We start from the raw sequence: 72089 nt of genomic DNA on the forward strand, positions 1-72089 counted from the left end.
GTGGTCTACAATACTTGACCTTTTTGTAACTCCTCTCCCTGATCATCTATAAACTTTCAATGTAAGTCAACTACACCCATGTACTAGAGCCATGTAAGTCAACTACACCCATGTAAGTCAACTGCACACATGTACTAGAGCCATGTAAGTCAACTGCACCTATGTACTAGAGCCATCGGGTAGTAGTTGTTCTTTCTTGTAGCCTTTTATGATGATTCACTGCATAGCATTTACATCTCTTCCATTTTTGGAGATTCTCCTTGTCATCTTGACGAACTTCATCCCTTTGTCAGATTGGGAATCCGTATCAGATTCAGAGCTACTCCTTACAGTTCCTTTGGATGTTGTGGGCTCTATCCCATGTGGAATCAAGTTCACTATATATAGCATATCCCCTCGGTGTATCAAAAGGGTAGAGCACGAATAGATTGTAGGGGCATGACCTTAGGGATCTCCTCACCATTAGGTGAAACCCACGTAGATTCTGTAGCTCCCCAACTATCAATGGTAGCCATCATATGTATCCAGTTTAGATCATCTTCAAGCCCAATAGCTTGTTTTTTAACATCTTTGTAGGGTGGGTCCTTCCCTACATCAGTCTCTTCTCTGGAAAGTACAGAAGTATTGCAATGGGGTTGAATAAGTGGTGGTGCCTGAACGGTTTTCAAAATGTCCTCCACTACCCACCATAGGATGTACGTGGCCAGTCACAAGATCAACCCTGACAGAATCATCGAATTGGAGGTAGACATGGTTCTTAGACCAGTCATGTACCATCTTTGCTTCTCTCATGAATGGGCATCCTAAGATCATTTCATATGATTCTTGTTGTTTGGAAAAGTCCATAACAATGAAAGTATGTTCAACCCAATGTTCAAGAACCTTGATCTTTAAATCTCGTAGCATCCCAATAGGTTTGGCAACAGTTCCATCGGCCATCTTGACAATGATGTCTGAGACTTCTAGACGTGGCTTGGTCATCTTCTCCCAGCACCACCATCAAGGACTCCCATTACTATGATTCCCTTGGCCATAATTGGTAGTAGTGCATTAGACTCATCACCTTCAAAATATTATCCCAGTTTGTCAAGTGGAATTTTAACCATAGATTTGGTATTTTCTTCTTCCACTGGGATTATTGATTTAGGTACAACTCGAGGTGTCTCCATTGTATATTGGGAAGTGTGCTGCAGATAAGCATTGACGTGAGTTGGTGTTTGAGACAGGTGATTGGGTTCTTCTCAAGTTTGAGAAGGCTCAATTAAAGAAACAAAAAGGTAAGGAAAGGTTATACCCAAGCTTAGCATGCGCTACTATGGGCCTTTCCAAATCATAGAGAAGATCAATGATGTGTCTTATTGGCTTCATTTGCCAGAGCATTGGAGGATTGAAAATTCTTTTCATGTGAGTCTTCTTCGACCTTATAATGGAGATGTGCCGACAAAAACAATAGATGAAGAACAACTAGAACTTGAAGAAGTTTTGGTCCCAAAACAAATTTCGGCACACAAAGAGAGGAAAGTTCAGGGTAAAGTCACTCAGTGGTACTCGGTGAAATTTAGTAATTATTCACCCATGGACCATATAATCATATGGAACGGGAACATATAGATGGAACGGGGGTCTGTTCAGTAGGCCTCAGTCTCTTCCATGATGACATCTAGAGGTTTGCGAATCTCAGTAGTAGGCGTTAAGGTGCTAAGGTGTACAATATCTTGAACTCTCACTTGCTCGGGTTTTTAGTTCAAGCTCCCCTTGTGTTGTCCTAACTGAATCACCAAATTCTTGGAGTTGCTCAATCTCCTTCTGAGGGTCAGGATAAGAGCCAAGTTTTGTCATGTATGATCTAGTTTCAGGAATCACATGTTCCTGTGGGGTCTCCCTCCCCATGCTCTTGGTTTTGGAGGGTATTTCCCTACCCTATTAAGAATCATCCCTTATGTCCAAGGAGTCTGGGTCCTCATCTAGGTCCCTAATAAAGACTATCTCTTGAGACGTTCCAAGATTTGTCTTTTTGGTTTTCTTTATTTTCCCATTCTTAACCAACTTTTTTCTCCTGTTTTTCTTCTTCTTCTTAGATTTTGCTACCGAGGCCATAGATCGTTGCTTGAGAACATGTTAGATTTGGGCTCGTAGTCGGGTGACAACATTCAGTGGTGTGTGATATATTTTTTAAAGGATCTGCCTTTGAGTTTGACTACTTACCCCAATCATGTTTAGGGGTGTGATGATGGGTCATGTTTGTGGGCTTGTCACCAGGGCAATCCTTAATCCAATGATCTATGCCACAATGGTTACAAATAGCTGGTGGCATGTTTGAGGGCACTGCTTGGTTGAGATGAGGAAACTTCAGAGGGCATTCCAAAACTTGATAGGGACCTCAACAATGGTAACATTGAAAGGCATTCCTTCTAGTTGTGGCATTAATGTCCGAGCCCCTACCCATCATGGCAAGTTGGTAAACTGGCTTGACTCCCCCTCTGCCATCCATTACATAATAGTCTGGATGAAGCTCTATGGATTCCTTAGCAACACGTGAGGCATTGTCCAAGTCAACCTCATAGTTTGGACACTCAAAAGGTTCCTCGAAACTTATTTGATTTAATGATGTGATCCTCGAGGTCCCAAAACTCGTAGAGGTAACGACACATTTTGTGCATTGTAAATCTCCCTTGCAATAGGTTGTTGTGTGTTTTGATGAGCATTGGGTTGAGATATTGCCCCCGTAGGCATTATGGGTTGTGCTATGAGATGAGGCCGGTAAAGCCAACTATTGAGGCCTAGAAGCATTAGCAAGGGTTTGCAAGTACAAGTGGCACTATGAAGTCTCATGACCATAACGTTCACAAAAGGTATAATTACCATTATAGCATGCCCTTAAGACTAGACGCTCACTGGTTGAATATCCTTTTGAGCAGATTTAGCACCATTGAAGCTCTCTCCTTAGGTATGTATGTACGTTTTTGGGGGCTCTATTGGCCTTCATTCCCTCTCTGGAGTGCTTTCATGAAATCTATGAAATTCATCTCTGCTAAAGTGTTGCCTTTAGAGCAAGGGGTTTAACTGTGGAAGTGCTATGTCCTGTGACTTTGGAAGCAATAGATTTAGAATCCGATGCTTTAGCTCCTTTAACCATGAAGTTATCCTCTAGTTAGATGGCATTTGTTGTGACTTCATCCCATGTAGTGATCCCTCTAATGACTAAGCCATGCTTCATGGTTAAGCTCGTGGATGAATCTATCCAATTCAAATAGCGTTCATGCGAAGAAAGGCAACGAGAGTGCAAATGCTTGAGATGGCTAATGAAATCTCTAATCGACTCCTCTTCTTCTCTCTCGGCTTTGTGTAGCTGTGAAGCTACACCCCATTAGACTCCTTCACACACAAATTGCTTCAAGAACAATCTCCTAAGAGCGATAAAGCTCAAGCGTTCCTCAACCCTAAGAGTTCTATACCAATCCCCAGCCTTACCGTCTAATGTTAGACTAAAGGCATTGGTCGTGGAAACCTCATTTCATTCTCCTAGGGCCTCACACACTTGATCAAATACTTCCAGATGTCTACTAGGATCACCATCTCCAATGAATTTATGAGTTAGCTTGGATATCTAGGCAGCCTTCCCATGGCTCTATCAACCACCATCTCTCACAATAGGTGCTATGCTTTCCGCTATCTCTCTTCCCAAGGCCAGTGCAAAAGCAACTAGGTCTATGGGTAGAGCTGGTGCTGGCATAACAAGAGCAATGATAGGCGTAGGTGGAGGTGCAACACGTGCTACTACGTGAGGATTCATTGGTCTAAACCCTGGTGGGGGTAGATTGTTTTAGTATACACTCAATGCCCGCCTCTCAGCATGTATCTCACTTTTATGTATAATGCACATTCGTTAGGCCCCCATTATGAAGAGTAGCCATGGTGCATATGTCTTTAGTGGGAACCTCAGCTTAGACGCCGATGGGGTCATTATTGTAACCATTGATGATGGTTAGGAGATGGTCAGGGGTACGAGCGTTAGCTGGGGTCCAAGGCATCAGCTCAGTTGGGGGTTTGAGGAATATTCCCTCGGGTAGATACCAAGTCCATCATTAGTGGGCGGTGGTCGGTGGGCCACGTTCTTGATACGCGGGTAGTGACCGTGTCTATACAGTGTAATCGCCCTCATTGTATACACGTCTACCACACTGCCTACAGTACTATATATGGACATGGTTGCATGAGCTAAGGTATCCAATGCTTGTGAGTATCCACCCCCTTCTACACTTTGTACATATAATCCATCCACAGCCTGTCTAGATCGCCATCTAAGCTCTACTTGAGAGCACACGGGTGGACAGCACCATCACTTGTACCTCTTTGGTATAATCAGAATTTTAAATTCTCTCCATTGTGTATGTATTGCATTGTCTATTGTGATTTTTCTTGCTATCTCTTTTTCTGTTATGCCATACTCTTATATAGATGTGCTACATAAGGTATGTGTCCTACTGGTGCCTCGATAGGTGCTTTAGTCATGTGGGCATTAGGTGCAACCGGTCTTGTAGAGCAGGAGTTGGTAGCACACTCACTCTAGAAAAGGGATGTTTCATGGGGTGCACTTGAATGAGATGTGACCCTTCTAGGAATGGTAATACTACCTATGCCAAGCGTGGAGAGGGCTCCATGTGTAAAGTGGTGTTGGCTACCATGGTAACCATGGGCATGTGGCTTAAAGGCAATGCTACATCAATTTGGTGCTATAGGTTGTGTGATGCTTACCACTGGATGAGGTAATGTACTAGTATTATCTTGGGCAGGAGAAACTCTAGGATCTAAGAATGCTCTTTAGTCCCTAGAAGATGGATTTGTGGATTAGAAGATGTGGGTTGGTCCATGGTATAGTCGGGTGATACTACAAAAGAAGGATCCGTAGGGCTCATAGGAGGTGTTACCATTACGCTCATTGTGGACATTCTTGCTTTGGATGTCCCAACTTGCGCCATAGGTCTTTGGATGCTTCCATGTTTAATGACCCTATATATGCAATTGCAGATACCCTGCAATCATTCCTCCTCTATTGTGGCCCCAAATATGGATTGGACAATCCCTTCCCAACTAACTCCATAAGCTTGGCCTATGGTGAAATCCACAAGAGTCTCTGTGGATACATCATACTCCCAATCATTTGTGAGAATGATTTGAAAGCCTAGATCTTTCCCCAAGGTAGACATAATGTTACTGCTTGTGTCGAGACTATTGGACACTACTTGTTGCATAGTCCTGGTTTGGGATTCATTTTGTGTGTATTGGGTTGTTTGGGTCGCTGATCGTTATTGTTCCGATTGTGCAAAGTCTCTTCTTCCTTTGCTCTAGCAGCTTGGATCACTGCCTTTACTGCTTGTACTTCTTCTAATGTCCTACCCATTGGGCATAAGCACTTGTGCATGGGGGTGGTTCAATGGTCACAGTTGCAACGGGTGCAACAAGAGCTGTATGGACATGGATATCAACGTGAACTCTCCCTACTTACAATGATAAGAGAACACCAGGTGTCTCTCTAGAGTTAACCTCAACTCCTTCATCATATGGTCTATAAGTCGTAAGATTTGGTTTAGAGGTAGCGATTGAGACCGAACCTCCGAGATAGCTAGCTACGCAATCAAAAGGACTGGTAGTTGGCTTGACTTGTGAGACCTAGTTATAGGGTTCTCACTTCTTGGGACTGGCCATTGACTCAAAATCTGACGCTCAAAATCTCACGAAGTATCACTGGCCCCTAATACAAGTCCTTGTACAATGCTAAACTAGGTTTTGACCTCAAAGGTACTCAACCTAGTGTAGGCTGGTATGTACCTAGCTCGATAGATGTACTATCGTCTAAATAATTGGCCTCTAATACACGCCCAGATCATAGGTGCAGTGAATATAGGGTGGAGGAAGGTCCTACACATGCCCCGACAAAATTAAAAATTTTGGAATTTTTTAAAATAAAATTTTAATTTGTTTAAGAAAATTTTTGGATTGGCCAAAGTTTTTCCAAAATACGTCCTTTATGTTTATTAACCCGTCTAGCACCAGAAATAGTGTATTTTTTTTTGGGTCAGTCAAACATTACGGGCGTTGGCTCCCATAGTTAAGCTCCTTAACTATGTAAAATTACAAATTTTTTGGGTGTCACACAAGTTACGTCAACACGATCGCAACAACAGCCTAAAACATATATTAGGCAAGTTTGTGTGAGCACTTTTCAAAAAAATTCTATACATTATTTTTTCCCTTGGCTTTTTTTCCCCCGGACCTTTTACCTTTTCCCTTCTCACTTTTCACTTTTCACTTTTTTTTTATTTTTTATTTTTACCTAAAAGGGGTTTTCCTAGAATCTTTGACTTGGGGCCTACACATATTAAATGCATCCAGCCACTCAAAACAGACTTTTGGACTTTTTGGGCTAGTGGCCTAAAAGCCTGCACACATTAAATGTGGCCAGCCAATCAAAATGCCCCAAATTAGGAGGAGAATTAAGCATAATTAACTTGTGTTAATTATGTTAATGCAAAAAATATAAGAAACACACAAATTTCTATGTGTGCCAAATCCTCCCCTAATTTTTATTATTATTCTAATCTCCACGTGATGAGTCAAAATTGGGATAAACACTATGCTAGGAAACTGATTTTGTGGTCTTTTCACCCAGTTCTTTCAATTTAATGCTCAATTGATTGTTGTTTTTTTTTCAAAATTCAAAATTTGTAAAAATGTAAAAAATGGAGAAATCACAAATTGGACTTGCAAATGATATGTGGGAGAAGAATGCACAAATTGCAGCACTCAAAGGAAATGAAAAACATGCATAAATTGAGAAACATGTAGAAATTGCAAAAAATTGAACAACAAGCAGAAATTGCAGATTTTAATAACAATGCCAATAAAAGCCACAAAATGAGTAGATTTTTAGCAATTCATTTCTACCATTCTTGAAAAAACAGAAAAAAGAAAGTGAACATAATTCATTTATACACACACACGCATTCGAATTGCATTGTGGCTATGCGGTAGGGAAATTCCCTCGCAATGACGCCATTTATGGGAGGCCCTTGCACCATAAAAAGAGTGCAGGAACTAGCCATGGTCATGGGGCTTTGCCTAACCACACTCAAGAGCATAAAACGGCTTAAGCCGAGAAGCTAATCTTCCATAACCTAGCTCACAATTTCATAGGCAATGTGTGTCACTCGCCTCATGAACACTTATGCTCGGATTCTCGTAGGAGACGATGTTGCCCAACAACAACCACACTCCAAGGTGTGTCACTCACCTCATGAACACTTATGCTCGGATTCTTGTAGGAGACGATGTTGCCCAACAACAACCACACTCCAAGCTCCGCTCCAATGCTACCGCTGCACTCTAATGGAAGCTCGACCCTCCTCTTACTCAATCTCCCTCTCTTACCTGCACTTACACATACACAATGAGCATATAGTAGCTCTAATTGAATCAAGCACGCAAGCAATACATACAAGAGAGAAAGAGAGTAGAGAAGAAGCACACTTTGTTTTAGTTGCACAAGAGAATGAATGGTGACAATACAAATGACCCTTATCTTGGCCCCCTGCCTTCACACCTTAGGCGGCCATACTTTGAAAATAGGTCCATGGCTATTCGAGGCCACCTAATCTCCATAATTAATCTCGTGGCGCGCCTTTCATAGATAACATGGTGTCGATGCTGGAGAGGTGTCCAACGAGGGTTAACAATATACTTCGTGGAACATTCCTTTTTTTTATACAGCTGAGGACACTTGCTCTTTAAAACGGGACGATTGTTACAAAGTTCAAATTCTTTACACATTTAAGGGCAATTGCTCTTCAAATGGGATGACTATTACAGGTATAAAATTTGTTATATTTTGATGCTCAATATTTTGAAAAGAATATATGCTCGATTAATATGTGTGTAGGAACCAAACCCTGAGACGAATGTGCGATAAAATTATTAAAAGGTTTCACAAGGTGCAAGTGGTAAATATGTGCACAAAGAGCACTTTAGCTGATTCATTTATTTATAGGTTACACAAGGTGCAAATGGTGATGAGCGGTGTGAGTGTCGCATGTGGAGGATCCTACCTTATGTTAACTTGAAGTCTTGTTTTGTATGGTTATTTTATGGCAGTGTACCATGATTTTAATGTATATATTTTATCCACCCCTTTTGTGTATGGACGTGGACACTTAAATTGTATGTACACGTTAATAAAGTTTTTGTGGTGGAAGGCACATACGTGTGAATAGGATAAGTGCCTAGCCAATTTTGTAAAAGGAAAGCCCAATCTTGTAAGTACACTCTATTATTGGCTCAAGGGATAGTACAATCTTGTTTATGGTTTCCAATCAAGTCCGTTACTTCAAAATATGGACCTAACGGAATCCAAATAAAAGATTGAACATATACACCAGTTCCTTGGACTTAGGATAAAATTTTCAAATGATAAAATTTTCAAAACCAAACTTTCTTAATCTATGCATATTTTCCTTCTCTATAATTTAAAGTGAAAGAAGGGGTTTTCTACATGCGTGGGGTGATCCTTAGAGAGGAATCTTAAACTATGAGATCCATATGGTTTATCAAAGCCCCAGTTCATGATCCCATGCCATTCCCCCCATGGCTATGGGGGGAATGGCATTGTAAATATCACATGGATAGTGGGGATTGCAAGATGGGAAAAAGGATGCCAATTAATCCCACATACAAAGACAATGTGGAAGATGAAAGGGTATATATAGTCCAAAGGGACCCCTCCTATCTTCAATTCCCCCAAGCTTATCTTTCGTGGAAGATTGGAGGGCTAGTTACAACTTTTGAGAGTGTCCAGAGTCTACATACCTTGCCTTCTGAATTGGGCATCACAAATCATGGGGGCTAGGTAGACATCTGTGCTTCCATTGGTGCTAGTAACTCAAGGGAGCATGTTGTGGGGACATATGTTGCCCAATAGTCTCAACAATCTATATCGTCCTTGGTGTGTGAACCACTATCTCATTAGTGTGGCAATTCTTGGTTTTCCAAGAATATTGTGATGGGTGAAAGACAAATTGGCCCATCGAAACACCAATTATAATGTATATAAACAAATTTGGAGTGTTATTGAAAACGTTTACCTTTTAAGGGAAAAAAGCATTGTGAAAATATGCAATGACTTAAAGGGTGTCAAAACAAGGACGCGAAGGGGTATATTTATTGCTCGCTTAAGATTTGTATTTGTATTTTATTGAACAAGGTTCTTCTCCCAACCAAATTTCATGGGATCTATGTAGGTCTAAGTTTTCAAGAAACTTTATGCTATACTCTTGCAGGATAAGTTGTGAATAGCCTTAATCTATATTTTGTGAGTTCTTACCCTTTTTCAACTTTGAAAACCTTTGTTGGTATGAGGTCATGTAGGTCTTCTATATATTTGGATAGAGTTCTCACAAACGTACATCTTCTATATAACTGGATAGACTCCTTATAATAAAAGAGAGACTTCTTATAAAGCTAGAGAGATCTTCTATATAATTGGATAGACTTCTTATAAAGGAGAGGCACATCACACACATGTAGATCTTCTATATAATTGGATAGACTCCTTATAAAAGAGACTTCTTATAAAGCCAAATAGATCTTCTATATAATTGGATAGTCTTCTTATAAAAGAGAGACTTCTTATAAAGCTAGAGAGATCTTATATATAACTAGATAGACTTCTTATAAAGGAGAGGTATATTACACACATGTAGATGTGCCCTTAGACTTTCGTGAAAGTATATCCCTTATAGTTATATTGGAGGAGGTGGTAGGTGAAGTCATTGTCTTCTTCACTATAGTAGCAATAGTGACTAAAATCCCTTCTTACATAGAGATATCTCATTTATCCTTAAGTCTTTCCATCACATATAATTTCTTAATCAATGACTTGATCACGTTTGGTTTATAGTTTCGAGTTTTAAAAGCAAGACTACTATTGACCAGCTAGGGTCCTCAAAGGGTTACTTTTAAGAGCTTTCACTTAAGCTCATGTTTAAGTAACCTTCTTTCCTTCTTTTGTTCAACCTTAAACCATGTCTTGCTAAACTTTCTCTAAATCAACTAGCTTTGAAGGTAGCCTTATCAAGAAGTTATTACATTGTTAACTTGGCTACCAATGGTAACATATTAACTCTTGGATATTTCGGAGTTAGTACGGAGTCTAGAGTCTTTTGTGGTGTGAACACACTAGATGCGAACACCCTCTTATTTAGGGTCAAAAGACAAAGGCCTTGGTGTCTACAAAAGCATGTACTTGGGTCCTTCATTCTTTTATACAAGTACCATTCAAGTTGTGCAATCTCTCTCTCTCTCTCTCTCTCTCTCTCTCACACACACACACACACACACACACACCCTCTTGTGATTCTCAACATGGTATTAGAGCCATGCTTCTCAGTGATTCATGCTTAATCCCTACTCATCATCACATATACTAATCATGAGTAGTGAGAAATTACCCATGTTATCATTTCTTCTCTTCCTTGCAAAAACACAGCTATACCCCTAGTCATTGGATCCTTGATTGCTCTCCATACAACCAACCATTGCTTAAGCCATCAATTGGAGGCTCTTCCTAGCTCAAGGGTGCACACGTCATCAACCTCAATGAAGCATAATCACACATACCATCACCATCACCAGGAGAGCAACCGATTAAAAGAAGGCTACGTTTTTTTTGTGTGTGTGGCAAAAACGCTATAGCTCACAATCGCAACAAAATCAACGTAATCTGACTCTTCCCTAGGGCAAGGGCTGCAAACACGCTTGCAGTGTCAGATTTTCGAAGAGTCACCTACATCGACTGGATCAGCACTAGATGCTCCACAGTATGCCTCTTTGATTAATCATGAGATTATGGGCCTAGATCATCAACAACCCATTCCTACGAAAGCCTCTTTGCTAATACTTGTATTAATCCTTGATTATTGAGATTAATCATGAGATTATGGGCCTAGATCATTAACAACCCATTACTATGAAAGCCTCTTCAATCATTTTTGATAAAGTTTCAAGGAAGGATCTCAATTGAATGCTCCAAGGTGTCGCTATTTTTGCCTGACAATCTTTTCACTAATCAGTGAATAATGATTGATTAGTCACTAACAATCTATGCCTATGGGATCCTCCAAACTCAGCATTGATTCCTATGTTAAGGAATATGTGGTTTGCATTGGCTACTTCATTGATGAGATGTCCATCAGCAGCTGTTTACTACTTTATCTCACATATCCATTCGCGGGTGCTCTACCCTGGACTATGAGCCTAAAAGGATGACCCAAGCATCCATTGCTTGGAAACTACGCCGAAAAATGATTTTCATTGGCATTGAGGGGGGAATCTTTTTCAATTTCTAGTTCCCATTATGTTTGAGTCAAGGGTTCTATGCCCAAGTAGTCCCCCAAAATCTGAGTTATTTATCTTTTGTATTATGTAACACCTTATTTCTTTAAAGGCTCGTCTTCATCATACCCTTTTTGCCCTTGCTTTAGGCAAGGGGGGTTGTTTTGGTATGTTGATATAGGCTCTCTTTGTCACACGAGGCAAGACTTGACCTTTGAGTCTTTTGCCAAGACCATGCTTGTTAAGCCTCTCAACCATGCTTGTTGAGCCTTTGAGCCTTGTGTGCCATGCTCACTGGCCTTGGAGCCATGCTTACTAGCCTCTAGGTCTAAAGCGGGGAACACGTCTTGTGTCTGCTTGTGTTGGTGTACGAGAATATTGAAGGCAATGCATGTAACTCCACCATCACTCTGAAGGGGGGTTTGTTGGATATTTCAGAGTTAGTCTAGAGTCTAGAGTCTTTTGTGGTGTGAAAACCCTCTTATTTAGGTTCAAAAGTCAAAGGCCTTGGTGCCTATAAAAGCATGTACTTGGGTCCTTCATTCTTTTATATGAGTACCATTCAAGTTGTGCATTCTCTCTCTCTCTCTCTCTCTCTCTCTCTCTCTCTCTCTCTCTCTCTCTCTCTCTCTCTCTCTCTATCTCTCTCGACATTTACTTCGTTACCAATGGAAACATATTAACTAACATGTGGTTGATTCAATGGATATATGTTTTTAATTGTTGGCACACAACATTCACACTTTGTTTACAAACGAGCATTTTCATTATATTGTAATGACACCTTAAACTCTCTTGGAACACTCTTACTTGTATCACGAAGAATCAATCTTAGAAGTACAAAAATGGCTCAAGTCATTAACTCTTGACAAACACGCAAGAAAAGGTTTTTTTTTGGAAGTTATTTTTCGGTACATCAACCTTGGCTTTTTATGCACAACAAGGTTAACAAATCCTATAGTGTCTACAAATGTGCTTCCTCCTTAATTTCTACCTTAGGCATGAATTTTGCAAGTCAATATTACGTGTGATTTTGAAGGGATAATAATGAGCACACCTTGAAGGATTTCCTTAGGGGTCTCTTAGTTGTCTTTAATACCCTATCCTTGCCTACAATGAAAAGATCAACCGTGCTTTGATAACAACCTTAGAAGGGATATAGTCACATGTGAGTATTTCCTTAGTATAGCTCACTCGAAAAACCTTTGGCCAGCTGTACTTGCTAAAAAATGATCATGCATACAAAAGAAGACTTACCCAATTTTGTGTAGGCATGTATATACACGGCAAGCCAACTTAAATGCAAGAGTACAAATGGTCAACCATATGGAAGGGTGGTAGTCAGTAAATTATTGAGTTTTTTCACGACACATTGGGAGTAAAACTCCGTTTAGAAAAGCTAGTTTCATTGCCTTTTAATTTATGATATTGGGGTTTGAAAAGGACAACACAAAGATATAAATGAAAAGGCGAATTAGGTGTAATCGAGTTTCCTTGCATTCATCTTTATTTTGTCCATGATGGTTTGTGTGGTGCAAATTACGATGCCCTTTTTATTTTCTTGACCTCCTCGCTAAATCGTTTTGCTTATCTGGTTGTGGCCTTTGTTTGAATTTTTCTTCATGTCAAGGAGGATAATGAAATTTGAGGGTGTGGTAAGGGCTAAATTGGTTATAAACCAGTCTCAACATTATAAACAAGAAGACAAACTTATGATCACATCGCTTAAACTTGTGTGTGAGAGAGAGAGAGAGAGAGAGAGAGAGAGAGAGAGAGAGAGAGAGAGAGAGTTTTTCCCCTTCAAGATGTGCACTTTCTTTCATAGCATCAAGTATGAGGTTTGTTATACATGCTAACTATGGTGTAAATGAGTCCCTTAAGGTCTTTACATACATGGATGAGATTTAAATATTTGGACTGTGAAGATTGCCTGGTAATGGTCATGGAGATTGCTTATGATCACATCGCTTAAACTTGTGTGTGTGCGTGTGTGTGTGTGTGTGTGTGAGAGAGAGAGAGAGAGAGAGAGAGAGAGAGAGAGTGTGTTTTTCCCCTTCAAGATGTGCACTTTCTTTCATAGCATCAAGATTGCTTATGATCACATCGCTTCAAGATTGCTTATGATCACATTGCTTAAACTTGTGTGTGCGTGTGAGAGAGAGAGAGAGAGAGAGAGAGAGAGAGAGAGGGTTTCTTTCATAGCATGAAGTATGAGGTTTGTCATACATGCTAACTATGGTGTAAATGAGTCCCTTAAGGTCTTTACATACATGGATGAGATTTAAATATTTGGACGGTCAAGATTGCCTGGTAATGGTCATGGAGATTGCTTGGTAATGGCTTATTATGGGTGGTGAAGATCTGATGTAGTATGTAATCATACACCTATGTTGCCTTCTTGTTTACCCTACCCTATTTTTGCCAAGAGGAGAAAAGCTTTTGGGTGCCTTTCCCCGCCAAGATTTTGCAGCCTTTCTTAGACAAACCTTTGTTTTGTCCATCTGCAGAGTTTTTTCTAACTATAGCTCCACATGCTCTTACATCACTGGTTCTGGGTTCCTGCATGCTCACATTAGCCCTCATGATTTGCAGGAATAACCCTCTTTTTAGGTCATTATGATCTCTTTAGTCAGATGGTCCTCATGATTTGCAGGGGCAACCCTCCTGTTCAGATACTATGAACGGTTAAGTTTGCTGGGTCCTCGTGATTTGCAGAATAACCCCTTGATATATTATGAAAGTGAGTTGGGTCCTCATGATCTGCAGGAATAACCCTACCCTTGAGACACTATGAAGTGTTAAGTCAGTTGCGTCCTCATGATTTGCAGCCAACTCCATCGTCAAGACATTATTATGAACAGTTCAAGTGAGATGGGTTTTCATGCTTTGCAGGATTAAGCCCGCTTTTTCCTTTTCCGGGAAAGGACTAAGCCTGCTTTATGGCGTGTTAAGCTGTTTCCGTGAGATGGGTCCTTGCGATTTGCGGACTTTTGACGGAGAATAGTGGTTTTCTCCTACTCTTACCGTCAAGTTTTAATGGGCAGTGGTGTCAGGGGCTGTACAGTGTAGGGCTGTGTCACCGTTGATTGTTCTGGAAGGGCGGTTAAAGTGAAGGGGAGATGATCGTGGAGAAGCCGACATGGCTCCGTCACGAGGGCCTGCAGATCTTCTCCATCGACATTCAACCCAGCGGCCATCGCTTCGCGACCGCAGGAGGCGACCACAAGGTATGCAGTTATCCTTGGCTGTGTTTTTTTTCTACCCAGTATTAGGACGAATTTTGCCCTTGCTTCCGTTAAGAATGTAAGAATTGAACCACAGCACTAATGTGATCAGTAATGTGGTAGTAGAAAGCCCTTTCTAGTATGGTTCTCACCTAGTTTTCAATACAAATATGTTAAGAATATTTGGCTTTCAGAAATCTAAAGAATACAGAATTTCCATTTGCAATCTAAAATACCCACAATCATCAACCATAAACTTGCAAACTAAGAAGTTTCACAAATTCTAAAAGATATGCAAACTGAAAGATTTTCAAGTGGTGTCTGAGTTTTGAATGTGCAGCCTTGCTTCGGTAGGGTACTCACTTTGGTAAGGTGGAGTAAAAGAAGCTAACCACTTGGGCAAGGGGCTGCCAACGTTTTTAGTGGAATGCTTAGCTAAAAAAGCTGCCTAGTGAATTGGTTTTGAGAGATGCATATATCTTTATATAGGTGGTACACCATGGCTATCGAACCGAATGCTGGTTTCAGCCTTATATGTTCTCACCCCATAGCTAATAAAATGTTTCGATGGAATATGAGAATTGCAACCCCCCAAAACACTTTGAAAAGAGAGAATGAAAACAAAAATGGATCCCATAGCCATGTCACGGGGGCTAGTTGCGTTCCATCAACCAGCACACTGGCACGAGCAAGCTCAAGTTGATGTGAATGTTAAAGGTTGCATTGCATGGGACCTTGCCAATGCTAGTGGCTAGGTAGTTTACACCTTGAAACTAATATGTTTAGAAATGCACGCAATAGTGGCTAGGTAGTTCACACCTTTACACACCTTGAAATTAATATGTTTAGAAATACACGCAATAATTTTGAAGTTAAAGGTGTACCTATTCTTGGGCACTGATGATGTGAATGAGGATGTCATAGCACGAAGTCTATGCAGTGCATGATTGAGGTGATTTGAAGCTTTGTGAGGAGACCCTCACGAAGTCAAGATTACACTTTGGTTTTTGTTAAGTTTGGGAAATTACTTCAACTTTCCGTTGGTATATCTTTCTTCTATATTAGTTGACATGTAGATTTTTGAAGTCTTTGTAATTCTTTCTATCCAAAACGGTGCAATTTGCCGGATCAGTTACCGTGTGTGTGTGTGTGTGACTCCTCATGTGTTTGATAGCATGTACAGGCCCATGAGTAGGCGTAGGTGCCACGTGGGATTCTTTTGTGACACCCTTTTGCATTGATCACGTGGATTGGGTAGAGTCCCTAAGCTCCAGGAGTGGCACAAGTCCGGGTTTGGGAAAAGTCATTATTTGGGTATTTGTGGTGTAGGTCACCCCCTTATCCCACCCACCCTTTCTTAGTGTAAAATACTTTCATCCTTCGCCATCATTATTTATCCTTGGTTTTGGGCAACTCGTTACAAATCCCTTAGAGCTTACATATTTACTTTAGGGTTTCAAGCAAGCACGGAGGCCATGTCTAACTATCTCGATCTAATAGAGTTGGCAACTTGAGCGCCTAATGTTTTGGATTTGGATTCTACCGTGGCTCATGCTCTTCAGTAAGAGCATGACAATTCGGACGACGAAGTGGCGAAACTTTCTGGAGGAGGAATTTTCACTCCTTTGGAAGGCAGGTAAAGATGTACTGTCACCAGCCTAGACATTTTTCAATATGAAAGGGGTTTGGTGGACTCCAGGACGTCTAAATATTTAGAAAGTACAAGCTTTGGGAATAGGGGGTTATCCTCGAATACCAAGGATCACACTCCTAAAATTTAGGAGAGTTCTATTTTTGGCCTGACTTCGATGGAAATTTTGTTTGCGTCATTACGTATGGAATTGAGTAAATACCACTATTTGCAAGAGTACCTATGATGAATGGGCTACTAGTTGGGATATTTTTAGAGAGAGAGTTTATGGAAGGACCCATCTCTTAGATTGGGACAGCCCATTGGGCAGCCTGGACTGCACGCGGCCAGAGCCCAGCAGGCTGTCCAACAGTTTGCGCAAGTGGCCAGACAGCCTAGGTGTGAATGTGCATGGTTTTCCAGCATTTAATGCTAAATAAAACAAGTCATGGAGAGAAAAATAACTAGCCGACCAGCATCTTCTAGGGGTATAAATACCCAAGGCATAAAATCAGTTCATTCATCTCATAATTCACAAGGTGCTAAAGCTAATCAAGGGGCCAGGACAACCAAGGAGAAGCTAACACAAAGGGTGAAGGATTGAAGGTCAAGGACAGAGGATTCTCCTCAGCCAAGAAGGTTTAGGTTTAGTCTTTTATTTTGAGATTTGCATCATTCTAATAAAAGCAAATACACCATCTGTGGTGGGGATCCTACAGAGGTTATTCGGGACCCAATACTGTGTCCTCTTCTCCCTCCCTCCCTCTCTCTCTCTCTCTCTCTCTCTCTCTCTCTCTCTCTCTCTATTTTTTGCACATCTATATTTAGTTTGTGTGTGTTAATTTTGTCGCGAAAAGAGTGCTGATTTCTGAGCATTGAAGTTATCGATCTCCCGCGAAGCTTTCGCATGTTACAAGAGATAACCAAATTGTTCATTCAATGTGCATTATCCTTTCACATTGAAGACAAAGTGCTGGAAAAGTTGCATGAGGACAGTGAGTCACATTGGCTATGAGTGGGAAGGACCTTCACACGAGGCCTTGCGCACCCGTGAGCTTAGGAGGGAGCGTATGCAGGTAGAGGAGCTTAGGAGAGAGCGTATGCAGATAGAGTAGGACATACAACCACTTAGAGCTACATGGGAGAAATATGGGTGCACAGTTCTATGTGATGGATGGTCATATGTACGTAAAAAAAAGAGTAACATTTTGGTGTCCTCCTGCACTATGTTCTTAAAGGCTATCGATACCTCTTTACCAGGTACAGGGGAGTTCATTTGGAGACACTTGTGCGAGGCTGTGATGGAGATAGGCCTAGAGAACATAGTGTAGATTATTACAGATAATGGCTCTAATTGTATCAGATAATGGCTCTAATTGTATCAGTATGGGCCATATGTTGCATGAGGAGTTTCCAAAAATTGTTTGGACTTCTTGTGCATCACATAGCTTGGATTTGTTGATGGAGGATGTGGGAAGATGTGGTGGGTTGCCAAAGTGTTGGCCACTTCAAAGTTTATTGTTAAATTTGTGACAAAAAACCCCCCTCCACTAGGTTTACCTATATGTTTATTCTAGTTGACATGGTACTACGAGTTCGGGCCGGACTCTTGTGCACAGTTGTTTCACGCGCTTGGTTTGAGGTGAACGAGGTGAAAGAAAGAAGGCCCAAATATATGAAATTTGAAACCACTATAATGGGAGAGGAAGCCTTTTGGAAGAAGGTTGAAGTGTTGGTGAGGATTCTATAGTCATTCTACAGTGGCTTATGCATTGCTGATATGGAGGGCAACACACTTGGCTTATTTTATAAGTATATGGACAAGATTAGTGAATGCATTAACAAGGCACAAGGCTTGGAAGAAGAGGAGTAAGTACATTACTGCATTGAACATTCACCCTTATAAGTTATATTTGTAATTTTGATTTGTAAGTTGTATCATTTATGCATAACTTGGGTATTGAATTTCAATGTTTTATGTATAATGTCTCAACCATCGATTAGGGTGACGGGTCTTCGCAATGCGTGGCTCAATCGATGGGATTGGTTTCATAGACCAATTCATGCTGTTGCACACATTCTCCGTCCTTTATGGAGAAATAAGCAATTCTTATGTGAGGAGTTGGGGGATGGTTGGAGGGAGTACATCGATGATTTGAATGGTGGAGATATGCAACAGTTGAGGATACTAGAGCAGGAGTGCCTACACTTTCGGAATGGCACAAGAAAACACTTTGGGTCCCCCACTGCTCGCCTACGAGAGTGCCAACATGAGCCTGTGTCATGGTGGGAGAAATATGGCATTGGTGCTTCCCATTTGGTAGGAACTTTATTATTTGTGGTCCTGAAGTGATGGAGTGTTAGTAAATTTTCCTCAACTTCTTGAATCTTGATTTATTATTGTCATGTGCACACCCTATTGGTGTACAAGTGATGTGGCATTCTTAGCATTCATACAAATTTAGCAGTTCATTCTAGGCATTCAAGTATTATCCAAGCATTTATAGCATGTTCCCAAGCATGGCATTTCAGCATTAAGCAGTCATTCAAGCATTGAGCAAGTAATGTGGGCAGCCGATTGATATGGATAGCAGTTGAGTCTCTACAAGATCACAACTTTACTTCCCAACAAAGTGGAAAGATACGTAAGGTACGGTACCAATCAGGTACGTAAGGTGCGCATTCAGGTACGGGTTGAGATTTTGAGGTACGTCAAATACGTAAGGTACATAAAAACATAAAAATATACTATATAGTGTATATATATACATATAAAAATGAATGAAAAATTGAAAACTTTAAATTTGAAAAACAATTAATTTCTGAACAACAATACAATTACCAAAATGAGAGCTATCAATAAACAAAAGCATAAATAGGTTCCACGAAATGGAATCACTCAAACGTTCAGTAGCCATGACTCAAATGCCACGGGTTACATACTATAAGCAATCAATCAAAATTTAAAAGTTAAAAGACAGTTTACTCGCCTTTGTCTTTGCCCTTGTTAGAGGCAACAAAAGCAGATTGTGACTTGCTTTTCCGCGAAGCATGCACTTGTCGTGTAGATAACTCATGATTTCCTCAAAAGAGGGGAGAGGATCACAGAAGTAAATACGATCCCTAAAAGAATCAAAAGAAGCAGGCAATTTACCAAGAAGCCTATGAATTGGATTGTTGATTGTGCTTCCGTACTCCTCAAGTTGCAGCTTGGTACGGGTGAACTCTCCAATCTTCTCAACCATGTTATCTGACTCATTGATTGTAATCTTCTCCAGATTTGACTCCAGTTTGGCAATTTTGATTGTCGAAACTCTCCCATACCTCCTCTAGATCTCCGTCCACATCTTATTAGCATTACTCCGAGTATAGATAAACTATGCTTGTATAGACGGAGTCATGCTGTGAATGATGATAAGACGGGCCCGAGCATCCAATATGCTTCTCAAAGCAGGGTTCAGCAAGTGAGGTGTGGAGATGGACATCCACACACCGGCTCCTTCTAGCAATAACTAAGTGTAGAAAGACCAAGTATGATAGTTGGTTGCTGTAAGCTTCATGGAGTCATTGACTTGGGGACGATTGTAGGATGGTATATGGGTAGGGGTGGGAGCATGAACTGGATGAGAGAAAAGTCAGGGAAGAAATATTGGGAAGAGGAACCACCTGGGGAGTGGGAGCAGGGGATCCAGGCAGTGAAGGTGCTGGAGTATAGACTGGAGAAGGAGCAGCAGTAGAGAAATCTCCCCTCTAACAAGAAACGTTCTCTATAGCAAGAGGGCTGTAAAAAAAAAACAGCAAATAGCCTCCTTTCAAGCTGTGCACAGGAAGAGGAGAGAAAGAGAAAAGGGAGGGAGGATGGGAAACAGAAAGAGAAAGCAAATCTCTCAGAAACCGTGTCCTCAGCACCTAGAAGAGAGCTTCAGCCTCCAACAGCAAAAACGCAGCAGTCCCAAGCTACAGATGCAAAAAATGCAGCAAAGTTGAGGAAGCCTCTGCTCCAATCAGAAAAACGCAGCACTTTCCTACCTGTAGGTTAGCGTTTGGCTCTGATACCATGAAAGAAAGAGAAAACACAGGTTGTGGGCAAAAGCACAAACTATAGAAGGCTGTAGACAATCGTTTATTGCTGAAAATGAGCACGAGGGAAGCCCATAGGTGCTTACAAGCATAAGAGACTGTTGCAACAGTCAATGACCAATATGCAAGAATGAGATGGGAAATGATGAGAAGGGCGTGAACCCTTATATATGTCCCATATGAGCTAGTCGGCCATCTGGGTCGATAGCAATTGTGAAGCATAAATATGCTATAAAAAGCCTAAAAAAGTCTCCTAATATGGTAGAAAAATCCAAAATGATGTTTGGCAATGCAGGGCCTCATAGAAATGACCAATACAAGCATGCTAAGGTACATGTAGACCATGTGGAGATGATATATGTTCCAACAACGTAGGCACAAGTGTTCTACAATGTGTGTGTGTAAATGCTTACTTTAGTGCTAACCTTCATCGTGGTTGAGTCTTCCCTTCACACCCAGAGATATGATAGAAACACAGTTAGATGGTATATCTATGAAGATTTGTCTATTGAGGTGACATATCTTTATGCATGAACTTGTACCTACTCTTACGTGTGGATGGAATTGATGGTTTGAAACTTTGTGAGTAGGCTCTCATGGAGTCAAGATTGGACTTTGGTTTTTTGTTAAGTTTGGCAAATAACCTGAACTTTCTATTGTATATTGGACTTCAGTTTTTTGTTAAGTTTGGCAAATAACCCAAACTTTCTATTGTATGTAAATTTATTTAGATACATGGTATGCAGCTTTATGCTTATGTATTTTGTTCATGCTTTTACAGCTTGCACACATTGCTATGGCTTATGTTTATGCTTATATCATGTTGGTGACTGTTTTGAGTGTTTTTGTCTTAAGGTTCGGATCTGGGACATGAAATACCTCTCACATACAGAGGCAGATGGAGACCCAACCGCTCCGAAATTATTGGCTACACTTCATGACCACTTTGGCTCGGTCAATTGTGTTCGATGGGCTAAACAAGCTCGTCTCATAGCCTCAGGATCTGATGATCAGATTGTGCTGATCCATGAAAAGAGGTCAGGTTCTGGCACAACTGAGTTTGGAAGTGGGGAGCCTCCTGATGTTGAGAATTGGAAGGTTTTAATGACCTTAAGAGGGCACACGGCAGATGTGGTAAAGTGAATCTTTCTCTTCATTCTTGATTTTCTTGTATGTTCCTCTTGTTAGTTTACACACAAATGCAAGATTTCTAAATAAATGATGTAACACTGGAAGATGGAAAGTGCCGAGTTATAGGCTGACTGCCCTCTTTGCTTTTTGTGTATAAATTGAAGTAGGTGGATCTTGGTTGGTGTTCGGATGATTCTTTACTTGCTAGCTGTAGTCTGGATAATACAGTACATATCTGGAACATGTCAAATGGTTCACATATTGCCGTGCTGAAAGGTCACACAAGCCTTGTCAAGGGTGTTGCTTGGGATCCAGTCGGTTCTTTCTTAGCTAGTCAGTCGGATGATAAGACGGTCATTATTTGGCGGACTAGCGATTGGAGTCTTGCACAGAGAATCAAAGGACATTGGGATAAAACTGTAAGTGCTTGTTCTATATCATATGGCATGGCTTCTTGATTTATGCATAGTTTGTGAATTTTCTGGCATTGCTTCTTGATTTTTGTTTAATTTGTAAGTTTTCAAAAGAGATATCAAACCCAGTTTTTCAAGGGAGAGAAACCAAGTAGTTTGGTCTTTTGCCAGATTTTCAGTTGGTGTTTTAATCTGACCGATTTTGAAGATCTACTTTGTGTGCCTACGTGGGCTGTATGTTAACAGGTGGGTTCTACTTTCTTTAGACGGCTTGACTGGTCTCCTTGCGGGCATTTCATAACTACCACTAATGGCTTCCAGAAACCAAGGCACTCTGCCCCTGTATTAGAACGGGGTGATTGGACAGCTAGTTTTGACTTTTTGGGGCATAATGCGCCTGTTGTTGCAGTGCGGTTCAACCATTCCTTGTTCCGGAAACAGCCTCAAATGGGTGGATTAGATACAGAAAATGGAAGGGTGGGGCCTGGTGGTCAGGCTGGTTTGTCCAATGGTAGTGTGAAGTCCACTTCCAAAGATGCGCTACCCTATAATGTGATTGCAATGGGGAGCCAAGATTGCTCTATCACTGTCTGGACGACCACTAGTGCTCGACCAGTGTTCGTTGGGAAGCATTTCTTCACCCAAAGCGTGGTTGATTTATCATGGTATGTATTTTTTGACCATCTTATTTTTGATCATATGGCATGTTAACTCTTTGTTTCTCGGGACTTGAAATAAGTAACTCTTTGGAATTTAAAGCTCGGTACTATGGTTTTTGCAACTCTAATGGTGATGGTGGGTACAGGAGTCCAGATGGTTACTCTCTCTTCTGTTGCTCGCTTGATGGTTCGGTGGCTGCATTTCATTTTGAGGTCAAGGAGCTGGGCTACAAGTTCTCGGACAGTGAGCTGGAGGACCTAAAGAAGAATCGGTACGGAGACACTCGGGGTCGGCAAAAAACATTGGTGGAATCCCCAGCTCAGTTATTGCTGGAGTCTCTAGCAGCTAAGCAGTGGGGAGGTGGTGATAGCCAACCAAATAATCAAGTTCCGTCCGACCCAGTTGCGGTTCCAAGTAATGCAGATTCCATCAGGCCTCACACTGCTGCTGCCCCTGTGGCTCTCGCCAATGTGGCACCTGAACAAGGTCTGAACACAGAGAACGGTAAGCCTGTAATTGCACCTCTGAAAGAAAACCAGCCAAGGATGTCCAGTCCCGTCAAGCAGCGGGAATACATAAGACCTGATGGGCGTAGACGGATCATTCCTGAGCCTGTTGGTCCTCAAATCAGGGATGAGAGGATGGTGATGAATGGTTTGCATTCGACTCCATCTGCAACCTCAGGCCAAAAACGAGATTCAAGTGCCTTGGATGATGGGGACATGAGGACAGCAGTAAAGGATGGTAGAAAAGAACCCCTACCCAAAGGCGGTAGTGATGCAGCCGGAAGTTGCCAGATTGGTAGTACTGCAAGAGCAAGCACTGGTACCCATTCTCTTATTCTGGAACCAGGGCTCTGCTCAGCTGATGCTGTCCAGATAGGTCTAGGTCTCACCTCTGTGCAAAGAGACGTGGTTATAAATGCAGATAGCCAGATTGGTAAAGGTGTGCTTTCGATAGCTGTTTCCAGCAAAGAGGATGATGATCCTGGCTTGCCGATTTGCTTTGAAGCGAGGCCTCTCTCTGGTGGATTAGCTGGCAGCAATAGATTAGATGCTCAAGAAACAGAGGTGGTATGCTCCAGAGGTGGTGAGGTGCTGTGGCGGGATAGACTGGCAGGGAAGGCCACTGTTATTGCAGGTAACTCAAACATGTGGGCCGTGGGTTGTGACGATGGAACCTTACAGGTGAATTATTTTCTCTATACCAATATATCTTGCCTTAAAACATTGAAATCTTTGTTAAGTTGGATTAAGTGTCAGTTGAACCTTGGATATAGGTATACACAAAGGGAGGAAGGAGGGCTATGCCGAGCCTGATGGTAGGCTCTGCACCAGTGTTTTTGGACTGTGACGAATGCTCAAAGCTGCTGTTATTAACTCGATATGGGGCATTATACATGTGGGAATGTGTGGGATCAAGATGCGTTTTGAAGGAGTCGGTCCTGCCTCTTCTAGCAGTGTCTGCTGATTCACCCGACAAAGGTAAACTTTTTGTCTTTGGTTGCTATTGTTTCTTGAAATTTACCTGGCAGATAGACCTTAGGAGATGGATTGTCATGTTAACAGGTGTTATGAAGGTCGTGTCAGCTAGAATCTCAAGATCTGGAGCCCCTTTAATTGTTCTTGCCAACAGACATGCTTTCCTCTTTCACATGGATATGCAATGCTGGCAACGTGTAGCAGATGATCATTTTCACGCGTCAAGTTTTTTCACCTCACTGCATGGTACCTTTCAACCCGGAGATAGTGAACTTACTTCACTTCAAGCTGCAGCTGCTGATGCTTCCATGCGCAATCATAAGTGGAAGACGTAAACTCCAACCACCTTTGAGTATACTGTACTCTGGCTTTCTGTTTATGATGGATCTTGTTAAGTGTTTTATATCTGCAACGTGGTTTATGCTTTGTGCTTATAATTGAGAGATCTTGGGTTCAAATCCCATTTCTGCACTTTGGTGCGGTCATCATATGTGGTCTGCTATGTTGTCAAAAATCTCATCATTATCATCATCATCTACGTGTTAATTAGCTGACAGACATTTCACTTTGTTGGTACTTCGTTTTTGTGTGTGCCACTATCTTGCTGCATTTTTTATATCAATAAGTTGTCAAGCGTGCTACTGTTTTCTTGTATCAAAATGCTGCAATCATTTCCTGCTGGTTGCCCAAGGGACTGTGCCCTGGGAAAACTTTATTGCAGCGCGGTTGTAGAACACTTTTTTTTTTCCGGGAACAAGATCCTTATATTAGTTAGCAGAAAAAAGCGTTAAAAGGCTAGATACAAACTCGTCTCCATGTACGGAGCGAGGATCAAAGAACAAAAAAAGCAGGGAAGGATGCAGTTCCCCTCGGCTGGCCGCTCTCTAAGGAGAAGGCTATCTCACACAAGGGGTGGGGGAGGGAATAACCACACAAGTGTTCTCTAAGGAGAAGGCTATCTCATACAAGGGGTGGGGGAGGGAATAACCACACAAGTGGTCTGTAATGCCGGAATCAAGTGTATCAGACCCTTTGAAAGCCTCTCTGGCATGGCACATGTAGTCATAATCTCGTTGAAAGATGCTCTAAGGCTGCCTTCCATGAGGTCCCAGTGATGATGAAAAAAGGAAAGTGGGCATTTTTCCCTAGGGAGTGCCGTTAAGGCCTTCGCCACCTCCTCAGTAGGAAACTCCGGAGAGCGGGGGAAACCACCTCTCTCGTGTGCCGCTAGACTTGCTCTCGCGCCTCCACCACCTGTAAGGATATGGGGACACCCGTGAGAAGGGATCTGGAAAAATATATGGCTATGGCTGTCACATGGGAGGAATCAAAAACGATAGTTCCATCTTGGCCTTGCAACGTGCGGATACCATCTCTCTGCATGTGGGGGGCTTGTAATCTCAAAGAAATCCCCAGTGACCCTATCTCTCGCCTCGGCCCAAAAGGAAGCTCTGGCATGGTATCTGTACTCCACCCTCGGCTCCTCTATGGATTTGAGCTTTGTACGAGTGATAACTAACTAATCCTCAGTCCACAGGCTATTTGGGGAGCTCTCCTAAAGTCGTTGAAGAGAAGCAAGGCCTCGGCGAATGCTCCTCTCTTGCTCATGGAATCCAGCCAATCTGCTATGTGCGGCCTCCTGTAGTAAACTGCTAATCTCACCTAGGCCTGCATCCAAGGTGCCTGCAGCTAATCCTTAGCGAAAATCCAGCTCCTCCCATATTTGCTCGGTCCTGCTGCGTATCTCGGAGTCCTGGATGAGGCTGTCAGGAATCCGAGTGCTCAAGTGTTTGTCGTGTCTCCAAGGGTCCTTCAGAGACAAAGTAATTGGAGCGTGATTGGAGAAAGTAGTGCTTGCCAAAATACCAATCATGCCCTCACGATTGCAAGCCCGCTCATGCACATAGAATCTGTCAAGGTTGCAAAGATTGGGGCTGTTGCTCCTTTCGTCAGACCTTGAGAAGCATAGACTCCCAGGGATGCGTCCAAACTCTAGTAAATGCCAAGGGTCTTGCCCCCTAAGAGCCAAGATCAACTCCTCCCAAGTAGAGTACTCTTGAGCCAGAAACTGTAGCCATGCCTCCTCCGAGTCTATCCTCTACTGACTCTTATCATGTTAAAGTTTCTACCCATACACCAAAAGTTAGCTAGTGGAAGGGACTGGCGAACTGTACTCCAGAAGGTGCTTCTACCTCTTAGCGGTATTTGGAGCATATACATTTAAAAAGCCCACACAGTCCTCGTCGATCCTGATGGTCACCCACTGAGCCCGACCACCGTCAATGGTGCATGAGCCAACTATTGCCGACAAGAGCTGCTCGTTGACATAAATACAAACTTTCCCTTGTGTCCCGGAGGGGCAAAAGAGGGAGACCAGAAAGTGTGACTCTTGCCTAGTAAAATCTCTGTAGCGGCGGGTACGCCCCTGCCTCTGAAAGCACTGAGGCCCCTCCAAACCTTGGATGTTCCATGACAAGGCAATCAATATATCTATACTGAGATATGAAGGAACACAAAGGGCAGCACCTCCAAGCTAGAGGACGCCACCTCCTTGTCTTGATCACTGTGGCCTGAGCCTCGCAACTCCGTCTGATCCAAGGGCCAAAGATGGGCAGTTGTATTACTTCTTCTTGTACATAATATAAAGCAGTAGATTTAGGACTCGTGTGTGATTCTGCCGCACTCTTCTTTCTATCTCTGGAAAACCCTAGCACGTATGCGCAAGTGTTCTACAACCGCATGGGACGCTAGGATCTGCAACATGTAGAGTTTTTGGGGATTGGAGCGAGAGCTGTGACCCCCCCCCCCCCAACCTGCGCCCTACCTGCCATCGCCCTCTCCTCCCCCTGCCCATCTTTGCCTTGTGCCCATTGCGTGGATAGCTGAGGGATCTGTTATACAGGCTAGCCTCCTTGGTGCCCCTAGAAAGATTATTGATATTCATCCTCTGGGGCGTGGACTCGCCAGCGGCATCGGACAGAGTCATGCCCCTGAGCCTCATCGCACTGCGTACGGTCGAGGCCTTCTTTGCGAGGTGGCAACACGGCTTCAACCCAGCATCTGACCCTCTAGCTGGCATTTCAAGCTTTCCCGTGGCAGTCAACTTCCAAGGCCTTAGGAAGGAATACCTTCCTCTTCTCCCAGTGATAGGTGGTGCTACCAAGAGAGTGACGGAATCCCCCTTCACCACCACTTCGGTTCTTGCTCGAGCAGTTGGGATTCCATCCCTTCATATCTTCATAGCCACTGCGGAGACACTGTCCCATGCCATATCTCTTCCTTGCCTCTGGGGAGCCCCTACTCTGCAAAGTAGACTACTCTGGCCTCCAAGGCCAATGCTTCATATGCTGGCAAATGGGCATCTCACTAGAGCTTGTCCTAACCAATGGATTACAATTTCTTCCGACGCTCCCATTCGGATCTGTGCGGTGTTTCATAACTCCAAGCCCTCCACGCAAAAGAGTGGCGCGATGATCTTCTCCTTCCCCTTGAGTGCAGCACTGGGGAGGGAATGGGATACGGAGTCAATGTCTGCCGCCATCCAGGGGCAAGCAATTGAGCTCTCTTATCATTTGCATGATCTGCGCATCACTGACGTGCTTTAAGTACAAGATGTGGCTGAGAACGAAGACATCAAATCACAGCCCTATGACCTACCGTTCACTCCCGGCTGGCACTTGCAGAAATTGTCGGAGAATCCGGTGGAGGAGCACTCTGCGAAGGAGATCGTTGGTGATGCGAACGTCGTCTCTCCTGCCGACTACAGGCAGGTGTAGAATGATGGTTGCCGTAGTGGGAGCGAAGTGGTAGGCTGCACAAGCCTCCAAGGCATCTGCCTCCACAATAGCCACGGCCACAGCTTCATCCACACCTCCACCATCGGCCGCTAATGCTGTACAATTCTTACCCGCTTTAAACTCAGTGCCAACTGTGGTATTTGATGATAAGGAGGAGGGTGAGGTTGAGGGACAAAAGAAAGCCGTTATCCGTGCTTTAATAAAGCTCTGCTATGTGTCTCCACCTGGTTTAGGGGTCAATAGGTCAGCATTCACACAATGCAGCTCGTCACGTGGATGACTTGCAAGGGGAGCACAAATTCTCAGTAGTGGCCTCTCTTTGGGGAGAGGGGGCTGCTGGGGTGCCCTTTGCCAATCAAATCAGAAAGAGGTTGATGTGCCACAGTGCCCAAGGCAGCTTACCGCTTAAGAAATTTTCAATTGCACTTCCCTTCTCCTTGGTAGATCGCATGTTTTTCTGCTGCAAATGCATTTATTGTGCTCTTCCAAGTTCTTTTCAAGAGCATTAAGGATTTCCATATTTCAAGGCTAGCTCGACGGTGATACAGTCAATGGGGGTTATAATCTGATTCACTTTTGGATGTGCAACAGGGTTATGAATGAAGACAAAAGCACCACCCGGGCCCATCTAGAGTCACAAATGGCCTCCGCTGTTGTGCTGAAGTCTCCACATGATTATCAAAATTTTTTGTTGGCCTATGCCCGGTTTCTTGCAAGGTAATGGATTTTTAGTTGATAAGCCAATGGTGAGATTACATTACAGGGGACATTGTACAGCCTGGTTATTTTCTTTAATTTTAAACTCGAAGTTCGAGTCTCGTTTGCATCCCTAGATGTTCTTACTCCGCACTGAAGCAGCTATTTATCTTCAATTTGTTGATGCTCTCACTGCAGGGAGGCGGATGAGGTTCGGCTAAGAGAGCTTTCTATGGAGCTTGTGGGTCCTCCTCTTCCCATTGAGACAAGTTTGGACGAAGCCAATCTCTCTTCAAAACATGTGAACAACTGGGAACCAAATATATTGGTAAGACTCCCTTGCTAACTGAACATGACTGCAATTGCCAGGCCAGCTACTGTGTGTTTGCACGTGTGGTTGCCCTTCACCTCTGCAAAAGTGATAGAAACTCAGTATGGTGGTTTATCTCTTAAGATTCTTCCTTACACATCAACCTGCACCTTCTCTTGGCCGCTTGATGATGTATGAGGTCATCATGGTACGTAGTATATGCTATGTCATGCATGGAGTTAGATGATTTGAAGCTTTGTGATTGGAATCTCATGGAGTTTAAGATGGCACTTTGTTTTTTGTTTAGTTTGGGAAAGAACCTGAATATATTGCGAAGACTCCCTCGCTAAGCTAAAGGACTGTGTCCATGTCCGATGGCACTTGTGTCAACCTTTTGATTTTTCCCGTTATATTTTGACTTATTCTTTGACAGGGATTAAAGAAGCAGGAGCTGCTCAAGTCACAAGTACTGCCTGCGATGGCTTCTAACAGGGACATTCAGCGTCTATTAAATGAAGTGATGGATCTGCTGTCTGAGCAAGAAACCCGGCAACAACACTTACAGAATTTGAATTCCTGATGTTGGCAGGAAACCACACACGTTTTGTAAATGTGGCTGCTGCTGTGGTTGTTGACAAGAAATCCTCTTTTTTGGCTTTTAATTATATCATGTTAGAGTCATGCCAGGGCAAAAATGGTCCTTCTGTACAGTTTTTGGGAAGAGAAGGTTTGAACTTTTGAGGGATTTTTGTTTACGTAAGATGCCACGATTATGATCCAAAGGTTTAGTTCACTCTGAATTCTTGATTACTTTTAGCTCGAGCTTGTCGGAGGCTACATTGTGTGTGTCAAGGCAACATGCCATTACCACGAGACATCATCTGAATGTTTAAGCGGTTAGTTATGGTCAGTATCAAAGTCTTTGGGAGGGAGAAGGGTGACACCGTTACATATGACGGCTAGAAAATAAGAGCAGCATTTTAGGGGGTCATGCGTGGAAGGGCCTATTACAATCAAAGCTATGTTCATCTTTGTAGAGATGATATTAAGAGGATTACTAGACTCTCTTAGTGAATGCTGATATGTATCAAAACATGCATGGTTGGGAAATTAGCTTGTGGACAAGGGTTTTTTTTTTTGGGTCTTGCCATTTGCACTTCGTATTGGGGAGTTATTTTGTAATCAAACTTATTGTTTGGAAAAATCCCATTCCCATTTGAAAAATGGGATCATGGTGAACTTGTCCAGAATTTTGTCAAAACCTCTTTATGTAACATATCATTGGAAAGGTCTTGAAGAGTAAAATCTGGATCTACAATCTTCGACAAATTTGGACTTATCATGTTTAAGATAAATTTAAAATTAAATAGAGTAATTGATTCCCAAAATATGAGATTTTTTTCAAACTATCTAATATTGACTTAATCTGTTTTAAAGACAGCTCAATCTGTGAAAAGGTCAATTCCATATTGGGTGTGTAAGTGGTGTGACTAGTTTTAAGTTTGTATGAATATCCGGTTAGGGGTATGGGAGCTCTTTTTCCTGGTACCCGGGACAAAACTTAACCAAATTCTTGATTGGATTCCATCACTACAGTGGTTGGGCATGGTTGGCTAACCCATGGGATTGATGGGGTTAGGTTGGATTGATGGATCCCTAAAATAAGACTCAATTTTGTTATGGTACGATAGATGAAGTAAATCCCGAATAGTAATTGTTTTATAGAAAAGAATCAACGACTGTGCCTCTCAATGAGGAAAAAAGCGTTGGTCTCTATGATCCAAGCGCAAGTCTTTTCTTTGATCTGACCATGAGACTTACAGGTTCAGTTAGATCACTTTGGTCAGTGATGACCTTAACTACGTTAGAGTAAAAATACCTTGGAGGAATCGTCCGTGCTTTTCAGGCGAGGGAACAGTTTAGCAGTCTAATAAATATCCTCTCTACAGCACATATGCATTGTCCAATTGCACGCTGTTTTATCATCCCAGGGATCATGTGATCATATTGATAATGCTTTCATTTCACGAGTGATTATATATGTTGTGTTGTTCGCTTTGTTAATATGACTAGGCCACCTTTATAGTATATTTGGAAGGTAAACATGTTTTTGTTATGGAATTAAGAAAGTGACTATTTGATATGGATGACTTGATCCAATCTCAATCGTCGTCGATTCTCATTTTTATTTTCGATCCAAGGGTGGTTATTTTTTGGTGTCATGCATTTTTTAATGTATAGTCTTGTACATTGATTTTGACTTTCTACACAAGGTTGTAGTATTTTCACCCCGACAACAAACTGGTAGCTTCATTTCTTTGAGGTCTTATAGATCATAATGAGATTTTTTTTTTTTTTGCTTTGATGTCTTGGATACTTTGTTCTTGGTCTTCTTGGATAGTTGTTTTGCTTCCAACACCATTGTGTCATGACGTGTCTTCTTTATTGGATCCTTTGTTTTCTTGGATAGTTGTTTTGCCTCCAACACTATTGTGTCATGAGGTGCCTCCTTTATTGGATCCTTTGGTGCCACTTGCTCCGAAATTTCTTACTTGCTCATGGGCTCACTAGATATGTAGGAGTGGTCTTCTTTCTTGGTGGAGGTTCCACTTTAATTTCTTCAATTTCCTTCTTTGACACCTGTCCATCTTGGATCTTTGTCCCTACGCTAAACATTACCTTGGGTTTTTTGAACCATATTGGTGACTTGCTCTCAGACTTGCTTTTGCTCCTTCCATCCGATCAATTTTTCCTTTACCTTCAAGTACTTCCCCAACACAGATAGTTGGGTGACTCGCTCCTGGACTTGCTTCTGCTCCTTCCATTCGACTAAATTTTCCTTTACCTTTAGGTACTTCCCCAAGACAGATAGTTGGGTTGGACGCTTGGATCTTGTGATTGCCGCACACCTGAAGAATCGGCTTGATGATCACCATGTTGACTACATGAGAATGACACGTTTGATCTCCCTTTGTTTGTGGGGTTGTATTTTGTAATTCTTACCGATGTCGTTGCCTTAGCGTGCACTCCATCCTATGGTGGCCAATTCCTTTGCAATAGAAGCATTGAAACCCACGTGGTTCCCTTGTTCTTTGGCCCAAAGAGAAGTGAAAGTCATTAACGTCTCATCACCGAACCACCATGCGAGGTAGAGGTCTCATCTCGTTGTCTCTTTGAAGAAGAGGTCTCATCGCTATTTGAAGAATCATTGGACTTAGGATAACATCTTCTTGCAATTCTTGGCCATGTGACTCTTCTTGTCACTATTTGACTTCATCCTTTCTTGTCTTTAAGGTAGTTTCCACTTTGAAAGCCTTCTATTCACCTTTATCATTCTCAAACTACATAGCGGCCATCTATGTTGAGTCGATAATAGGAACAACTATGTCAACTTGTCCTTGATATCCTTCACTTGAGCGATGTGTGAAATGACCAACCCTGCATCCTCTAGGTTGATGACTCTAGCGAGCTGCTCTTATAGGATTTTCCACACCATAGTTGTCGAATTTGTCGTTTGGATATGTAAGAGAACACTCCTCAAGATCATCGTTATCATTCATAATCCGATGCTTTGTTGGCATCTTTGATATAGGTCTTGGTTTTGGTTGTGTTTCATTAACCACCTTCCACAACTTTTTAGCCACTAGTTGGCTCTTAATCTTGACCTTTCACAATGGATAGTTTGATCCATCCCACTTCCCATGCTTTGATGTCACAAAACATCCACAAAACACTTACACCTTGAGTCTTCAACCAACCAATTGTAATGAGAGAGATTCACATGCTTATCATGAGTGCAAAAAGGAGAGAAAAAACTCCACCAAAGCATTCCGAGTATGAATGCATCTTTGGAAACCTTAGGGAGGAAATAGAAGTTATGCTAAATTTTCTCATCAAAAGTATCAAGCCTTGAGCTATGATACCATGTAAGCATAATAAATAGAGATAGATACATGAGCCTCAATTGTTTTGATATTAACATGTGTAAATGCTCAAATGTGATATTTACAATGCTCAACAACTCTTCACGATGGTTGGTAGAAAAAATGCTACAGTCTCAAGCATATGTGGCCTATCCAAAAAAATCTTAGATTAATTGAAAAAGTGGATAATTTAATAAGAAAGGAAAAAAAATGGAACTTGTAGTAGTGGAGGCCTCGCCTTTTCATCTCTCTTAATTAACATTATTATGAGAAATAGCATTAAGATAGTGTGGATCATCTAAAGAAGCACAAGTTTATCAGCACCAAGTGGGTTTGGAAGGACAAGTACCAGTTTGATGTACATTGAAGAATTACAATGCACAACTTATGGCTTGTGGCTTGACGAAAATTAAAAAGGTTAATTTTTCCTAACTTCTAATAATTCTACAATCATACTCTTTGATCTTTGATGTAGCCTCTTTGTTGAAAAAGATAAATTGCTACTTTGAGCAAAGGGACAAATAGTAGCAATGTTTAGAAAGATGTTGCTCTTGTCCCATCACATCAAGAAAATTAATAAACCAAAGTTCTTAGTTATTTGCATCTTGGAATGATATAGAAGTTGTAGGAAAAGATGTTGATTTGACATCAATTCTCTCCCCCATTGGTCTTATGGATTGGGGCCTTTCGACTACATTTCATGCTCTCGTGGCCGTTCCTATAATTATAAGCTCTTTGGGGCTTATGACACTTATTCTTGCTTTGGTTTCTTCCGTTTTGTGAAGGATTCTTAATCTACTTCTGGACTGGAATCAGGAGCTACTAGGGCACATCAAGAAAATGGATCTAGTCTTTTGTGGAATCAGGAGCTACTAGAAGTTACTAGGGCACATCAAGAAAATTGATAGTCTTTTGAAATAAGTTCTTGGATGATGCCGAAGTTGCTTTAGTTACTTTTTCAAGGCATTATCAAGGTACTAAGGTGCTTTTCATATTCAATTTTACTTTGATAGCATGATTAAAGAAGCAAGGTGCAATTCAAATATTTGGCTATAAAATCATGCTCATAAAGAAGCAAGGTGCAATTCAAAAATTTGGCTATGCACCAAGCCTTTATACGTGCATAACTTCTTGCTTTTTGCCATACACAACATTGTTTTAACTTGTGGAAAAATCAACCCATAAGCACTTAGACGACATGGAAAACATACTTTTAAAAGTTAGAGGAAAAAAAAATTGTAGATTTTTACTAATTTCACATGTGATGTAGAGTTTTACTAATTTTAAAAGGTACGAGAAAATATAAAAAATGTAGGGTTTTGATAATTTCACAAAGCTTGTTTCACGTGATGCTTCAAGCATTTATTTTTGCTTGATTTTGTGAAAATCATACTTTCGTTCTTTCCGTAAACCACCCAAAAAACCTTCAATTTACTATCTTACTGGGTCATCGTGTTTCCTTAGGTTACCGGGGTTAAATGGACCCCCATGCGACATTAGATGGACTTGGAAGTGAGTTGCACTAGGACTTGTGATTTAGTTTATTATGGTCCCATTCAGGTGATGTGGTCGATGTGGTTCATCTATCGACAATGGCTAATGTACGATTTGACTAACCCTAAGGAGTGTGCTAGAGCATTGCTAGGGTGCATGGGTGTGAAGATGTCATTGTGGTGCATTCTGATGTTTGGGGACTAAGAAAGATGACATTAATCACGAAGGATGCCACTATTATGTATCTTTCATTAATGACCACGCTAGGAAGGTGTGGGTACACTTTATGAAAGAGAAAAGCAAAGAGTTTATGCACTTTTAGAGCTTAAAGGCTATGGTTGAGAAGGACAAAGATATGCACATAAAATGCTTAAGATAAGATGATGGGGGATAATATTTTCTAATGAATTCAGTAATTATCTAAGAGAGCATGGGATAAAGAGGCAGTTTACATGCAGGTACACCCCACAACAAAATGGGATTGTAAAAAGGAAGAACATGCTATGTATTACAAAAGTACTATGTGCGTAAATGATTAAGAAAGAAATGCCTCATTATTTTTGGGCCAGCTCTACAGTTTATATTATGAATAGAACCCGCACCATAGCAATTTATGGTATCACGCCTGAACAAAAATTTAATGGCAGAAAACCAGATTTGGCACACTTGAACGTGCGTTGAGGAATGAGCAAGAAACGCCTCATTATTTTGGAGACAATTGCAGTTTATATTATGAATAGAACCTCTAATATGTAGCAGTTCATGGTATCACGCTTGAACACAAAATTTATTGGCAACAAAAAACTAGATTTTGCACACTTGAAAGTATTTGGGTGCATTGCATATGTACATGTACCAGATGAGGTGAGAAGCACATTGGATCCCAAGGAAGAAAATATACCTTTATCGAATATTCCATTGAGTAAAAAGGTTATCGATGCTATAATCCCAATATAGGGGAGATGCAAGTGAGTAGTGCTGTTGTGTTTGATGAGATAATTGGTACACACTAGTGAATTATTCCATAGAGGGTGATGTAAATAACAATGTGGTTGCAAATAAATGGAGACTAGCAAACACATGTGCTTATTTAGTGGACATGGAGAGTCCTCAAGCAGTGGGTCTATTGTTTGACCTTAGTCAAGAAGGTTGAGGTAGAATGCAAGGAATCCTAACACATCATTTGGTGGTACTATTCAACAACTTGACATGTAATACAAAAGGGAAAAGAGAAGGTGGATCAGCCTTTCATAATACTTGATGTTTCAGAAGACCATTCCTTTGTTAATGGGGATAGTGGCTCAAAATAGAGCCTTGATGAGAAGTTTGGGATCCTAACTATTGTTCCATCTAGTGTGCACAAAGAGCCAAAGCAGTGCTAAGAACACTTGGCAATGATTCTAGTTGTTATTACATCTAGTGAGTACAAAAAGCCAAAGCAGTGTTGTTAAGAACACCTAGCAGTGATCCAGGTGTATGCAAGTCTACGAGCGTTAGATATCCAATAATGGACACATTGAGATATGATGGGTATACATCCCATCATTATGCATATATGGTCAAAAGCAATATAAAAGATAATGTCTTGAGGAGGCACTTAGACATAAGAAGCATTTGAGAAGATACCATGGATGAAGAGATGGCTACATTGGATGAAAGTGAGACATGGGAGTTGGTTCCTTTGCTTAAGGAGGAGGAGGAAATTGATGCAAGTGGGTCTACTTAGTAAACCAGAAGGGATAAGGCAAGATTTAAAGTTTATGTTTGGATATTTGTTGCTTGCAGAATATATGGACTAACATGACTAAAGAGAAGAAGGGATTTGGATGTAAGTGGGTTTATGAGAAGGTACAAGGCAAAATTTAAAGTTTATGCTTAGATGTTTGCTTGCACAATATATAAACTAGCATGCCAAAAATCAAAGCATCGATGGAAAACTGTGAATCCCTACAGGTTGTGAAGCATTTTAATATATTGAATGAGAATGGCCAATATTCAAAGAGGAACACAGGTAGCCCCAAAGGATATGCATAGACCTCTACCATTGACTATGAGGAGACTTTCAGTTTGGTTGCTAGGATGGAAACTGTGAGAGAAATCATCATTATGGATGTAGCTAAGCGATGGTCTTTACATCAAATAGCTATAAAGAATTATGGTGATTTACAAGAGGAGGTTTACATAGTGTAGCCACATGGATATAAGGACCATGCACACCTAGAGTTTGTTTGCAAGTTGTGTAAAGCCTTGTATGGCTTGAAACAAGCACCTAGAGTATGGTTAGACAAGTTAGGAGAGTATTTTATCACTATTAGATTCCATATATCTACAACATATTTTTCACTATATGTGAGAAAGACTGATAGGGGTATTTTTCTAGTAATCATGTATGTTGCATTTATGTTGACGTTCATGAGGTGAAGATGCTCCTCAAGAGAGAAATGAAAGAATTGGGTGAGCTATAATACTTCCTGGGTATAAAGGTGATTAGATCACCGATGGGATTTGGATTTTACAGAGGCAGTATACTTTGGACATGCTCTCCAAATATGGAATAACAAGTTGTAAGCCACTCTTAGTGCCATTGGAGTAGAACACAAAATTAGTAACAAATACATGTGATATTTTGGAGGACCCTACTATGTACAAGCTGCAAGAGAGGGGTTACTCATGGCATGGAGTAAACATGGGTGTAGGTCACCATCCTAAAGAGAAGGGAAGCCAAGAAGGCCATGAAAACTTAAAAGCTTGTAAATTGATCACGATTAACAGAATTACAAATGTCCTATCTACCAAGGCTCATGTTCACATTCATTTAAGCTCTTGGCCCCTATGCTTGGTCTTGGCCCATACCAATATTCATGGCCTTTTTCACATTATTTGACCCATAGTCCATGGCCCGTTATTTATCCTTTATATGTACATAATATATGTACCCAGGCTTCTGATATCATTACAAACCATCCCCACCCAAGTATGTTTCATCCTCAAAACACGCATCATGTCAAAGACCAATGTATGAGGCATCATGGAAAACCACCAATAGTAATCCATGTACAAAGTTATCCAAGAGAGCATGATTGAGATTAATGGCTTCAAATCTTCATGTAATACTCCCTGACAACCTCCAAAGCATAGTACTTGATAGTAAATAACTTTTGTGAAGTGCACGTACCATCATTCAGCCATCTGTCTCCCTCTCGCTCTCTCTTGTGTGGTGTGAGTGTTTGCTTGCAACAATGTTCTCCCGTATGATCTACAACAAACCATTAGTCCCACATCAGATTATCCAGGCAGAGTTTGTTGCAGCCCCGATATGGTAGTGGATGCACTCTTTCGGACAGTCACATACCTCCATCGCATCAGTCACATGGATCCCCACCACAGGCTTGCCTTGGAGTCCTCCAGATAGCTAGTACGTGAGGGGCACTATGGGGTATGGTATGCACTAGTTTCCACTTGGTTCTCAATATATGGGATCTACATGGACTGCCTACTCCCCCTTCAGTATAGTCTGGACTCCCCTTTTCTCCGGCTGTCTCACGAGGATACCAACCGGGTTATCCGGTTAGATCTTCTCAGCCTCTACACACATTGCACATGGATCACACCTTGGGAGCTCCCCACGAAGATGCACTTCTACAGAGATCACTTCCTCATACTCACTGAGGATGGATTCATTCAACAGTCGGGCTACTTGAGTGTTCACATGGTCCATGCCATGCGGATTGCGATTGGCTAGATACAGGATTCATTCCACCGCCTCAAAGTGGAGACAGGTAGAGCTGAGCGTATCTTCAGAGCCAAGAAGCTCATATGGAGACCCAGAGAGGAGAGGATCTGCCGACTATGCCACACGGAGGTTGAGATGGAGGAGCATTACATATGCTGCTGCCCACAGTATACTATGAGATCCGCGCGGGAGGTTTCACTGTCTAGTTCGTGATGGATTCGATCCACTTTCCATGATCATTGACTTCTAGGACCAGCGTTGCCTGGGCCTCTTCCTGCTGCTTGAGCTCCACAGACACAGGGACACCTTCTTGAGAGAGCCTTAGCCCCAGCCACCCTGCCCCCTCCCTCGCCAACCAAACATCACCAGTTTCTTCCAGACCCAAGAGGTGGAGGACACCAACATAGTGGATCTTGTGGACCCTCCATGAGCTGCTCTCTGGACCTACCTTGCCTGAGAGGAGTTACCTCTAACCGAGCCTCTGCACTCCAGCGTGCCCGACGCCCTCCACCCCCTGTTGGCCACGATCACCTCATTAGCTCCGGATCTAAGACATGCTCCACTGCCATCGAGCTACCTTTCCACGTGACATAGCTGAGGGAGACCTCTTCGCTATACTCATTAGCCCCATGTTTGATATTTTGGAGAGTGGTATACCATCTACTCGGGAGCTGATGTTGCTCTCATGTTTCTATGTTCTTAGTATTCCATGATGAGTTTCCATGGACAGTTTTGAACCACCCCAGTGAGATAACTATGTTTATGTTTTCTTTATGTTTTATTTTCCATTCCATGATGAGATATGCCATGGACATTATTATATCACTTTGGTCTCATAGGCCCTTTAATATATCTTTCTTTCTTTCTTTCTATATCTCTTAGCCGTGGATATCTTTAAAACTCCATAGCTGGCTATAATGCTAACCTTTATACCAAGTTCATGTTTTACTCAAAATTGATACAAAACATCAACTCTGCCACAAAACTTCATGTTTTACATCAAGTTCCAGATGCTCCGGAGGAGAAAGCTAGAGGATCAGAGGTTGATTTTCACAAACAGCCTAATTCTGCGATTTCGTATGTGTGGGCATGCTCAGAAGAAGACCTATTCCACAAGTTTTGAGTACCAACATAACCATGTTTTGGTGCGATCTGCAGACGTTACAGAGCGATTTGCTGATGCAGATCGCACCAAAACATAGTTATGTTGGTACTCAAAACTTATGAAACAGGTTGAGCGTGCCTACGTAGACGAAATTGTAAAATTAGGTCGTTTGTGAAAATTGACCTTCGATCCTCTAACTTTCTTCTTCTTCGGAGCAATCGAAACTTGATGCAAAACATCAACGTTTATGGTAGAGTTAATCTTTTGCATCACTTTGATGCAAAACATCAAGTTTTTTGGAAAAGTTGACGTTCTGCTCAAGTTGATGCAAAACATTAACTTTTTCACAAAATTGCCTAAAAGTTGATGTAACTGGATGCAAAACATCAACTTTTCCACAAAACTACCTAAAAGTTGATTTTTGGCATCATGTTGGTGCAAAACATCAACTTTTCCACAAAACTTGATGTTTTGCATTAAAGTTGATGTTTTGTATCGAATTTGATGTTTTGCATCAATGATGCAAAACATCAACTTTTGTGAAAAAGTTGATGTTTTGCATGAAGATGCAAAAACATCAAGTTTTGTAAAAAAGATTGATGTTACCATTTACATGATTCTTGATGCACAAACCCTAGCTATGGCTTTGGGGCCTCTCAACTCGCTGCCAATCCTCATCAGATAAATCTGGCCCCCAAAAGGCTGCTCCATACATCAAGGCTGGTGTGACGAGGGTGTCAAAAAGCTAGCCCTTCATCCTGGGCTCCTCGAAATGTGCCTCGAAGCACTGCCGCTCAAGTAAGCTCAAGGCTGCATATCCTCGCATCACTCTGGCATGTGCTGTGGGAACCATTGTAAAGCGTGGGCCACTGAAAAGTGACACCAAGGTAGACAGAGGATGAGACAATCTCCACAGGATCCCCTCTATATGTGAAGCTCAATTTGGATGTGAAGGGGCGAGAGGTATTGAAGACCATTACCTTGGTTTTACCAAGGTTAACAGAGAGATCTCGCTGAGTGCAAAAGTCATGTAAGGCATCCAATTGTCTCTGAAGCCCTTCGGCTGAGTCTGAGAGGAGGAAGATGTCATCTACATAAAGTAGTATGGGGATTAATATGCCTATCAGTGTGGGACCAGCCCCCCCTAATCCATAAAATGAAGCTTGAAATCTCATCAATGTAGAGGCCAAAAAGAGTGGGTGATAGAGGGCAGCCTTGTTTCACCCCAATAGTGCTGGAAATCTCCTGTGATGTACCTCCTGGGGCTCTCACTCATCTGGTGACAGACTCATAGAGGGCGATGATGCTCCAAACCATGTCAGATGGGACTCCAATCTCCTATAGACGGTGTAGGAGGCGGGCTCAGGGTACGGTATCAAAAGCTTTGCGGAAATCCACAAAGCAATAGTAAATCCTCTGATGTCATGCTCTACCCTCCTCGATGATGGCACAGTGAGGGGTGAAGATGTGGTAAAGGGTAGAGTAGCTGCTCCGAAAGCCAGTTGTCCTGAGGCTCTGCATCCCTGGCTCTCTTTGCAAATGAACTGAGCTCCGCCTCTAGCAGTGATCCATAGAGTTTGGCCAATGTCTGGCCAATCATGATCATTCCGTAGTTATTAGGATCAAGTGAATCTCCGGCTTTGAGGATGGGGGTGATGGTGTTGGTGGACCAAGAGGCTGGAAATCCTTCACAAAGGGCTCTATTGAACATGTAGGCTAGTAGGGGTGCTAGGGTATCATCGGCATGCGAGATGTACTTGGCAGTGAGTCCCTCATGATCCTAGGCTCGCCCATTATGTAGTCTATGAATGGCCTTGAGGACCATGCCCTTTGTGAAGAAGGTGGAGGTGGTGGGATGTGGATCTGGTGGTGGGGATAGGGGTGGCTGATGGGGGATATGATAGAGGGAGCATGCATAGGAGTGCCATGTGTTCGGGAAGGTGATAGGCAATGAAAGCTTTGATTGATATGTTTAAACGCCACTAAGTATATGCTTTTTATAGGCAAGTAGCCTTATCTTTTGACTTAATCAAATCTAGACTAAGTCTCCTAAGGAAACTTCCTACACATTTGCATAATATCAAATCCAATCCTAAAAGGATGTTCAAACCCAAACCCAACAAGAGCAAGCAACTAAGGATACAATAGCCAAGGCAAAGAAAGAAAAGGACCTAGAACCTAAATTGCATCCAGCACTTAAACATTATAAGCTTTACATGGGTTGGTGGACGGTCACAAGTTAGTGTTTGAAAACTCCAAATGTGATAGTGAGGATGGAGAAGTCTATGACAAACTTGGGAAAGTCAAAGAAGTAGACTTGGTCAAACTTGGAGAAGATTATAAACCAGTCTCCATTACTAAGGATCTCACCAAGTAACAAGAAACTGAAATTATTGCTCTCCTTAAGGAATTTAAGGATTTCTTTACTTGGACATACCATGACATGAAAGAAGTGCCTGTAGAGTTGGTACAACATACCATCCCTATGGTGCCTAATGCTAGATCACTCCAACAATCACCTTATCCAATGAATCCCAAATATGCCAAAATTGTGAAAGAAGAGATTGACAAACTCGTTGAGTGCAGATTCATCTACTAGGAGATTGAACACTCAAATTGGGTTTCATCCATTGTAATTGTGCCCAAGAAAAATGGAAAACTTTAAGTGTGTTGATCTCAAGAAAGTGAATGCTACTGCCATGGTAGAGATCTCTACCCCTTACCATATTTAGAACATGTGCTTAAACGAGTCACAGGGCAAGGAGGCCTATAGCTTTTTAGATGTGGTTACTCATGCTATAATCAGATCTCTAATGCACCTGAGGATCAAGCTAAAACTACCTTTGTCACTATAAACGGTCCGTATGCCTCTACCGTGTTATGCCATTTGGCCTAACCAACACACCAACCACATTTCAAAGACTCATAAACACTGCATTTAAATATTTTCCAAGGAATTTCTTGAAAGGTTTCTTAGATGATTTGTGCATTCATTCGAAATGGAAAGAGAGCCTAACATGCTTAAGAAGGTTCTTGAAAGGTGTAGATTATATCACATATCTTTAAACCCTTACAAGTGCCAATTTTGGGTAAAACATAGAGTGATTCTTGGGCATATAGTGTCCAAGAGTGGTATTTCCCACCACTGATGAAAATAAGGTCAAAATTATTTTATAATTACTTCCACCAAAAAAACTACAAGGGAGTTTAGAGATTCATGGGCCATGTCGGCTACTGCTGCCATTGAATTATTCTTTTATATGTTGAGATAGCTCGTCCTTTTTATAAGCTATTTGTTGTATTTGTATGGACCAAGGAGTGTCAACAAGCTTATGACACGCTAAAGCAAGCCTTATCAAGTGCTCCAATCTTGCAAGCACCCAACTAGGATGTCATCTTCCATGTGCACATTGATGCATCAAACTTTGCACTTGGATGCATCCTTGCAAAGTCAGGTGACCACCCTACTAGTTTTGAAATTCATCAACTCAATGAGGCTGAAATGAATTATACTACCCTATTAGTTTTGCAAGTCATCAATTGGACAAGGATGAAATGAATTATACTACTACCGAGCATAAAGGATTAGTAATGGTTATGTTGTAAAGAAATTTTGGCATTACCTTCTTGCTTATAAATTTGTATTTTATGTTGATTATCCATTAAGCCTTGTTGTATCTATGAACAAACCATGTTCCATAAGAAGAATCACTAGGTGGTTTTTTATTCTTCTTGAATTTGACCTTACAATGATTGTGAGGCCAGGCAAGAAACATGTCATGGCTGATCATTTATCTCTCACATACCTAATGGTGAAGCATCAACAATAATCGATGATGATTTACCAAATATTACACTATTAAAGATAGAGGCTATTTCACAATGTAGTGAGAAAATAGTTAACTTTCTAGAGCTAATGGTTTTCCAACAGGGAAGGAGCTGCAAAAGGATCTAGTAAGGAAGTTGTTAAAAGAGAGTGAACCTTACCTGCTTATTATCAAAACTCTTTATAGAAGAGATAAGAATGACATTACTAGGTGATGCTCTTGGGTAGGATGAATATCTTATGATCATGGAACAAGTACACCAGGGTTTAGCAAGTGGACATTTTATGAGAGAGATCACTGCTGCTAAGAAAATACTCCAATCATCGGGGTATTGGTGTGGCCAACACTTTTTGAAGACTACGCATTATTTGTCTAGCGTTGTGATGAGTGCCAATGTTATGCCAAACCATAAAAGAAAGATATGATGCCATTGCATCCTCTCACAGTTAACCAACCTTTTGAGAATTGGGGCTTAGATTTCATCGGGCCAATAAGTTCTATTGCCCATGGCACACAGGCAAGCTTCATCATAGTCAACCCACTGATTATGTTACCAAATGAGTCAAAGCAAGAGCCTCAAGGAAAGTGGATGCTATGGCAACGGCTAAATTTCTTTATGAAAACATTATTACATGCTAAATTTCTTTATGAAAACATTATTACATGCTTTGGATACCCATTTGAGTTAGTGAGTGATCAAGGTAAACATTTCATCAATGATGTCATCAAACATCGCACTACTACATGCATGATTGTACACTACAAATCAACACCATATTATTTACAAGCTAATGTCCAAGCAGAGAGCACCAACAAATTCCTTATTTCAATCTTAACTAAGAATATGGAAGCTCGATGCACTGATTAGGAATTTGAGCTCACATGAGCTCTATATGGGCCTATCGTACCTCGTAAAAGGTTGCAATTAGATGTACACCATTCAAGATGGTGTATAGACTAGAGGCAATAATGCCTTGGGAGTCCATGATAGAGGCAATAATGCCTTGGGAGTCCATGATTCTCAGCTTGAGAGTGGTTGTGACTAAGAATCCTTATGGGGTAATGAACTGGTTGAACACTTGTTGGTTTTGGAACAACTTGAGGAGGAAAGTTAACTTGCTATGCAGAATATGCTAACTGAGAAAGACTGTAGAAAACGGTGGTTTGACCAAAACCTCCAAGATAAAGAGATTAAGGTAAGAGATCTTGTACTTATGCATGACGTCCATAATGAGAAGAAAAATCTCAAGCACACGGGAAAAGGACCATGTAAAGCTTGTGAAGTTACCCCATAAGGTACTATACACATTGAGACTCTTGACAGAGTTGAAATCGTTAGTTTCCTTAATGGTAGTAAATTTAAGAAATACTATGGTCCTCTCACCAAAGATGCCTTACGTGCTTCTTATGAGAAACTAAAACTAGCTGCCAAGGAACACGCTACACTCAAAAGATCCAAGCCCAAAAGGAAACATGAGAGAGGTAAATCAAACTTCAATAACATCAAGAAGCAGTTATTAAACATGTTACACAAGCATATATTGGAGAGGTAGTAGATGACAAGGAGGATCATATTCCACCTCTTAAGACATCAAGTGAATTACCTAGCCCTTATGTGGTAAGGTTTTCTACAATGCACTACTTGACACAGGTGCTAGTCATAAGTTACTCTCTTTTGCTATGGAATCAATTGGGTAAACCTCAACTTGAAAAAAGAAACTCAAGAGTCGAAGGTATCACCACCAAAAATACCAAAGTGCTTGGCTCGCTTAAAACTATCATATATGATGATAATATGCACTTGGTCGGTAACATTTTGGTCATCCCTCCTAAAACCTTGAAAGAACATGTAATCCTCGGATAGACATGGATGAACATGCAACTCAATGAAAAATTAATTGGGCTATAGGGAGTGCTTCCATGGTAAAAATCCCTAATTCCACACCCAATGTGTTACAGCATCTAGCACTTGAGTGTCATAAGGATGAAACCTCACCATCAACTAAGCATCAACTTAACCCAAGGCTACTTCCTTCACACCAACATCTACTTCACCACCAAAATCTATTGCTAACTCTAGATCCACATCTTTTGCGGCGCGAAGAAGAACCAATGGCCACCAAGGACCCAAGCAAGGAAACCACAACCTACCTTCAAATGGGTTCCCAAAGCTACTCAACTTGATCTACCTCGATAACCAAAAGCGTGAAAGCCTAGGCAAATTTTTTGCTACATTAAGCCTTCAAGGTGGATTCCCACTCGTCTTCTTCAAGATCAAGGCTTCCACCATGGTAACAACAACTAGATTTAGGTTCCAAAGGGTAATCCAATCATTCCAAGAGATGCTAATGTACAACCAACAGCTACCACCTCCATCAATTCAAAAGTAAACAAGGGAAAGTAGGTCATGATACGACCTTTTCCATCCCTCCCTCAAAAAGTTTGGATTCGTAAAAAACTTTGAACATTGCACTCTACCTCAGGAAGGGGGGGGACAAAGGATGCTTCTACTTTAATAAGAATAGTGTCACATCATGTAGCTTCTTCATCAAGGTCACCCTTATCTCAATATGCCTCTCATGATGAATGTGCTTCATTGGAGATGCTTGATGTCTCACCTAAAATTACACTTCCCACATCTCCTCCGGAGGAAGAACTAGTAAGTCCAATTCGATCTTATGAGAGAACCTTATTATGACTCGATGTCAACCAAAAAAATACCAAAAGGGGTAATAATAATGTTTGAGCCTATATCAAAAAGATAAGCATACCAAAATGATATGTACAAGGACATTGGCAAAGCCAATAAATACTAGAATATGAATATGTTGGGTGTCACACGCTCTCGAAGATCCCATTGCGGTCCAACACATGTCTCGCTCGAACTAATGTTTGCCGCTCAATTATCGCATGTCCATAAAATAAATGTCAGCGCACATAGCTAATTAATAAATTAATCCCAAATGACCATTTAAATTGAGCATACACAGCTGACTAAACACATTAGTCCTCAAAGATATCAAGCATAACCTAAACACAAAATGTACCCCTGATAAGCATACATCACACATATGAAACTTAATAATGGCGTCACCCACATTCCAATGCGTGAGTAATGATCACACAGGCATCCCCATTTGATCATAGAGAAAATAAGCACACACCATGGAACACATCTTAACAACACGATCGGCATCAGGAAGGGGGGAACGTTAACCCATTCCTAGGGTTAACAAGAGCTAATGCCATTATCTTACATCAAGGAGTCAAGGTAAATACACCAAATGGTCATACAATCAAGATATGAAGCAATGGTGTACAAATCTATAGCTTGGATGGGCACCGGTAATGGTCCTATGGAATACTTAGTAGCGATTCCCGCTTCAAGAGCACATGGTGGTAAGTTAGGATGAAGTCCCAAGTGATGCACTTCATGAATATATTATGAGAGTAGTCATTGTAGGCCTCTTATGAGCCTAAAGTGCTTGGCCGGGCGTTTAGGTGAGTGTGAACACTTATGGCCATGTATATAAGTAAATATCTCTCATAATACAATGAACTCTCCCATTGTGCAATAGAGTCTTGCTCTTGCTAATATCCCTCTAATCCATGCTAGTGAGTGTGTGTGAGTGAAGTGAGGTAAGAGGAGGGATGAGTACACGTAGTGCAACGTGGCGGTATGACAACGCTCGGGAGGCGTGGTGGAATTGCTTCTCAAGGAGTTATGGAGCTTGGAGACCTCAAGGGTTACGAGCTCGGCCATTGGAAAAATCCTCTTGGTAGTTGCAATTAACCAGGTAATCTCTATTGGATGTGTTTCAAGGGGGGTTTGGGTGAGCCATAACAGTTGTTCACATGGGGAACAAAAGGAAGGTGTTTTTGGGCTTCATGAATTTTTATTATGCTTCTTCAAATGCTTCCACGACATCAGCACAAGCCTCTATATTAATTATTTCATCATTGTCATTATATCTGCACAAGCCTCAAGACATTGTACCATGGAAACATCACCGAAAATGATCATGTTGCATCGACACTTCATAAGGAAGTTTTTGAAACTTCCAAAATATCTATTTCACATTTATGTGTGTGAGTCAAGGATTCGCTGCCTATGTAGTCCCCCAAAATATGAATAAATAATGTGTGGGTACTCTGTCTAAATTTAATAAAAAATGAGATGTAATAATGTGTGTGTGTGTGTGTGTGTGTGTGTGTGTGTGTGTGTAAGTCAATCTTTCTTTATGTGTGCTTTGAATCCCTTCATCCAAGCATAAGGGGGTTCTTGTGTTGAGAACCATCATGTTTTTTAGGCTACTCTTAACATTCACGAAAGGCAACCTCCAAGCAAGATTTGTATAAATCCTATGGGTTTTAAAGCATCTAATGTGTGTGTGTGTGTAAGTCAATCTTTCTTTATGTGTGCTTTGAATCCCTTCATCCAAGCATAAGGGGGTTCTTGTGTTGAGAACCATCATGTTTTTTAGGCTACTCTTACTACCAAGGACCTCTTGGCCTAACATTTGAAAGGCAACCTCCAAGCAAGATTTGTATAAATCCTATGGGTTTTAAAGCATCTATTGTATCCAGATTTGTATTAGTCTAGAACATTTGAGTATCTAGATTAGTACATCTATTGTATCTTGATTTGTATCAGACTAGAACATCTATGAAACCAAATCAGTTTTATTCCCTAGGATCTGTTATAGGGGGGGCTTGTTAGAGACAACATATGTTCTCCCGCCATTTATCATTGTATGGGTTTTAAAGTCAAAGAGAAAACTTGTAGCCATAGCGTGTGGACACTCCTTATGAGTGTATTAGCATATTAGTGTGAGCTCATAGTTTTGTTTCCTTTAAGCCAAACGACTAAGTTTTGTTTCGTTTAAGCCGAACGACTAAGTTTTGGTTCATTACATACTTTCACTTGGGCTATATCAATTGGGGGTGGTCTAGAATACATGACTTTTTGTAACTCTTCTCTCCAATTGTCTATAAACATTTGAGTGAACATCTTCTCCAACATATTGTAGTCGTTGGACCATGGATGTTCTTTCATTTAGTCTCAAGTATCTATTTGTCTTATAACATTTTCTTTTCCTCCGTATTCTCAGTGATCTCCTGCTTCATTTTGTTAGAATTGTGCATCTTAGTGTTATGGGATTCTGCCTATTCATCTTTTGTTCCTTGATTTAGTTAGTCGTGGAGTAGTCAGCCAGCTCTAGAAGTAGTTGAGGCCAGTTCCTCATATCACTATATAAGGGCCTTCGCATTATTCACTTTATCTTCCGATCCCTTGCACAGGTTCTTCAAAGTCTTGTGGCTGATTGCCATTGTAAAGCCTATTGCTAATATAAAAGATGACCTTGTCCACAAGCTCTCTCTACTCTCTCTCTTGTTCAGTTTATGCTTCCACCTATGGATTCTCTGACATAGTATCACTCACTTAGGTTTATGTTGCTCCACTACTTTGCAAATTTGCTTGCCGTTTTCAACATCTGTGCCTTGCATTTTCTTCTATAGCTTCTCTTGGGGCTGTAGCTATTGCGTTTTATCACTTTGCTGTGTTTTTTGATCCAATCAGCCCTCTGTTTGCTGTCGCGGCCAGTCTTCTTGGCTACTTTTCTTCTATAGAGAGGCAAGTGTTGGAGTTTTGGCTGCGTTTTCTATTCTGGCATCATTTTTTGGTGTGTTCTCTTGCATATGGTGTTGCCAGACAAATGGCACTATTTTTTCTTCCTCCCTCCACCACAAGTCCCTGCCCTTCCGGTAGGAGGTTCCTTGTGGTTCTTGGATTGTTTTGCTACTGTATAGCCTCTGTCTCTCTCAGGCTTGAGAGGGGGCTGATTATTTTTCTAGAGCCTCGCTTCATTGTTGGAAAGCTTTTGAGAGGAGTGGAGAGCTAAGATTTGTGTTCTTTGTTGCTGTGGATATGGCTCCCCCCTTACGAACAAGGATGACAAGTTGAAAGGACCCAACTATGCCCATTGAAAGTTGCAAATGCAGATCTGGTTCATCTACAAGGGTTTGTGGGATATTATTCAGGGCATTGAGAAGAAGCCCTAGCATCCTCAGAACTCTATAAGGTGGACTCAGGATCAAGAGGATGAATTCCTTGTAGAATTACAAGACTGGGATAATCGAGATTCGAAGGCGCATTTAGCGTTTGTAGGAACTATCACAAAGGAGGTCTCACCGACTGTGTAAACTCTCACCAGTGCTCATCAGGTATGGTCTAAATTGGAGGATCTATTTGCTCGAGATTCATCGATGAGGCAGTTACCTTGCAAGGGAAACTCTACGGTTTGTTATTCCTTGCAGGCAGTTCCATGTAGTCATTCCATGAAGGCCAAGGTTACCCATGACTAGTTACTGGCAATGGGCGTTGCTTTGCTCTCTACTCAGCTGGCTGCTGATGAGTGATAAACAACTGCTGTATTTTATCACTTTGCTATGTTTTCTGATCCAACCAGCCCTCTGTTTACTGTCGGCTAGTCTTCTTGGCTATGTTTTCTTCTACAGAGGCAAGTGCTGGAGTTTTAGCTGCGTTTTCTATTTTGGCATCATTTGTTGGTGAGCTCTCTTGCATATGGTGTTGCCAGACAAGTGGCACTATTTTTTCTTCTTCCTCCACGAGTCTCTGCTCTTTCGGTAGTTGTTTTGCTGCTGTCCAGCATTTGTCTCTCTCAGGTTTGAGAGGGGGTTGATTGGTTCTAGAGACTCGGTTCATTGTGGAGGAAAGCACTTGAGAGGAGGCTTGAAGAGCTGAGATTTGTGTTCTTTGTTGTGGATATGGTTCCCCCCTGATGAACAAGGATGACAAGTTGAAAGTACCCAACTATGCCCATTGAAAGTTGCAAATGCGGATCTGGTTCATCCAGAATTACAAGACTGGGAGAATCGGGATTTGAAGGCGCATTTAGTGCTTTTACGGGTTCACCACACAGAGGAGGTCTCATCAGCCGTGCAAAATCTCATTAGTGCTCATTGTATGGTCTAAATTGGAGGATCTATTTGCACGAGATTCGTCGATGAGGGCAGTTATCTTGCAAGGGAAACTCTATGGTTTGTTATTCCCTACAGCCATGCAGTTCCATGTAGTCATTCCTCATCCAGAAGGCCAAGGTTATCTATGACTAGTTACTGGCAATGGGTGCTGCTTTGTCCTCTAATTAGCTGGCTGCACTTATCCTCACCAAGATTTCCCCCCGGACTATGATGTGATTTCTCAATCTTTGAGGTGCGAGGTCACATCCACTCAATTGGATTTTGATGATCTTAGCTCCCTAATCTTGGAGGAAGAGTCCATCCTCGTTTCACAAGGTAAGTTGAAGGTGTCTCTCTCAGTAGTTTTGACCAAGCACTTTCCATAGTTCAGAAAGGTCAAAGTCGCTGCTTCTCTTGTAGGAAGAGAGGACATCTCTCCAAGGATTGTTTGTCCAAATAGAAGGACAAGACCAAGGCCAAGTTTTCATCTCAAAGAAAGGGCAAAGACATGACACACGATAGTGATACAGATTCTTCTAGTACCATTTCTAGGGATCCCAGGGCGCTTTCGGCTTAGGAGGACCTAGATAGTTTACTTCTCTAGTATACATGCAGTTTTCCCCATGTGATTCTAGCCAGAGGAGGCTTGTGGGTGGGAGAGGGGGCTGATTGCAGCTCCACTTACTAGTACATGGGAACCGTGATTCGGAGTTCCAAGCATTAGACATCTGGTAGGACATGGTTATCTTTGGTATAGCAGAGATTATGAACTGGATCTGTTCCGAGTTCATTGTTTGAGGCTTTTGGGATGTGATGCGTTTTTTGTCCCACTGTTGGTGGTGGGGATTATGGGCGTGGCGTGTTTAGCAGCTCATCATCTATTCTTAGAGTTCACTGCACAATTGTGTGGGAATTCATAGCCAAGCAAAGTTCCTTGCTATTTGTGGTGGCATTTTGTTTCAAGGAAATAGGTTGCCAGGTGTTCTCTCTGATGTCATTCCGGTATGTGCAGTACTAGAGGGTCCATGGTTGCATCTTCATTAACTTATATTCTTTAGACTCTTGCACACTATGAGTTATAGAGGGGGTTCTAGAATTATGCATCTCAGTGTTATGGGACTCTACCTATTTATTGGCCATTTATATATTTTTCCTTGATTTAGTTAGTTGTGGAGCAGTCGGCCGGTTCCTCATATCACTATATAAGGGCCTCCCCATTATTGACTTTATCATCCAATCCATTGCACAAGTTCTTCATAGTCTTGTTGGTGGCTAATTGCCATTGTAAAGCCTATTGCTAATAAAAGGTGATCTTGTCCACAATCTCTCTCTACTCTTTCTCTTGTTCAGTTTATGCTTCCGCCTATGCATTCTCCAACACATTTGAGAAGCTTCCCTTTTGGTTTAAATTCAGTTTAAGTTTCATTTATGCCATCCATTGAGCAATGGGTGGCATGCCACATTGTGACTCTCTTATTTACATATGTTATACACAAAGTATGATGGGAAGAGTCCTCATCATGTAGAGACCACGCTAGATGATTTTTCCTAAAGCATAGAAATCATAAAAATAATGGCCACATAGAAAGCATATATACCAATCCATGTGCTAATAGCTGGTTTAGAGGAAGCTCAAATGTTTTGTAATTGCTCATGTGTGTTGGATATTCATTGATGAATGCCATGATTACATCGTTTGCTGCATGGAAATAATATTCTCTCACGAAGCCATGCCTTGTTCCCTTCATGTGATCATGGTAGAGATGCCATATGCTTGGTCCAAAATAAGCCCAAAATATTTAAACTAGCATAACAACACTTCTATTATGTGTGAAATTTTGACAATTGTAATGTTGATTTATAAACTCACAATAATCGTCCAAAATCTCTTGATTTTTTCTGATTCATATTTAGTGATGCTCTAGATTTATTATCTTTAATGCAAATGGAAACTTGTGCATGTCTATATTAGATCCTTCTTTTTAAAGTTTCCTCCCAAAAAAATACATGTACCTTGCTCCCCACCTTTGTCTTTTTCCCATCATTCCTTGGCATGAAACCTAGGTTTCCTCTTCCTCACTTGCTTACATGATTAACACACTATTCCGATGATGGAAAGATCGAGACCATCCAGGCAAAAACTGTACCAGATGAATCCAAAATATGCAGCAATTGTAAAGGAGGAAATTAATAAGCTCATGCTACGTATTTCATCTATGAAATTGAGCACATAGATTAGCTTTCACCAATCATGATTGTGCCAAAGAAGAATGAAAAATTAAGAGTCTATGTTGATCTCAAAAAGGCCAATGCAGGTGAAGAAGCCTACAGCTTCTTAGATGGGTTTTTAGACTATAATCAGGTGTCCATTGCACTAGAAGACTAGCACAAGATGGCTTTCAATATGATGTGGGGGAAGTATGCTAATAAGGTTATGCCTTTTGGCCTCACCAATGCCCTAGCAACTGTGCACGGCCTTTAAGGACTACTTGCAAAAGTGGCTGGAGGTATTCATTGACGATCTATGTGTACACTCACGCTGGACTGAACACTTGGCTCGCTTGAGGAAGGTGTTTGAGAGATGTCGATTATATCATATATCTTTGAACCCTTTAAAGTGTCAATTTTGGGTCAAGCATAGTGTAATCTTAGGGCACATTGTGTCTAAGAATGGTATTTCTACTGATGAGAGCAAAGTAAAATTGATTTTGGAATTACCTTCACCAACAAAGTACAAAGGTGTATACTGGTTTATGGGACACATTGGATATTATCAACGCTTCATTATATTCTATGCTGAAATTGCCAGGCCATTGTATAGAGTACTCATTTTCTTTGAATGGACTGAGGAATGCCAAGAGGCATATGATAAGTTGAAGAACGCACTAGCTAGTGCACCAACAACTGGGATATTGTATTTCACATGCACATCGATGCATTAAACTTCACTATAGGATGCGTATTGGCGCAACTTGGGGAATTCAAATTGGATTACCTAGTTTGCTTGCCAGTCTCACTCAACTGAATGATGCAGAGATAAACTAAACCACCACTGGAGCGTGAAGGGTTGGCCATGGTTTACGTTGTAAAGAAATACCGACATTACTTGCCGGCCACCAACAAATTTATATTCTTTGTGGACCATTAGGCTCTATTATATCTAGTGAACAAGCCTTACACCATAGGAAGAAAAACACGTTGGTTGCTTCTACTTCTGGAATTCGACTTTACGATCACGCGGTCAGAAAAGGAACACAACATGTTTTGGACTATATGTCTAGAACTCCAAATGGAGAACCTGCAAATCGGCATTGACAATGACCTCCTAGATGCTTGTCTATTCAAACTTGACATAGTGCCTGAGTGGAGTGAGGAAATATCTGACTATCTAGCTCATGGGTTTCCACAAGATCGACCTTTCAAAAAAGATAAGATGCATCAGCTTATTAAGTTGGGCGCAAGCTAGGAAAGGATGATATCCTCAGGCGATGTGTGTGAGAGAATGAGCTTGTCTCACGATCTTAGAAGAAGCACATGTAGGAATAGCCAGAGAACATTTTGCTGGATAAGTTACATTTCACAAGGTGCTTCAAGCGGGACTGTGGTGACCTACATTATTCGGGGAAGCCATAGAATTTGTAAATAGATGCAAGGAATGTCAATGATTTTCTATTCCACAACAAAAGGATAGGATTCCACTCACCCTTGTGATTGTGAGACAACCCTTTGAGAAATGGGGTATTGATTTTGTTGGACCCATTAGTCCAGCAACGCACCCGTCACAAAAGCCTGTTATGTGATCGTGGCCACATATTATTTCACTAATAAGTGGGCAGAGGAGAGAGCCTTTAAAAGAGCTAATGCTCGGACTATGGCCAAGTTCTTATATGAATAGATCATTTCTAGATCATATTATTTCACTAATAAGTGGGTAGAGGAGAGAGCCTTTAAAAGAGCTAATGCTCGGACTATGGCCAAGTTCTTATATGAATAGATCATTTCTAGATTTGCTTGCCCACTTGAATTAGGTAGTGAGACTGAGGTTCACATTTCATTAATGAGGTGATTGAACAATTACTTATAGGATTCCTTGTAGTTCATTGCAAATCATCACCTTATTACCCATAGGCAAATAGCCAAGCAGAGAGCACAAACAAGATTTCATTTGCTATCGTGACCAAAACCTTAGAAGCCAGTCACACGGATTGGGAGCACAGGCTGATTGCAGCACTATGGGCCTATCGTACACATCATATAAGGTAGTGGATGAGATACACTCCCTTTCGTCCAGCTTATGGCATTGATGCGATAATGTGTATGGAATTTTTAGTTCCAAGCTTGCGAATTGTCGTACAGGAAAGGATCATAGAAAATGCGTTATCTGAGAGGTTGGTTGACTTGGAAAAACTTGATGAAACCCAACTGATTGCGTCGCATGGGCTTATGGTTGAAAAACTATGGAGAAAAATCTGGTTTGACCATAACTTGAGACATAAAGAACTAGAAATGGGGGACCTCACCCTCATGTATGGTGTGGGAACCACCAAGAAAAAGAAACTAAAATACAAAGGGTTAGGGCCTTTTAGAGTGTCTGAAATCACCCCTCAAGGGGGTCAGTCCAAATTGAAACTATCGAAGGGGTGGAAATGGAAGGGTATATCAGCGGAAGAAACTCAAGAAATATTATGGACCCCTGACCCAGGAAATGCTCACACAAGAGAATCTCCTAAAACAAAAGAAAGATCTAGTCAAGGAAAATATCAAACAAGCTCAGGAGGAATCCAAGGCGAGGGAAGCCAAAGCAAAACAAAGACTCCAAGGGAGAACGCTACACGTAAACATTGCTTCACTCACCTTTCTTGACAAGGATTACCTAGATATTGAACCGCACGACTCAGCGTAAAAGTCTCTACAAAGGAGGGTCACATGACAAGCATCGCATAATTGATATGGGGTCAAGTCATAACTTGATTTCCTATGAGACATGGGTAGCCTTAAACAAACCCCCCCAACTAATGCACAGGTTCACAGTGTGCACCCATCTGTTACACAAATAATAGGGCTTTTGAATATAAACATCTTAGTCAGAAATAATCCCTTGGTTGGGAGGGTGTTTGTTATGCCTGCACGAACCATGGAAGAGGAGATGCTTCTTGGAGGATCCTGGATTTGTGCACCAACAACTGTCACATCCCAAACTCAATGATGGCAAAGACACCATCACCATGCCATTATGGAGTCCATTGAATAATGGAAAAGAGGCAACCGCATGCGACATGGAGTCTCCAATGCCACAAAAAATAGAAGGCTTAACAGAATAAGCATCCACATCAAAAGATCATCCCTCTTCAAGAGAACCAAAGCAAAGGCAACAAAAGTATCCAGGTAAAAAATAGTGGGTTCCCAAACCCCAGCTTCAAGCACAAGGATACTATGAAAAAGACAAAACCTCATGGGTATCAAGGCAAAAAAGGCATGCTACAAGCAAGAGACAAGGAAATCCAACCAAGGATAGGAAGTTGTATTCCAAAAAAATCATGCTACAAGAAAGAGACAAGGAAATCCAACCAAGGATAGGAAGTTGTAGTCTAAAAAAGCCCGCACACAACTGAGCAAGTCAACAACGGTGGGTCCAAAAAGACTTACTAGCAGCACAGGGCTATTATCAAGGAAATGAAATGGTATTGGTAACCAAAAAACCAATCCAAGACCCAATTTTGCATGTACCTCAAGAAAACCATAAGAGAGCTATAAGCATAGACATGACCAAGTCCCAACTATAAGAGAGCTATAAGCATAGACATGACCAAGAAAACCATAAGAGAGTTCATAAACATGTGTAACAGAGCGTATATATACGTGTAAATAGTGTGTTTTAGATGCAAATATACACGCTTTATTACACGCGAGAGAAAATATTATTTAAGAAAAAATCCATAGCTTTAAAAAAATATAAACCATCTTCTTTAAACCATCTCATATAGTACATTACAATATATATCATTACACAATCCCACTACATGCATTTACAACAATATATATTCAAAAATAAATCATGAGATGATAATTAAAAGACAACATATACAATAGAATTGTTATCACTTTAGAATGATACAATGATGGATTGGTTAGGATTCGATCTCATCTTCAATAAGATCCATCCTTGCCAAACGATCAACATCAATATCCATTTGATCAATTTGTAAGCCTATGATTAAATTTATTCCACTATCGATATTCTGTCCGTTGATAATGGTACCGATGCCCTGATCATCCTCATCAACATCACCATCATCATCAATGGTGTAGGGTCATCCTCATGATCATGAGAAATGGCGTGCTCATTCTCATGATCATGAGAAATGGCGTGCTCATCCTCATTATCATGATCATCTCTTATTTCTTGATCATCGATCACAATATCTTCATTGGCATGTTCGACATCATCTTCATTGTGGCCTGCTACATCCTCCATATGCTCCATATCAGTATGTATTGTACATCACTTTGGAACGTGGTGCAACAGGGATGACATACCACCATTTAGTGTCATGCACCATTGGCAGATAGATAACCTACTCAAATACACATACTGCAATGTATTAGCATATCAAAAGTCAAGGGGTACGTGAGCTTAGATATATATGTACATGAAACACATTAGTAAAAAAACGCATACCTGCTCACATTGTTGTAGCAATACGAGCCTATCTTTCTTTGTTTGCCAAAACTTTGTAGAGTCAATAGTTACATAGCCACTTGCATGGCGTTTTATCATTGCATTAGGCTCTTTTTCCACCATGTTCATTTGCCATTTGACATCCAAAACATACACAAAGAAGCGACGAAAGTCAAGTCTAAATATGTCTTGGATTGTGCCACAATAATCATCCATTTTTCCATTGGCTCCCTCAAAGCTACTAATGACACCGCAATCTTGTGTATTCCTCTTATCATCAATTCTTTGTGTTCGAAAATGCTTTCCTTCACACCATATAGCATTGAACATAGTGCACTGGACCAAAATAGAAGCAATATTTGTGTAAGCAATGTGAATAAATATTAAAAGCAAATCACTTACAACTAATGCAAAACATTAGTTCTATGTACCTTTAACATGCAACCTGGTGCATACTCCCATTCTTCCGTTGCAATAAGCAGCTCCTCCTCTCTCTCTTCTCTCTCCATTTCCTCATGCAACCAATCAACATGGATATCATTCGGAAGTGTTGCTAGATGCTTAGGGTACGCCTTATTACGAGAGCCATGTTGCCTCAGACAGAGCTCTTTCTGCTTGCCTTCTTGTCTTTGCATCCTCATATCTTGTAACCCATCTTCTCATCACATCACTATTAAGAATGCAAATGAAATTGAGATCATCAATCAATGCTTTGTCAATTACTTTACTAGGTCCTTTTCCATGAGGTACAATAGAGGTCATCCTTAAGTCCTCTTCATTGCTCCATAGTCGCGGCAAAGAGCTGTCCACTTGACTAAGAAATTTTGAAATATATACAAGAGACTCTTGTATCAACCAACCCTCGGCCATGCGTCCTTCGGGCCTTGCACTTTGCCTCACAAAGTCTTTTAAGGTCTTCATGAAGCACTCTAGGAAGAACATCCAATGTGCATGCACAGTGCTGCATAAAGCAATTTCGTCCACCAAATGCACAATGAGATGTAGTTGGCTTGTGAGAATGGTTCGCGGAAAAGTTTCCTCTAGCAAACAAACCACCTCCACCACTGCCATAACGTGCGCCTCATCCAATGTGGCTGGATCAATTGCTTTGGAACTAACATATTTGAAAAACAAAGAATAGTACGTTATACCTGGCCTCATGCACGTTCATTTTGAAAAACTATCAAATCAAAGTGCAAGGTATAATGAAGGGTGATCTGACATGGGTTTTACATACCTCACAAGCTTGCCCATCTTATAAATACATTTTTTCAAACTCTTATTTGCACAATGGTCGATGCTAGTAGGTAGTATGAACTGCGCACATAAGAGCACATGTATATATGATTTGAGGCATTACAAAATTTAATTTTAACATAAAAGACTTGGAAAACACTTACTTGGAGCATCTTGTGTCAATCATGGGACTTCAACCTGTATAGTTGCTCAACACCTCTTTTCTTAGTGGTTGTAAAGGCTCCCTTCAATGATCTCATGCATCCAGTGGGAGTATGCAAAGTAGTGATGGCCTGCTTTACCTGCTTCTCCTCTTGCTTTAATATAATCCATGGTGCATACGAAAGACGAACGTGCCCACCCTCCTCTTGTGGCCAAGCTTGACGCATCCATCCTGCAACCCGCAAGTCCTCCCGTACTACGCTGACATTGTCTCGTTTACCAAATACCAGATGCCACATTCTTGAAGATGTGCATGGGATCAAGAAGATGGTTGATCTTGAGATGGTCCAATATTGTAGCCGAAAAAAATGGAGTACCTACATAAGAGATGGGTCCAATATTGTAGCCGGAAAAAAAATGGAGTACCTACATAAGAGATGCCATGACATGATTGCTCTATGTGATCTTTAATCCAATTAGATACTACACAAAAGAAGATTGAAAAACATTACTGTACCTGTTCATGCCATTTGGAGGAGGAAGAACATTCGTAGACTCCCAAATGCGCTTCCAATCTTTTGCACGAAGTGTTTGTGGAAGAATGTTACTCTTACTAGCAACATATTTAGGATGATCTGACGGGAGAAATCGATGATGATTATCGAATATGGTCTTACACAAACCATCAGCATACTCATGTACTAAAAACGAAGGGCCACAAATAGGACATGCATGTTTACCTGATGTTTTCAAACCTGTTAAAATATAAATAAAAGTTAGAATAATAAAGTCAATAGTTGTAATTAATATAACCAATAGTATTAGAGTAGGAAGTTATTTGAATTCTTACCAGAACAATTGCTGTATCCTGGAAAGTCATGCATTGTCCACATCAACATTGCTTTCAAGTCGAAGTATCGAGAGGAGGGAGGCATACTAACGTCCACCACCACAACACCTCTCCATAGTTCCCCCAACTCATCAATCGATGGTTCGAGATACACATCCATGTGCTTTACTTTATGTTTTCCTGGAATTAGAAGGGATAACATAAGATGTCCCTTCTTGATCGCCATTGATGGTGGAAGGTTGTAATTCACCAACACAACTGGCCACACACTGTATGCGGTGCTTTTGAAACCAAATGGATTCACTCCATCCATACCTAGGCCAAGTCTCAAGTTTCTGGGCTCTACTCATCTTCAATATGATTCCAAAGTAGGAGTGTCTGCGGGAATTCTCCACATGACATCATCCGATCGATGTGAGGAATGCCATGACATGAGCTCTGCTATGGATTTGCACTTGAACATGTGTTTGATGCGAGGAATTATAGGAAAGTGTCGCAAGACTTTACGAGGTACATCAAAACTCTTGCTTCACTACAAGTGGGACAATGTCGAGCCTCCTTATGCGTCCCACGAAAGAGAATGCAATCATTGACGCATGCATGCATGCGATCATAGTCCAATCCTCCAAGAGATGTCACATAGCGCCTCGCTATGTCTCTTGAGGTGGGTAGTCTATTTCCCTTTGGAAGCATGTTTGATAATAGGTTGCATCCAATATCATCAATTAACGATTAAAACATATTGAGCTTTATTCATTTTGCGAAACCCTTAACCACTAATTCAAATTTGCAAGTTAGAATGCTTGCTTCAATAATGCGTCAAGACTTGCATTGCTCCATCCATAAACTGTTTGTAGATTGAGTAATTCAAGTGAAGCACGTAAAATAGAGAATGTGCACCCTTCAAATACCGGTGTCTATGAAGCCTTGTAAAGATGCTCTTGATCAGTTTCATCGTTGTCCATACCTTTGGGATCATCCCTAAAAAGATGCCGCACCATATCATCAAACACTTCCTCTTCCATGACTTTATGGGGTGCAGGGCTATTGTAATCCCTTTCCCACTCATCTCTGACAATAGATCCCAAAGCTCCAGCATCATCTCATCGACACTTTGCATGCTCTTGCCGAGCGTAGGGCACCATGTTAGGGTGTGGTACTGCATCCTGCTCCAATTAGAGTATATATATCAACAACTCCATTAATTTGGACACCACGAGTCATTTGGATACTATCAATTTGCATCTACTCACCTCTAAACTTGTTTGATTCCATTCTCCATACATGGAGATGTGATTCAAGGTAATTTGACATGCTCGTACACAATGCATCCTTGACATCGATTACACATACACTTGGTCCTTTGTCCCAACCACATTGCAATTACGATGACGCATTATCTCATCTTCACCAGAACTGCTTGAGGAGGTTAATGATATTCTGTGTAGTACAAAAGAGCAAATACATAATCATAATCAGTTTTTAATCAAAGTATAAAAAGTCTCTGTATCGCGTGTATAACCACGTGTATCTATGCATTTACCCTATGTCAAAACGCGTGTATTTGCACTGCAATGTTACCATACATTCGATTATACATGCGATCCTACACGCAGCGGTCAATGTCATACTTAAAACAAAAGCCGCCGCCTACTCTAAAACCCTATCGCTTTCTTCAATTTCATCTTTTGCCACCAAAGCATCACAAGTGCAAGGAGCTTGCAGCAGGCAGGTGGAAGGAGCATACACACCGGTGCACACAAAAGCCAAAAAGGAGACTCACTTGTCAAGAGGTGAGCCAGTTGGTCCTGTCTCTTCCCTTCCTTTTCTTTATGCAAATGTCCCTTTTCTTTATGCAAGTGTCTTTGTCCTTTCTTCTCTTTCCTGCAAGTGTCCCTTTTCTTTATGCAAGTGTCCTTTTCTTTATGTGTGAAAGTGACGTTGGTCGGTAGGCGGCCTTTTTTTTGGTACTTTTTTTCATAGAATCGCGTGTATGCCTGCGTGTACTCTACTAGACAGTTTTTTCACGTGGATATACACGCAATCTTGGACAGGATTTTAGACGTGATACACTTCATGATGCATGATGCATGATACACTTCATGATACATGATGCATTTAAATGGATTCTTTTTGCAGATTCTTCGTGGATCTAGGTTCTTCATTCGATCCATTTGCGTACGGCACTTGGATGATGGAGATGCTAAATCATTTTGGGTGCCACCCTGGCCCAGTTGAGCTTACAGACTATATGTATGCCCATCCTCCTCCTAGATTCCCTGGTATAGTCACCCCGCTCCTGAGTGCCCATGTGACTCCACAACCTTCAGCGCTGCCTGCAAGTTCGGCGAGGAGACATACCCCTTCCCACAGCAGACACACTAACACACCCCCTCCCAGGCACTGACACATCAGGGCTCATAGCCACCATCACGTACTCCCTCATAGCCACTGTCACGCTCAGTGTCACGTCCACAGTCACGTACACAATCCCCCAGTCATGACTCCACCTGCAGTATAGAGGAGAGCAGATGCCGTAGTAGGGAGAGCAGACGCCGTAGTAGGGAGAGTGGGAGTGGAGGATGGGGAGGATGCGGAGGATGCGGGAGTGGAGGATGGGGAGGATGCGGCGGATGCTTTGGTAGGGGAGGTGGTAGGGTTTCGATGAGAGAGGAGATAGAGGGAGAAGAGTTGGAGGAGACAGTAAAAGGATGAGGAGGTGGTGAGAGAGGTAGAGGGAGAGATACACTATGATGTGACGGATAGGGATGGGATAGTGATGGATGCGAGGGGGAAAGAGGTAATGGAATACATGCGTGGGGTAGTATCAAACTTGTATAGAAATTATTTTATTAAATTTAAAGATCAAAATAGCCGATTAGTTGGGGAGGTGATAGATGCTATACATAGTCGGTACCCCAATCCCCCACATGCGACTTTCTTGGATGTATGGGGAAGGACGCGAATAAGGGAGATCTTAAGTAATAAAAGATCTCACCTTAAGAAACTCGCGTATGATGATGGGGTGCCAATCAAGTTGCGGGTGGCTATCCTGCCGAACGAGAAACCTGCCACACTGCCCACAAACGCGAGTGGAAGGAGGCAAAGAAACGAGCAGAGGGTGGCGTGAAGAGCAGGCAGCATGTGGAGGCACGACGGATCCAGATGGAGACCATTGGATCTTCGCATTTCAGATCTGGAGAGGCATCGAGTCGTGGGAGGCAGAGTTCGTAAGTATCTTGCCACCTTATTTGATTTTTTACTTAATTCATTGATGCACTGATTGTTTTAATCTTACAAATTGTGTTGATTATGTTACAGCGACGGGTTATGGGGAGGAAGCCCACAGCCCATGAGACTGCGTATGCTCACCGACATAGTAGACATGACACGTGGACCCTCTTCAGAATCGAGGGACGTATTACGGATGTGCAGTTTGAGATGGCCATGAGACTGTACGGTTGACAGGTACTTGAAAACTCTAAACAAATGATTTTGGTTTATTAAATTTTGAATTACATATATATATACTTATATATGATATATTACTTGAACAGGTACAAGCTGCTGCTGTACGCTGATGCTCTTATTGCTAATGATCCACCCGCCGCCGCTGCTCCTGCTCCTGCTGGGACGTGAACGATAGGGTGAGCACTACTCTTTGGACATGTATACCGATGTGAGCTCATCTGATCCTGGAGGGAGCAGCTCGTCATCATCTGGAGTTTGAGTAGTACTTAGACTTATAGTATCGCATCCGTATTGAGGATGTGGTTGTATCACTACAAGGGATCGGGCTCATACCCGCGCTCCTAGCCGCTAAAAATGACTTGTGAAAAAAAATACGGGCCCGTGTATCAACGCGTGTATAATCGCAGCTAGAGACATGCGTGTAAAAGCGCGTGTATAGGACTGTTCAGATGCGCTGATACACGGGCGTATACATGCGTTCTGTCAGTTTAGCTGCGCTTAGATGCGCTGATAGATTATCCGCATATATACACGCGACTGCAGAGTTGACGCGTTTATACATGCGAACTGAGAGCAAAAAAAAAATAATCCAGAGAGTGCTATTTGGTGCTGTTCCAGCATTCCAGCACCCAATAACACTCTCTGGATTTTTTTTTGGGGTGCATTGGACCATCCACGAGGAAGATATCCACGAGGAAGATTAAGACAAGAACGACATGAATGCATACATTGTCAATACACGATTCAAGACAGACATGAATGCAATACTATCGATTCACGATTCAATATTTCTATCAAAATTTTATGTGTACACATATATACAAGGGAGTCCATATGTCAAAGTAGCCCATGGCTTCAGTTACAAAAATATATATACAACCACATCCTCAATATGGAATGTGATACTATAAGTCTGAGTACTACTCAGACCCAGATGATGACTCGGTGCTCCCTCCATGCTCAGATGAGCTCACATCGGTCGGAATGTCCGATGAGTAGTGCTCACGTCCACCCTCTGCAGTGGCGGCGGGTGGATCATCAGCAGCTTGTGCCTGTTCAAGTAATATAGTATATAAGTATATATATATGTAATTCAATAAACCAAAATCATTTGTTTAGAGTTTTCAAGTACCCGTCGACTGTATGGTCTCATGGCCATCTCAAACTACGCGTCCGTAATATGTCCCTCGGCTCTGAAGATGGCCCACATGTCACGTCTGCTATGCCGGCGAGCATACCCAGTATCGTGGGCTGTGGGCTTCCTCCTCGTAACCCGTCGCTGTATCATAATCAACACAATTTGTAAGATTAAAACAATCATAGAATCAATGAATTAAGTAAACAGTCAAATAAAGTGGCAAGATACTTACGAACTCTGCCTCCCATGACTCGACGCCGCCAGATCCGAAATGCGAAGATCCAATGGTCTCCATCTGGATCCGTCGTGCCTCCACATGCTGCCTGCTCTTCACGCCCACCTCTGCTCATTTCTTTGCCTCCTTCCACTTGCATTTGTGCGCAGTGGGGCAGGTTTCTCGGCAGGATAGCCACCCGCAGCTACATTTAGCCCATCATCGTACGCGAGTTTTTTAAGGTGAGATCTTTTATTACTTAAGATCTCCCTCATTTGCGTCCTTCCCCATACATCCGAGAATGTAGCATGTGGGGGATTGGGGTACCGACTATGTACAGCCTCTATCACCTCCCCAACTAATCGGCTATTTTGATCTTTAAATCTAATAAAACAATTTCTATACAAGTTTGATACTACCCCATGCATGTACTCCATTACCTCTTTCCCCCTCACATCCATCACTATCCTGCCCCTATCCGTCACATCATAGCAAATCACTCCCTCCACCCCTCTCATCTCCTCCTCATCCTCACTGTCTCCTCTAACTCTTCTCCCTCTATCTCCTCTCTCACCGCGTGCCCTACTACCTCCCCCACCAAAGCACCAGCCGCATCCTCCACTCCCACTCTTCCTATTGCTGCGGGTGGAGTGGAGTCATGACTGGGGGATTGTCTACGTGACGGTGGTTGTGAGCCCTGATGTGACGGTGGCTTTGAGGGAGTACGTGATGGTGGCTGTGAGCCCTGACATGACAGTGCTTGGGAGGGTGTGCGTGAGTGTGTCTGGGACGAGGTATGTCTCCTCGGTGGGCGTGGAAGAGGAGAAGCTGCATGCCGTCTCGTCGGACTCGTAGGCATAGATGGCAGTGGAGTGCCCTGGATACTCGCGGTAGGGGTATAGACACCAGGCATGGAAGGAGGGGGATGGGCATACGTGTACTCTGTAAGCTCAACTGGACCAGGATGGCGCTCAAAATGATTTAGCATCTCCATCAGCCAATTGCTGTACGCAAATGGATCGGATGAAGAACCTGGATCCATAAAGAATTTGCAAAAATAAAAGTATATACATGATTGCATCAAAGCACAAATGCAAGCTAGCACATATGATTTTTCACCATCAAACTGACATCACTATCTAGAGAATTCACATCTTCAACAACACTCAGAACTATAGAGTTATCCTCCTACAACTCTTCAAAAACTACATCACTATCACCACAACATCCATCTTGTGTGGTTATCTTCAAAGGTTGCACACACATTATTGCATGCATGACTATCACCATCCTCATGTACATCATGGGCTGTCTCTTGACTCACACAAATACCATCATCCAAGCCACCTATCAGCTCTAAGACCATAGAATGGGGAAACACAGTCGCGTGTATACACCCGTCCAGAAACACGTGTATACACCCATCCAAAAACGCGTGTATATGCGCGTGAACCGTCTGTGCAGACAGGATACACGCAGACATACACGCGTTCCTACACGCGGCTTGCAAAATTTTTTTTTTGAAAGCGACCGACCTTCGACAAATCGTCCTTATAAAAGGCCCACTGTCGCCCCCTGTCACAATCGTTCACCTTGATACACATGATTTTTAAATGTAGCCGCGTTAATACACGTGATTTTTAGGATCTAACCGCATTAATACACGCGATTTTTAGGATCTAGCCGCATCAATACACGTGATTTTTAGGATCTAGCTGCGTGAATACACGCGATTTTTATACTTTCATTAAAAACTGATTATGATTTTGTGTTTTCTGGTTTGTACATAGGATGTCATCAACCTCCTCAAGCAGTTGGTGAGGATGAGACAATGCGTCATCGGAATCGCGATGTGTGGTTGGGACAAAGGATCAAGTGTATGTGTAATCGATGTCAAGGATGCATTGTACAAGCACATCGAATTACCTTGAATCACATCTCCATGTATGGAGAATGGAATTAAACAGGTTTAGAGGTGAGTAGATGTAAATTGATAGTATTCAAATGACTCATGGTATCCAAATTAAATTAATGGAGTTGTAATATATATACTCTAATTGAAGCAGGATGTAGTACCACACCCTAACATGGTGCCCTACGCGTGGCGAGAGCACACAAAGCGTCGACGAGATGATGCTGGAGCTTCGGGATCTATTGTCAGAGATGAGTGGGAAAGGGATGACAATAGCCCTGCACCCCACGAAGTTGTGGAAGAGGAAGTGTTTGATGATATGGTGCGGTATCTTTTTAAGGATGATCCCAAAGGTATGGACGACGATGATATGGAATAAGAGCATCTTTACAAGGCTTCATCGACACCGGTTTTTGAAGGGTGCACATTCTCTATTTTATGTGCTTCACTTGAACTACTCAATATACAAACAGTTTATGGATGGAGCAATGCAAGTCTTGACGCATTATTGAAGTAAGCATTCTAACTTGCAAATTTGAATTAGTGTTATGGCAGTGGAGGTGGTTTGTTTGGTAGAGGAGACTTTTCCGCGAACCATTCTCACAAGTCTACATCTCATTGTGCATTTAGTCGACGAAATTGCTTTATGTGGCACTGTGTATGCACGTTGGATGTTCTTCCTAGAGCGCTTCATGAAGACCTTAAAAGACTTTGTGAGGCAAAGTGCAAGGCCCGAAGGAAGCATGGCCGAGGGTTGGTTGATACAAGAGTCTCTTGTATATATTTCAGAATTTCTTGGTCAGGTGGACAGCTCTTTGCCACGACTATGGAGCAATGAAGAGGACTTGAGGATGACCTCTATTGTGCCTCAAGGAAAAGGACAGAGTAAAGCAATTGACAGAACATTGATTGATGATCTCAATTTCACTTGCATCCTTAATAGTGATGTGATGAGCAGATGGGTTACAAGATATGAGGATACAAAGACAAAAAGGCAAGTAGAAAGAGCTCTCTTTCGAAAGACGTACCCTAAGCATCTAGCAACACTTCCGAATGATATCCATGTTGATTGGTTGCATGAGGAAATGGAGAGAGCAGAGAGCGACGAGGGGCTGCATATCACGGCGGAAGAATGGGAGTATGCACGAGGATGCATGTTAAAGGTACATAGAACTAATGTTTTGCATTAGTTGTAAGTGATTTGCTTTTAATATTTATTCACATTGCTTACACAAATATTGCTTTTATTTTGGTCCAGTGCACTATGTTCAATGCTATATGGTGTGAAGGCAAGCATTTTCGAACACAAAGAATTGATGAAAAGAGGAATACACAAGATTGCGGTGTCATTAGTAGCTTTGAGGGAGCTAATGGAAAAATGGATGATTATTGTGGCACAATCCAAGACATATTTAGGCTTGACTTTCGTCGCTTCTTTGTGTATGTTTTGGATGTCAAATGGCAAATGAACGTGGTGGAAAAAGGACCTAATGCAACGATAAGACGCCATGCAAGTGGCTATGTAACTATTGACTCTACAAAGTTTTGGCAAACAAAGAAAGATAGGCTCATATTGCCACAACAATGTGAGCAGGTATGCATTTTTTTACTAATGTGTTTCATGTACATATATATCTAAGCTCGCGTACCCCTTGACTTTTGATATGTTAATTAATTAGTGCAGTATGTGTATTTGAGTAGGTTATCTACTGCCAATGGTGCATGACATTAAATGGTGGTACGTCATCCCTATTGCACCACGTTCCAAAGTGATGTATAATACATTCACTGATATGGAGCATATGGAGGATGTAACAAGCCGCAATGAAGATGATGTCGAACATGCCAATGAAGATGTTGTGATCGATGATCAAGAAATAAGAGATGATCATGATAATGAGGATGAGCGTGCCATTTCTCATGATCATGAGAATGACCCTACCATTGAGGATGATGGTGATGTTGATGAGGATGATCAGGACATCGATACCATTATCAATGGACAGAATATCGATAGTGGAATACATTTAATCGTAGCCTTACAAATTGATCAAATGGATATTAATGTTGATCGTTTGGCAAGGATGGATCTTATTGAAGATGAGATCGAACCCTAACCAATCCATCACTGTATCGTTCTAAATTGATGACATTTCTATTGTATATGTTGTCTTTTAATTATCTCATGATTTATTTTTGAATATATTTCATTGTTGTAAATGCATGTAGTGGGATTGTGTAATGATATATACTGTAATGTACTATGAGATGGTTTAAAGAAAATAGTTTTTAATTTTGTAAAAAAATTTAGTTTTTCTTAATAAAGCGTGTATTGATGCGTGTATAATTGCGTGTATATACACGCGCTTATACACGCGTTTCTGAAACCAATATACACGCGAATTTAGATGCCAGTATACACGCACTGGTAGATTCCAATATACACGCAAATTTAAATGCCAATATACACGTGCCCGACACTATTCAAATACATGCGTGACCATACACGTGCCCGTAATTTATCGCGTGTATGGAACACGTGTATGGCAGCATTGTCTTGTAGTGTATATATATTTTTGTAATTGAAGCCATGGGCTTTTTTAGACAAACCAATTTAATTTTGTATATATTTGTTTATATTGAAGCCATAGGTGACTACTTCGACATATGGACTCCCTTGTATATATGTTTTTACATAATGAAAGCCATGGGCTTATTTCAAACACATAAAATTTTGATAATATTGCATTCATGTCTTTCTTGAATTGTGTATTGATAATGTCGTTTTCTTGAATCGTGTATTGACAATGCACAAAATGTTCTCCGTGGATGGTGCAATGCACTAAAAAAAAATCCAGAGAGTGCTATTGGGTGCTGGAATGCTGGAATAGATTTCAAGCACCAAATACCACTCTCTGGATTTTTTATTTTTGCTCTCTGTTTGCGTGTATCTGCGCGTAAATTCTGCCAAAGTCGCATTTATATGCGCGAAAAATCTGTTAAACACACGTGTATCGATGCAGCAAAATTGGTAAAACGCGTGTATAAGCCTGTGTATCAATGCATCTAACAGGCATCATACACGTGCTTTTACACGCATGTTTGTGGGCGCGATTATACATGCACTGATACACGGGTCCGCTACTTTTTTTTTTCACAAGTCATTTTTCGCGGCTAACAACGTGGGTATGAGCCCGATCCCTTGTAGTGAATGTACTATCAGGATATATCTCATCTACACTAGTGAGTTGTTCCTTAAAATCTTTGATCTTGGTCAAGAAGCTGTCCATTGAGTCTTCCTCATTCATGAGGAAGACTCTAACTGTTTACGCGTAGATATACAACACATGCTTCATGAGCTCAGACTCTAACTGTTTACGCGCAGATATGCAACACGTGCTTCATTGTGCACCTGGTATAATGCAGCAAGTGCATTGCATGCTTGTTTTGAAGTCTTACATGACCGAATATGAGGAATAATGCTTAGCTTCACAGAAAGTGCAAGCAATGCATGTGCCTGTGCATCTCTTCCATCCCATCTCGTTTGAGCAGCAGTGGGAGGTATTGGTGGTGCATGTGGAGGAGCCACAACTATATCAAATTCTACTTTAGATGTACCTATAGCACTTGGTTGCACTGGTAGTTGTGAAACAGGATGAGTTTCACTACCATTGACCACATGCCTCATTATATAGGACCACAATGGATAGTTAGTCCCATTAAGTTTGTCCTCAGCGCAGACAACATGTTGAATACATCACTACTGCCAACCATTACTGCCTACCAAATGCAAAATCTTTCAACACAGTGTGCAAGTACTCAGTATTCACTGAATGCAACCTCTCAGATATCTGCCAACTGATTCAATCACCTGCAAAGTGTATGAAAAATAACACAGAGTAGAGAAGAGAGTGTTACTGGTGAAAGTATGATGATCAATGTTGTTGAAGACATTGTAGATGTTGTTGCATACCAAATCTTTACCACTGCATAGCCCAAACACCCAAAATCGAGTAGAACGAATCCAAAATGACGCCTCTCTAGAACGTTTGCGAAACCTTACGGTGCCCAAATCACCCCGCGGACCCTGAAAACTTATGTATCTTTGTATACAACACACTACAGTGTATACCTTCTTCTCCTAAGAGGGTATCTCAATCGGAGACAGAAAACCAGGGTCGTGAGGAGGGAGGCAGACTAGATTAAGTGTCGAGGAAGCTAGCTCTAATACCAATTTTTGGAATTAGTGTTAGGGTTGCAACAATGCACACACACAAGATAGAGAAGCTTGAGAGCACACAAACTCACTAGATTAGAATGAACAAATGTGTGCTAGATACAAAAGATAAGTACACACCCCAAAATGAGTAGATAAGAGGGTGTACATACGCATGGGGGAAAAAAACCTCCTAGTAAGGGAAAAAGTGCCCCAATAGTCCTACGTGTGTTCACACACATCACTACCATATAATGCTTCATTTAGCGTATTGAGTTTTAATTGCAGCCTATTAGAGCTTCTAACTATTGCAACTTGCGAGATGAAAGAGGAGGACAAGACTTTCCAAGTATTGTTTTAGGAGCACATAAATAATGTCATGGTGACAAAGATATGAAAAGGCAGACTTCTTTAGTTTCATGGAAGATGAAGCCCAAGCAAATTGGAATGCCATTAGAGAAGTATACAATGAAGGACAAGAAATGAAAGGTTGGGAATGCTTATGTTTATTCCATTGGGCACAAAGCCTAAATATATATACCACAAAGTATGTTGTAAAGGCCTTCCAAAGCACGCATAAGAGCATGTGCGAGAAGTGGCAGACCGAGTCAACAATGTGCAAAAAGAGTACATGCACCATCATTTACTGGGAAGACTAGTCAAATGATGTGGTTTTGCAATAATGACATTGTGCATACATGGGTTGTGGATAAGAACATTGACCATTTCCCTTGGGGGGTGCATTTCTAAAAAATCATATATATCACGTGTGCTCAAGGGGCATTAAAAAAATCCCTTAACTAAAATTTTCCCCCCAATAAAACCACCCCTCTTTACTTATGAACTAATGGATTTTTTTTTGAAGTTGAATTAAAATACCCCTCTCCTGTTGTTGTAATCCAATTTGAATTAAAATACCCCTCCTTTTGATCGCACGTGGTACACTAAATTTTTTTGAGGTGAACCCCCCGAGCCATCCCCCCCACAATGTGCCTACTATATATGGCTAGTGGATATGAAGATACAAATTTGATAGTTGAGGAGGTTAACACATTGGTGCTTGCAGGCTTTAACTTACAGAGTAAGCCACTGGGAAGGGAGAAACAAGCTCCATTGAGCTCAACTCAACAAGAAGTGCCTAGAGAAGAGAAAAACACCACATGCAATGATATGTCACAAGATGGCCGTCACACAAGATACAAAATAGGCATTTTAGAAGAAGCTGCAAAAAGGATCAAGAAAGCACTAGATATTAATGCACAAGTTACACAAGAGCAGGTGCTTCAAACTTCCAAACATGAGGCTTTCACCATTGAGACATTTGGAGAAGGTTCTCATGCGGGAAGTTATGATGTGCATATCAAAATCATGCTCATGTCCATATTTTTTGGGAAGGGTCAACTAGAAAAAACCCTACTTAGCACGCAAGAACTTGTACTTTGTGTACATGAGAGTCATGGGATTGAGCCAAAATGAAAATATGTTTATTCACCAAGCAATTTTGACAGAAAGGGAGGTAATCGAATGTCTACATAGAGAACGAACTTACCCTGAATTGGTTTAGTGGACAACTCATGCTCTTGATTGCACTTCAAAGATGTATGGGATGTGCAAAAAAGTTCTGGGGTATCATTTTATTGGAAAAATTTCCATGGAGTAATTTTATTTCAGCTTGTATCATTTTGTTGGGATGTGTCACTTTATTGGAGTAATTTTATTATGCTATAGAGAGAGATTCAGAAGGGGGGAGAGAGAGAGAGAGAGAGAGAGAGAGAGAGAGAGAGAGAGAGAGAGAGAGAGAGAGAGAGAGAGAGATACTCTCTCTGTTAGGATTTCAACCACTTGCCAGTTTTGCAAAACTGCTCATTCGTAATTGCTTGCCAAAAACATCCCCCCATCAGCATCTAAACCTATCAGAATCCACATTATATCATCCTTTTGGTATTATAAAACTTTATCAAAATATCCATAAGCATTTGGAGTTTACCCTCACTAACGTGGTTTATAATTTTGATAAGGAGCATATAGAATATCCTAATATAACCACCATTGATATAATTAACCTCCAAGAATTTATGAAAACTAACAAGCCCAGCCTATTGCCCTCAAGTTCCGAAGAGGGTCAAGAAGAAACACCAGGAACCTCCTTATCTTTTACTTATCTAGTGTTCTCTTCCATTGCCAATAAGTTATTAAATTCCTTTCCTACTGTATCTCTTACTAAGAAAATTAAGGCCGATAAGTGAAAAGTAGCTTATGACACATTTCATGTTTTTTGACATGCTAATAAAATTTTTACCTTTTGAGTGGTTAACTTTGAAGGAAGAGGATGGGAAAAAAG

At 41.4% G+C, this 72089-nt stretch overlaps 1 protein-coding gene across 2 annotated transcripts; it reads left to right on the forward strand.

Annotated features, from left to right (window-relative positions):
* Positions 1 to 13690: 13690 nt before the first annotated feature.
* LOC147617806 (protein HIRA-like) lies at positions 13691 to 30109 on the forward strand. Of its 2 annotated transcripts, none has more exons than XM_086776063.1 (10): positions 13691 to 14609; positions 21172 to 21450; positions 21615 to 21866; positions 22107 to 22525; positions 22666 to 23707; positions 23800 to 24004; positions 24089 to 24332; positions 28390 to 28515; positions 28693 to 28822; positions 29238 to 30109. In XM_086776063.1, exons 1-10 carry the CDS (start codon positions 14502 to 14504, stop codon positions 29382 to 29384), a joined length of 2952 nt encoding a protein of 983 aa, XP_086632189.1. In that variant the 5' UTR covers positions 13691 to 14501; the 3' UTR covers positions 29385 to 30109. The 2 variants fall into 2 exon arrangements, with proteins under 2 accessions (XP_086632189.1, XP_086632190.1); XM_086776064.1 differs by having other exon boundaries at positions 13698 to 14609; positions 21612 to 21866.
* The last annotated feature ends 41980 nt before the right edge of the window (positions 30110 to 72089 follow it).

This window comes from Cibotium barometz, chromosome 36, assembly GCF_041138505.1.
Source record: "Cibotium barometz isolate CiBa-2024 chromosome 36, ASM4113850v1, whole genome shotgun sequence".
Classification (NCBI taxonomy): Eukaryota; Viridiplantae; Streptophyta; class Polypodiopsida; order Cyatheales; family Cibotiaceae; genus Cibotium; species Cibotium barometz.

What these genes read in the sequence shown, in the direction of transcription:
- LOC147617806 (XM_086776063.1), top strand. Translation starts at nt 14,502, where the DNA reads ATGATCGTGGAGAAGCCGACATGGCTCCGTCACGAGGGCCTGCAGATC. An exon ending in CCGCAGGAGGCGACCACAAG is followed by an intron (nt 14,610 to 21,171) that starts GTATGCAGTTAT and finishes TTTTGTCTTAAG; the next exon opens with GTTCGGATCTGGGACATGAA. An exon ending in AGCGTGGTTGATTTATCATG is followed by an intron (nt 22,526 to 22,665) that starts GTATGTATTTTT and finishes TGGTGGGTACAG; the next exon opens with GAGTCCAGATGGTTACTCTC.